The 72,089-nt window shown below is 32.8% G+C and overlaps 6 protein-coding genes and 1 pseudogene across 19 annotated transcripts; 2 read left to right on the top strand and 5 right to left on the bottom strand.

Moving 5' to 3' along the window:
* Window positions 1–27,478: 27,478 nt before the first annotated feature.
* Window positions 27,479–28,753, bottom strand: LOC107610348 (two-pore potassium channel 1 pseudogene; annotated as a pseudogene).
* A 2,026-nt stretch (window positions 28,754–30,779) lies between these two features.
* Window positions 30,780–31,955, bottom strand: LOC107610349 (uncharacterized). The gene has a single exon (XM_016312408.3). It carries the CDS (start codon window positions 31,953–31,955, stop codon window positions 30,780–30,782), a length of 1,176 nt encoding a protein of 391 aa, XP_016167894.2.
* A 5,047-nt stretch (window positions 31,956–37,002) lies between these two features.
* On the top strand, window positions 37,003–39,596 carry LOC107610351 (uncharacterized). The gene is made up of 3 exons (XM_088496106.1): window positions 37,003–37,591; window positions 38,428–39,419; window positions 39,516–39,596. Exons 1-3 carry the CDS (start codon window positions 37,003–37,005, stop codon window positions 39,594–39,596), a joined length of 1,662 nt encoding a protein of 553 aa, XP_088352232.1.
* Window positions 39,597–39,655: 59 nt separating this feature from the next.
* Window positions 39,656–40,336, top strand: LOC148547105 (uncharacterized). The gene has a single exon (XM_088495302.1). It carries the CDS (start codon window positions 39,656–39,658, stop codon window positions 40,334–40,336), a length of 681 nt encoding a protein of 226 aa, XP_088351428.1.
* Window positions 40,337–48,015: 7,679 nt separating this feature from the next.
* Window positions 48,016–52,311, bottom strand: LOC107613661 (protein-tyrosine sulfotransferase). 3 transcript variants are annotated; one of them, XM_016315755.3, is made up of 13 exons: window positions 51,906–52,311; window positions 51,674–51,739; window positions 51,347–51,509; window positions 51,182–51,253; window positions 50,719–51,007; window positions 50,225–50,365; window positions 49,838–49,942; window positions 49,592–49,733; window positions 49,254–49,300; window positions 49,067–49,135; window positions 48,850–48,969; window positions 48,549–48,680; window positions 48,016–48,363 (listed from the first exon to the last, which is right to left on the bottom strand). In XM_016315755.3, exons 2-13 carry the CDS (start codon window positions 51,720–51,722, stop codon window positions 48,223–48,225), a joined length of 1,470 nt encoding a protein of 489 aa, XP_016171241.1. In that variant the 5' UTR covers window positions 51,723–51,739; window positions 51,906–52,311; the 3' UTR covers window positions 48,016–48,222. The 3 variants fall into 3 exon arrangements, with proteins under 3 accessions (XP_016171241.1, XP_088352891.1, XP_088352892.1); XM_088496765.1 differs by having other exon boundaries at window positions 48,016–48,360; window positions 51,906–52,251; XM_088496766.1 differs by having other exon boundaries at window positions 48,536–48,680; window positions 51,906–52,221.
* A 1,976-nt stretch (window positions 52,312–54,287) lies between these two features.
* Window positions 54,288–57,729, bottom strand: LOC107614178 (protein ENHANCED DISEASE RESISTANCE 2). 12 transcript variants are annotated; one of them, XM_088496775.1, is made up of 11 exons: window positions 57,388–57,729; window positions 56,813–57,288; window positions 56,626–56,690; window positions 56,328–56,389; window positions 56,073–56,240; window positions 55,749–55,850; window positions 55,588–55,638; window positions 55,410–55,493; window positions 55,116–55,211; window positions 54,775–54,876; window positions 54,288–54,552 (listed from the first exon to the last, which is right to left on the bottom strand). In XM_088496775.1, the coding sequence occupies exons 4-8, from the start codon at window positions 56,337–56,339 to the stop codon at window positions 55,473–55,475; spliced, it is 354 nt and encodes a 117-aa protein (XP_088352901.1). In that variant the 5' UTR covers window positions 56,340–56,389; window positions 56,626–56,690; window positions 56,813–57,288; window positions 57,388–57,729; the 3' UTR covers window positions 54,288–54,552; window positions 54,775–54,876; window positions 55,116–55,211; window positions 55,410–55,472. The 12 variants fall into 12 exon arrangements, with proteins under 12 accessions (XP_088352901.1, XP_088352902.1, XP_088352893.1 ...); XM_088496776.1 differs by lacking the exon at window positions 57,388–57,729 and having other exon boundaries at window positions 56,809–56,948; XM_088496767.1 differs by lacking the exons at window positions 56,328–56,389; window positions 57,388–57,729 and having other exon boundaries at window positions 56,813–56,976.
* A 5,865-nt stretch (window positions 57,730–63,594) lies between these two features.
* Window positions 63,595–66,517, bottom strand: LOC148547104 (uncharacterized). The gene is made up of 4 exons (XM_088495301.1): window positions 66,411–66,517; window positions 64,660–64,864; window positions 64,468–64,511; window positions 63,595–64,057 (listed from the first exon to the last, which is right to left on the bottom strand). The coding sequence occupies exons 1-4, from the start codon at window positions 66,515–66,517 to the stop codon at window positions 63,595–63,597; spliced, it is 819 nt and encodes a 272-aa protein (XP_088351427.1).
* Window positions 66,518–72,089: the final 5,572 nt, after the last annotated feature.

Below are 72,089 nucleotides of genomic sequence, written 5' to 3'. Positions count from 1 at the left end.
CTTTACGAAGACCGTCTTATATGGGTTCCAATTTATCTGGATCACCACTTCTGGGCCGGGATGAGAAGCACACAAAGGAGCGAGAGCATGCATTCATTTTTTAACAAGTTCATTACTCGGAACAGCTCACTTATCCAATTTGTCAAACAATGTGATAATTGCCTCGGAAGCAGGGAGCAAAGAGAGAGAGAATTCGATGCTGCAGATTTTCACACCGTCATACCGTATGCAACAAAATCCTCCATAAAAGCTCAGTTTAACATGTGTACACTCACCAAAAGTTTAAAGAAATCCAAGCACAATTTAGAGGGAAGGTGAATTGCATCACAAGATTAATGAACTACGCTCTAGGCTATTCAGTATACGAAGTTGGAGAACAAGTTTTCAGCTCAATATTCAACAAGTTTGTGGTTACTTATGACTTAGAAGCAGCCCAAGTGAAATGCCAGTGCTTATTATTCGAGTCAAGAGGGATATTGTGCCGTCACGCCCTAAGCGTGTTAAGCTTTGAACGAGTAATCTAAGTGTCACCGAGATATATATTGGAACGATGGAGCAAGAAGGTAAAGAGGTGACACACACAGATCAAGAGTAGCCACGACGAGCCACTGTTGGAGCCAAAAAGTAAGAGGTTTGATGAATTGGTGTTTCGTTCGCAAAATATATGCGAATTTGCAACAGAATCCAAGGAGCTGACTGCCATTCTGCACCGTGCCTACGATAACGTCATGGTTGAGATGGAAGAACTAAAAGCCAAAAGGAAAGGGATATGTTCGTTATCTCACGAAGATGCCAACTTGGAATCCGTTAACGAGCTTCAAAGCCCTCCACATGTTCGAACAAGAGGACGTCCAAAAAATAGGCTAGGTTCAAAGTTGGACAAACAGATTACAAATGTCTCAAAGAAGAAGAAAACGAAAGCTCTAAGCGAGATAAAAGTGATGTTCTTTAAATATGTGGTGACTGAGTTTAATTTTCTTGTTAATAGTTTTGCTAATATGTGAGTTTATTATTTCTAGTTAAACATTTTTAATGCTGCATTAGTGGTGCAACCAAATTCCAGCCAATATCATGGATATGTTATGAATTATCAGTTCAGAGAACCAGTAGCAGGGAATAGTTTTTTAGGTGTATAGTTACAGGATATTGGTGTAATGCTCAGTTTTTTGGGTGTATTTCTGAATTTTTCTTGTGTTTGACAGTTTAATTTTATATTTTTTAGATGCTGCTATTTATGTTAGAAATTAGTGTTTTGTTTAGGGTTTAGGATTTAGGGTTTAGGGTTTAAGGTTTAGCATTTTAGGGTTTAGGAGCTTATGGTTTAGGGTTTTAGGGTTTAGGGTGTAGGGGTTTAAGGTTTTAGGGATCCAGTAGCAGGGGATAGAATTTTGGGTGTATAGTGAAACTATTTGGGTGTAAAATTCAATTTTTTTTAATATTTACGGATGCTGATGTGTATGTTAGAAATTAATGTTTTGTTTATATTTGTTTGTTTTAGATTTAGTATACATATACAATCAAATCCTAAAGAGGTTAACAATTCAAATTTCTAAATTTCCATACATCTTTGTTGGTTTTTCAATTGAAATATGCGATGACTCATTTTGGGTGTATACCAGTTATATTTAGGTGTATTATTAAAGTAATTGGGCGTATTAATATGTTTGGTGTTGTTTTCCTTCATTTTTTTAGAACCTATAATTTAGAGCTTTTGAATACAGTAGAGACGGTTTAATTATGGAAAAAAAATTTTATAATAAAACTGGATTATATTCACAAAATTTTACAAGTGTTAAAACTATTCCAAGAATACATACATTTAGATTAATCATTGTCAATATCATATGAATCTATTTGACAATATGGACTCAACAACATTGAGGATGGCTTGGACAATCTTATTGCTTCACTTTTCCTAATGGCTTCATCTCTGTCTTAATTCATTTCATGAAATAGAATTCGGGAAGCAAATTCTACTCTAAAGTAGTTCACCTCCTCCTACAATTTAAAAGAATATTCTTTTTTATCAACTATGTTAATTTAGTAAAGTAATAGAGAGTAATATAATTTTAAACACAATTACCTGAATCTAATTGTCACACTCATACTTCCCCCTTTTAATGTTTTTAGGATGAATTATTTCAAGTCATTTCATTACATAAATAGTACAATCATAGCTGAAAAACAAAAAATAAATTAGTAAATTAAAATAGGAAAGATTAATTTTCAGAGTGAAAGATTTATACCTTATTTTTTGGCCTGAGATGTCAATGTATGGTGGTTCAATTTCACGATCCTTTTTCCTTAGAGGTACCCCCGGCATTCTCGAAATCACATATCCCTAAAAACAAAAAACAAAGCAAAATATAAGAATAAATTTAATAAAGAAATACACCCAAAGGATCACAAACTACACCTTATTTTGAATAGAAATACACCCAAATATTAAAACACGAAACACAGAAACAACTTACAACAAATGTATTTAGTTTCATTCTGGCTTTGGAGGGACACTCCTTGTGATACGGGTCAAGTATATAAAATTTTTCTTTCTTATGTCAGCCACTCATATCCCCCAATGCTCTGAATAGCAAATAGGTGCAAAAATCTGAAGCATGTCCACATTGAACAGTGTTTTAGTTTGATTGGCACATAACCAAAGAATTGTGATAAGAAGTTTTAGAAACGGAAACTTACATATCGATGTGATGGTAATTTTTTGAGGTCCAAAAAAGGTATAAACATTGGGTAGTCTTCGACCTTAAATGGCTTTTTGGATTTAGGCTGTAAGAATTCCCCATCTGGATGATTTCCAATGGCCATGTTCTGCAACATTTGTGAAACACCAAATAAAATATTTAATACACCCAAAAGATTACAGAAATACATCTAAATTTCATTGAAGTACACCTTACCACAATATCAGGGGGAGACAGTATATTTCTTCTTGAAATCTTTTAATATTTTGTTAGTTCAGGATCAGGCACATAGCCGTGACAATCTAGAAAAAAAAAACAAATCAATTTACATCAATCAACATTGCAGTTACATTTCATGATAAAATCATTAATCTTATTCTAATATTACCTCAACTTCTATATTTGTAGCAGCTTTTAGAGATGCAAAGTAGACTTTTGACAAAATGAATTGTTCTTCAGCTTTGAGGGTGCACACCGGTTCATACTCATTAGTGGTTCCATCTCTGTATGTCTTCACACGTGTGACCCACATGTAGCACTTCTTTTTCATTTCAGCCAACATTTCCTTGCTCCTTGCAGGCATTTCAAACTTTTCAAAAATTTCTTCGGCAGACTATTACTCTCTGCATAATCCAATGCTGTCTTCACCCCACTGTTTGCATTTTTTTCTACCAGCTCCTCTAATTGTTCGATTAATTTTGGTGTTTCAGGACTTTTTGCCTTCTAAGGTCCTGGTTGCCCTTGCCCTTCTTGCGTTAGTGTTTCTTCTTGGCTTGAATCAGTCGAGCCAAGACTGAATGATGGCATCGGACCTTTTTTAGGTATGTAGGATGCTGTCTGGGCCATCATCATCAGTGCAGCAGCGTCTTTTGGGGCTGGATTACTGCGTGTTGACATATAACGTACTATAAGAAAAAGAATAGACAAATGATATCGAAAACCAAGTTATATTGTGCTGAACTTACATTTTAGATAGAGCTGGTGGAACCGTGGGTGTGCTTTCATCAAGTTTCGGGGGTTATGGAGTGCTGCAGGGTTAGATAAAACGAATCATATTATAAAAAAACTAGTTACAGATTAATTTTGAAGATATACACCCAAATAAGGGAAATATACACCCAAATAATAATCAAATACACTCAAACACGAAATAAGAAAAATATACACCCAATTAAGGAAAATATACACCCAAATAATAACCAAATACACCCGAATATTATTCCTTACTTTTTTGTTCTTTCTTCACTAATTTTCTCTCCCGGAGACTTTGTGGGGGATGGTTCAATTGCTGGCACCGGGGTTGTTGCTGTTGTCTGGGACAGAGGCACATAAACTTGAATCGGAACTCTAAACAAGACAAAAATAAAAAGTTAAGAAAGCCTCTTAAAATTCATGATTAGAAGGTTGAAATTTAGTTGTAAAACTCACATTGAAAGCGGTTTAGGTTGCGAATGTGTCTCCATTCGCACAACCATCATCTTATGTTGAGCTGGGTCACTGGCTGATTCTTCTGCCAGACTCAACCTGAAATACACCCAAATAAAGTCAAAATACACCTGAAGCATTGAAAAGAAACACAGGCTTTGTTTTTTGAGAACTTACGTAGTTACAATTTTTGCTTTTTTTTCCTGCCTTTTTTTCCTTGAATAAAACATTAAAGGGCTTTTTTCTAAAAAAACATATGCAGAATTAGAAGCAAAAGGTAAAAAAGATAAAAGCGGTATTAGAAATAGAAATTACATGCTATCCGCCAGTTTGTTTATGCTGCTTTGATCTGTTTGTCCTTGAAACAAAGGATCATTCTCACTTCCTAAGTTCACCTCCGGCATTCTAAGCATAGAATAAACATCATTCAGTAAAAATACTATACAGTTAAATCAGGATATTAAGATTTTATCAAATAAAGGTTCTTACATTTCGGATGAGTCATAGTGACCTTCTGTCGACCGCAGCCCAGCTCCCTTCTTCTTGGGAAACCAAAAATAATTATCAGCAACTAAAACACCTTAAAATCGGTAATATACACCCAAATATAACAAACCCCTGTGCATAAGCTTTTTCATTGGTTTTCTTCTTTTTTGATTCCCTTAAAAATTCTTGTAATACTTCAGTTCCAAGTTCAGATCTGACAGTACATGCATAAAAGAACATGTTAACAAATATAATTTTGATGATAAATGGTAATATAGCTTTACAAAGTATCTTACCCATCATAGGATTGCGTTTGTTCAGGAGACGAATCCTCAACAAAGTGCTTTCTCTTTTTTGATTGCGTCCTGGAAATAAAAAAAGTATGAATCAGAAAAATAAAATAAAATTAATGATAAAATACTATCCAAAACAGTGCTTACTTTTTGGGTGTAGTCTGAATTTTTTTCTTTGTTTTTTATTTTTTTATTGGTAATGATTCTTCACTTCTGAAAGTTAATGAGAAACACTTTGTTAATGCATCAAATTTTGAAAATAAACGAAAAAGAAAGCGAATATAATTTCAGAATCTTACTCATCATTCGATTCAGTTTCTGAATTGGAATCCTCTAGAATCTGCTTCCTTTTTCTGGATTTCATTTTGGAAGGCAAATAATCATTGGTAAAAAATACCCTAAAATTGACAAAATACACCCAAAAATATTTCTTACTTTTTGGTTATTCTGGTGGGTTGTTTCCTTCTTGGTTCCTCTGAGTCTTCTTCAGACTCAGACTCAGAGAAAAAATCAACTTCAGTTTCAGATGTATCACTCTCAGATGATGAACTTGCCTTGTTTTTTTTTTTATTTTTTGTTTTTTTCTTTTCTTTTTCTTTCATTTCTTTCAATTTCTTTTTTGTTTCTGCCTTCTTTACGATGCTCTGAAATAGTAGAAATGTTAGTTTACAGTATTTACGTAAATAAAATACACCCAAATTAGAGAAGGTATTCTGTTCACTTACCATATGTCCATCTATTTCTGTTCTCATCCTTGCAACTAACTGCTCTCTATTCCAGTTGCTAACCTAGGGCAGTCTAGGATTTTCTTCTCCTTTCTTGTCTTTGTTTTTTGTCAGATGGAAATAGATTATCATCAAGACAAAGAGGCAGCCGTTGATTGATTTTTTCTTTTTCAGACGGTAATCAATTATGCCTTTGATGATGAAATTCAGCACATGGGCTCCCCAGTTGCCCTCCGTTATTTTGTCCATCTTAAAAATTGGAGCTAGGTGCACAGGGAAGATTTTGTTTATTGTTGTTGGCAACAAGAACGCCATCTGAATATAGAGGGTGAAAATCCTCTTGAACATTAGGCGATCTTGTTCGTTTTCAACACCAATACTCATCATGTCATTAGTCAGATTCTTTAGAGTCTTCCCCTGGAACCTTCTAAAACTCAGTTTGTTCTCTTCAGAAAGTTCCTTATAACTAGGGGTGGCAAATGAGCCTAAATCCGCCGGGCCGGACTGGAAAATTGGGACCGCCAAATAGCAAAAGCCCGCTTAACCTGTACCGCTTAAACCGCGGGTTTTGGCAGGCTTTGGCGGGGCGGGGCGGGCTTCCCCGCCGGGCTTAGTATTGTTTTAGTAAGGGGTATTTTTACAATTTTTTTTTACCAAAATCCAACTTCCCCCAACCCAACTTACAAGAGAATGAAGATGAAAATTGAGTGTTTTAGATTATGTTTGTTTTGTTTTAGAGACAATATTGTTAATTATGTTTTGGATTATATTTATTTTGCTTTGGAAACAATATTTATAATTACAAAGGTTTTAATATTTGTGAATACAAAAATTATAATTTGTTTATACTTTTAGAAATTATAATAGTTAAAAGTAAAAAACAAAAGAGATTTTTTTATATCTTTATATATATTATTTAATAGTTAAAAGTAAAAAAAAAGAAGAGGATATTTGGCGGGCTTAGCTCGCCGGCCTGCCAGCCCGCCGTTAGGCGGGGCGGGCTGGGATTCTGGGACCGCCTCACTAGGCGGGGCGGGGCGGGGCGGGCTTTCCCGCTTACCACACTCACTTTATCAGGAAATAGATCTCCTACAAAAAAGAAAACAATTTACACTCCAAATTACTTGAAGTACACCCAAATATCACTCATATACACCTAAATTTACTGCTTGATTACATGAGATCAGAATAAGATATTACGAAGAATATATTACAGAGAATGGAAGTATAGAGGTTTTCTATAATCAGTTACCTGATGCATTGAGGCCAAGGACAACCCTTATTGTTTTGGGTTTAACTTTAAAGGAACCATAGCTTGTTTCTAGTATGATTTTGCCCAATTTAAAGGAGTTAGCCAACTCCTTTAATAGTTTGTGAGGCACATTTATTGGTGGGATGTGCATGAGTCCACCAAAATCTAATTCACGAACGATCGCTTTCTTTGGCTCGCTCATCTTTTCAAATTTTTCACTCAATAGTCTGGTAGCACACTTCAAGTCTTTGGTTTGCTGTAAACAAAGCAGAATTAGAGTCATTTAAATAACCTATATTTGTATTAGAAAAAATTGACTTGTTCTAAGATGTGTGTGTGTGTGCTGTCAATAAATAAAAAATACACCCAAATATCAGTGACATACACCCAAATACCAATCACGTATACCCAAATATCAGCCACATACACCTAAATCCAGTCCTATATATACACATTTTATTTTTTCAATTAAACGAAATTAAATGAGTTCAAAATCATATTCAACTCAACCAAACATGCATAAAATGACACTACAAGGTCAAGCACAATTAGAACAGTACCAGTTAGACTTCAATACTCCTAATATATATATCAGTCTCATACACCTCTACATTTTTTTGCATTACATGACATTATATGAGTTCAGAAAGATATTTAAGTTCAAAAAGCCACTAGAAGCAACAGTCGCATTCCAAGACATATACACCCAAAAATCTGCCATATACACCCAAAAATCATTTAACCTAAAATTCAATACAGAGTTTATATGTATACAAACCTATTTAAAAAACATGTAAACATGCACAAAATATGTACTAAAATAGATCAAAACACACGTTAAACCATTCACTAGAAGTACGTAAAATAGCATAAACGAAGAACAGTTTCATCAGAACAGTAATATGAGATCTAAACCAAGAACAGTGAAACAAAGAGAGAAATACGGACGATATAGTGCTTCGATTTCGAAATCAAAAACAGAAATATGAAAAACCAAGAAGAACAGTAAAACAGTACCTTGGATAATGTTTGTTCCTTCTTTTTGGTATTTTTTGATGGAAATCTGTATGTTTTCTTCTTGATTTATTCTACTTTTTGCGAGGAGTTGGAAAATTTCTTTAGAATTGCAGTTGGTTTCGAATGTGGCTTGAATATCGACGGTTTGGGTATTGATTGAGGAAGAAGAGGAAGAGTCTTTCATAATGAGCACGCTTTGGAAAAATGAAATGGTTGAGTAAGGTGCGTGTGTTTACGCTCGATTGTGGAGGAGTGTAGTGCGCGTACTTTTTGTTGGATTTGGACCAACTTATAAAACTTGTAAGCCAAAAAAGCTTGTATGTGTAACATGCCTGAAAAATTAGTATATTCAACTTTATAAATAAGTATTATATGTTATGGTATCATTCAAGTAAAATTTATGAGTAATACATAGTTACATTAAGAGTTTTTACTATTTTTCTATTAAAAAGTTAATAAAAAATAAAGATATATGTATTATTTTTGTTATTTTATTCTTTTTTTTAATATATTATTATGTTATTATTGAAAAAAATATATTGAGATTATATTATATTGTTGAAGTATTTATTTAAGTGAATTATCTATGATAAATTTTTTTTTTGGTGACTTAAAAGAAAAATAAACAAAAACTAAGAAAGAAAAAAAAACAAGAAACTGCTTAAGAAAGGCAGTCCCGCTGAATACTACTCTCAAACTCCTTCCAAGGCAATGGAAGCTCCACTTGGGGAGAAATAGTCCTCATTGCAGTCTTTGCCATGATGTCTGCTACTGTATTTGCATCTCTCAAGATCAACCAAAGATCAGCACGCCATTTCCAAGACATGATATCTCGGATTTTTAACACCAAAGGATCAGTAAACCAGAGCAATCTTGTAAATTATTGACAATAGTAAAAGCCTCCACACAGTCTGTCTCACATATAATGTCTCTTTGTCCCGAGTCCCATGCTAAAAGAAAGCCTCTCCAAATAGCAAACAACTCTCCTTGCAAAATGCTACGACTCTCAATTGTTCCCAGACAGCCTCGTTGCCACCTTCCCTTCCAATCTCTGCTAACACAAGCAAAACCAACTCGAGCACCACTGCCAGGATAGCTAGCATCACAATTAATCTTAAAGGTACCCACTGAGGGGGGAATCCAAGAGCCACTAATGGTTGAGGGGATAGATAGTCGTTGCAACTCAAAAATATTTCGGAGCTCCTTTTCTAAGGACAAAGCCATACCAATCACCTTATCTGTGGTCCAATGCTCGTGAGGATGAAAGATCTCGTTGTTTCTCGAACACCAAATCCACCAGAGACCAGAAAAGAATCTAAAGGGGCGCTGTTTGCTATTATGTAAGAACCAACTCATCAAATCCATTGGTTGATCGGAGATCCCTAAAGCTTGCCAAACAAGTTGGGCTTTTGGACAATCCCGAATACAATGTAAAACCGACTCCTGACTTGAGAAACATCGTGGACAGCTATCCGTGTGCGAGATGCCCCTTCTAAAACGAAATGCAGCAGTAGGAAGAGCCTCCCGAAGACATAGCCAGGCCAAAAATTTGTGCTTTTTCGGAACATGTTGACGCCAAAGCCAAAGCCAATTATCCCTATCCTCCCAACTAAACATCTTCTTACTGAGCCATAAATAACCACTATGAGCATCATAAACCTTTGAGGCCGCACCAGTCCAACACCAACCGACCTCTGAACCAGCTTGAACATCTGGGTTGTAAGAATTAATGTTGCTCTGCAGAGACTGATTCAGAGGAGAATAGATATTCTCAAGGTTCCACTGTCCAGATGACCAAAGGTCCAAGATCCTGAGATCCGAATCAGAAATGTGAACATAATCCATCTCCTGACATAGTCGCCCCTCTCTTCTCCATCTAGAGAACCAAAAGTTCTGTTCCAAATCCCCAATGCACCAACTAAAACCTTCCTTTAGGATATCCCAAGCTCGACATATACTCTTCCAAACATAAGATCCACTTCCTCGAGACCGACTAAAACAATCATCCTTAGAAGAATGGTATTTCTCCGTCAACAGTTGAACCCATAGCTTGTTGGGATGGTGAAAAAGTTGCCAAACTAGTTTTCCAAGAAGAGCAATATTGGCACAAAAGGGATCTCTAATTCCCAGACCTCCAAACTTCTTAGGAGTGACCAACACTTTCCAGTTAACTAGATTCAGGCCTCTACCATCAGCTTGACCCTTCCATAGAAAGTTTCGCATCATGGATTCTATCTTATTAGTTACCCCTTTAGGGAAGAGAGATACTTGCATGCGATAAGTAGGAATCGCAGTCACTACCGAGTTGAGCAAACAGAGTCTGCCTGCCTTATTAAGCAATCTTCCTTTCCAACTGGCTAGCCTTCCCCGAATCTTGTCCAAAACATCGTTGAAAGTTGCGCGTGTCACCCGAGAGTGATTAAGGTTCACCCCTAAATACTTGCCCAAGTTCTGAACGAATCTGATGGAGGAGACTCCAGTGAAAATCTCTTTTCTTGTCGCTGAAACATTCTTGGAGCATAGCGCTTTAGATTTTTCCACATTAACCTTCATCCCAGAGGCTCTACAGAAATTTTCCAAAGCTACCATTACAGTTTGAACTTGCTGTTTTTCAGCTTTATAGAAAAGAAGCAAATCATCGGCAAACATCAAATGAGAAATTCTTGGACCCCCTCTAGAAACCGCAACTGGCTTCCACACGCCCTTATCAACTTGCTGATTAATAGAACAGGACAATCTCTCCATACACAACACAAACAGATACGGTGATATAGGATCTCCTTGCCTAAGACCCCTGCTCGGAGTAAAGCTATTTAATCTATCCCCATTCCAGAGGATAGACAGTGAGGAAGCAGTGACACAACGCATAATCAGATTGACTGTCGGAGGAGGAAAGCCAAAACTCACCAGGGTTTGTTTCAGAAATCCCCAATCCACTCTATCGTACGCTTTCTCCAAATCAATCTTAAAGGCCAGGGTGCCTTTCTTTGACTTTGTCTTCTTCATGAAATGGAGAACCTCTTGTGCTACAATGATGTTGTCAGGGGTTCCTCTCCCCGGGATAAACCCTCCTTGAAGGGGCCCAATAATCTCTTTGAGATGGGGACGAAGTCTATTGACCAGGACCTTCGTTATAACTTTGTAAACCACATTACAGAGACTAATTGGTCGGAAATCCTTCATGGAAACCGGGTTTTCTACCTTCGGAATAAGAACCACAAGAGTTTCCATCATCCTTGGATCTATATCCAAACCAGAGAACGCATGACGAACCATAGTCCAAACATCAAAACCAACAATCTTCCAGTATTCTTTAAAGAAGAAAGCCTGAAACCCATCAGGGCCCGGCGCCTTAAAAGAATGCATACTGAAAACAGCCGACTTAACTTCTTCCAGAGTAACTGGCGCTGTGAGGCTACAACAGGCTTCATCATTCAGGGAAGGCAGTGGCACATCACCAAGACAACCTAAGTCTACATCCTCCGACTGGTAGAATAGGCGTTTATAGAAGGATTCAGCTTCCCTTCTAAGGACATCCGGGTCCGTTTCCCACACCCCATCTTGAAGAAAGAGACCATGAATCTTATTATGATTTCTCCGCACAAGAGTCTGGACATGAAAGAACTTGGTATTTCTATCCCCAAATTTTACCCACTGCTCTCTGGATTTTTGAAACCATAGAAGTTCCTCCTGCACAAGCGTGTTATTAAATTCCTCAATCAGCTGTTTTTCTTTTTGCCGCATAGACAAATCTTCCATTACTTCAAGTCGCTTCTGAAGGAAATTAATCTGTCTCTCCAATTTGCATTTCCTAACGAAAATATTGCCGAACACTTTAGAATTAAACTCCAAAGAGTTCTTCTGCACTTCTGAAAGCTTGCCGTGCATCTCTCTGTAGCCAGCCTGCCATGACTGGTTCACAATATTTCTCTACCCCGGATGAGTTGCCCAAGCTGCAATAAACCGAAAAGGTCTATTCTTTTTCGGTTGGGGACGACCTGTACAGCGTACTAGGATAGGACAATGATCAGATTGAAGCCTATTTAAAATTTCTGCGTAAGCCTCTGGAAATAGAGATAGCCAGCCACTATTGATACAAACCTGGTCAAGTTTTTTCGCCACCTCAACACCATTTTTAACCCTTCTGTACCAAGAAAATTGTCTTCCAATAGTCTTCAAGTCAAACAGATTACTATCCCCTAGAGAGGCAGCAAGCCGATCTGCATGATGACTCGAGAAGAGGCAACCCTTAGATTCATGAGAGAATAGTACTTCATTAAAATCACCAAGAACAATCCATGGCCCGCAGAAAGACGAAGACTGAGTAACAAGATAATCCCATAGCAAAACTCTGGTATTAAATTGAGGACTACCATAGATACCACTGCACCTCCAAATCACATTATTTACCTGAACCTCAACTGTAACACACTGATCGAAAGCATCAACCCATTTGCAGTGAACACCCTGTATTGCAGAAAGGAACCAAATACCCCCCTTGTGTCCTGACGCCTCCACTATACCAATAGGGTGATAACCAAGTCTTTCCCAGAACATTTTCAAGTGTTGAAAAGGACAATGAGTTTCAACCACAATAAAAATTACAGGTTTAAATTTTCTAACCAGCTCTTTACAATTCACCCGGGCTAACTTATTAGAAGCACCCCTAATATTCCAAGCTATTATATTTAAACTATCCATAATATAAAATATAAAAATATAAAACAAGGAAATCAAAGTGCTTCACCAACCTCAAACCGAGGCTTGCCCAGCGGAAGTGACTCCCGTGACCTTCAGGTTTGCCGGATCTCCCTGGAATATCTCCTTAATCCCGCCTACCGACGCAGTAACAGCCGGCAATGCGCCTTCCTTCTCCAATGGAACCGCCACGGTAACACCCTCCTTCACGGTTGCAGGAAGACATGACGATGCTTCCACCACCGTGCCTCCATTCTTCTCAATTGGCGAGCTCTGTAGGGACCCCGGCCTTGGTCGTTTCCGGAGAGAGGACCCGCAAGGCACTGGGGTGTGTCGGGTTGAGGAGATCGACGTCTCACCAACACGGGAAGCGCTGTGTCCGACCTTGACTCATGACCCGACCCTAGCACGATAGGAGCTTGATCCATTCGTGTGAGAGAAGTGAATGGTGGGCCTGATTACTCTACCCGAATCGATTCTGGATTGAATGCCTTTTTGGACCTTGTTAGATTGCTTCTGACCCAGCTTGGTTTTACCTTTCCTCACAACTTGCTCCCAGCCTGGTTCATCATGCATGCAAGCCTCCTCAACATTATTTCTTTCCAAATTATTAGCCTCCAAATCTTCTTGCAAATTCGATGCAGGATTCTCGCCAGTAACGCCACCTACCACATTAGGTTCTACTTCATTTGAATTGTGACTTTTGGTCTCAGGATGTGGCACTCCCTTTGTACCGTCCCGTGGCTTGGTGGCATCGGAATCAACACTCTTTCCTTCCCTAGAGTCTCTACCCAAGCACTGTGCCATATCGTGACCATAACGTGCACAAGAGTTACAAATTAAATTTAAACTTTCATACTCCACTACATGAGTTACGCCTTCCACAATGATATGCTTGATCACTGGCAGTCCTAAATTTATTTGAACACATACTCGGGCATATCGTCCTCTCTCAGCCAATTTAGTGGCTAAGTCCACTTTGATGGGAACTCCTATTACAGAAGCAATACGCATCATGGCCTGTTCCTGATAGCACCAGATTGGGAGTCCCGAAATCCGAACCCATACAAGCGTAGACCCGAAGGATTGCTCACATGGCCGAAAATCTATATCCCACGGTTTTACAGCAACATAGTGCCCCTCAATCAACCACGGACCACCAAGCATGACCTTCTCACGATCTTCACATGCATCGAATTTTACCATGAAGTACCCAAACCCCACATCAAGTAGATCAAAGCCACCTTTGATGCGCCAAACCATCCGAAGCTTGTGTGAAAGAGCTGTGTAACTATAATTTTTATCAAGAACCTTAATCACTAAAGCTTCTCGATAAGGCTCTGCCAAACAAAGCTTGGCTTCTTCAGTGAAGTTTACACATGGAGGTTGGGAATCGCCCTGCTTGCCCACCACCGTGGCTATACTATCCCCAGATAGAGATCCTGCAAGTGCAAACGCCTTCGATTTCTCTGGACCAATGACTTTATCTCTAAAGGAGATCTTTGTAGGATTTGAAAAACCCCCTCGTGAAAAACCCTCCTTGACACCGGATGCACCCCCACCCACACTCTCCCCCTTATCTCTTCCGACGGCATGGCCGCCATGCTCACTGTGTTTCGCCCTCAAACACTCGTTCCCGCTCTCTCCTTCTCTCATTCTCTCTGAGTACGGAGTACGTACTCTTTCTCTGCTAGGGTTTCGTTTTATGTAAGACTGAACGTTTAAGCTAGTATCCCATCTATGATAAATTAATTATGAGTATGATACTTACATTATGCTATTTCTTATCTCCTTAGAAAATAAGTTTGGTATTGATAAAAATTTAGGTATCAATAACTTATTATAATATTATTTTAATATTTTCTTATATCTATATCAATATATAAAGTCAATACCAGAGTTTGGTATTCAAATTTATAGACACCATTTGTCTTCGAATAATTCATTTTATGAATCAAATTTATGGACAAAATAGTAATAATACAATTTTATTTTTTTATAAAAAAAAGCTATTAATCCATGAATGAGTTAAATAACTACTGCAATCGTGAGATAATTAAATAACTGCTTCACTTACAAACATCCATCACTGTTGTCATTCTTTTTATACACGTCTTTCTACCATTTATTAAGAAATAGAGAATTCAATAAATTAATAATCACGATGATGTCACCGAAAGAACAAATGTAACATCACCTAGCTAGAAGGCGTGCAAATTATCAGGAGATGATTCGACAAGGGAGCTGGTACAATTCCTATGCCAATTTCATTACCAAACACAAGCACTCCTATGCCAACCCCATTGTCAAGAACAAGTATCTATATTTTTGAAATAGAAACACACCATAATGACATTGGTCCAAATAACAGATGTCATGGTAATATAAGTGGTTGGTACTTTATATACATGGTTTATTTTATTTTTGAGTACTAATTTTTTATGTTTAAAGACCATTCAAAAGACAATGTACTCCTTATTTTATTCTATTTTTATATCTAAAGTTTGTATTTTTTTTATATCTGTAGATCGAATACCACTGCTCAATATCTCAACAAGTTTCTTATATTAACGGCTTCAAACAATATATAAAGTCAATACTATAATTTGACATCCAACTTTCAAAGAAATCATTTGCCTTCAAATAATTCATTTTATAAAATAAATTTAATGGATAAAATAGTAACCATAATTCTTTTAATATTTTATCTTCATAATATAATATATAATATTTATTCAAAGTATTTTTTTGTAAGAGTTATGCTACACATACATGTTTTTTTGGCTTACAAGTCTTACAAGTTGGGCCAAATCTAACAAAAACTACATTCACCCACTGGAGCGTGATAACACGCGTCACTCAACCATTTCTAAAGCGCGTTCTCACTCACCATTATGAAAAACACTTCTTCTTCATGTTCCTCCTTCTCCTTCTCCTCCTCCTCTTCCTTCTTCTTCTCCTTTTTCTTTGTATTTCTCTTCCTTTTTCTTCACGTGTTTCATCTTCATCGTTGTTTTTTATTACCGTTGTTGTTGCTGCATTTTTTTCCTTCTCCTCTTTCTATTGATTTTGCAATATTATATTTTTTTTCTCTTTGTTTGATTTTTTCTCCCAAAAAAATTATAAGAAAACGAAATAAGAAGATGAGAAAGAAGAAGCAGTAGAAGATGAAGAGGCAATAGAAGATGAAGAGGAGGAAGAGGAAGAGTTTTGAATTATGCAAAATTTATCAGAATAAAAATACACCCAAATATCTTCGTATTACACCCAAATATCTTCGTGTTACACTCAAATTTGCTGCAAATACAGAAAAATATTTTCTCTAATGCTGCGTTTTTTTTTTCTTCTTCTTTTTTCCCTTATTTCTTTCTTTCTTTTAGTTAAATGAATGTAAGTTCATCCTCTTTCAAGTAATTTTGCAGCATTATGTGTTTCTTCTTCTTTGTTTGATTTTTTTGTTTTTATTCTTGTTAAGAGAGTAAAACAAGAAGAAACTTGAGAAGGTAAAATAAAAAAAATATGAATTAGAAAAAAAAAGAAGAAAAAGATTGTGATGATGATAAAAAAAGAAGAAGAAATAGTAGAAGATGAGAAGGAGGAAGAGGAAGAGTGTTGAATTATGCAGAACTTATCAGAATAAAAATACACCAAAAATTCTTAAAATACACTTAAATATCTTCGTATTACACCCAAATATCTTCGTACTGCACCCAAATTTGCTACAAATACAGAAAAATATTTTCTCTAATGCTGCGTTTTTTTCGTCTTTTTTTTCTTATTTCTTTCTTTCTTTTAGTTAAATGAATGTAAGTTCATCATCTTTCAAGTAATTTTACAGCATTATGTGTTTTTTCTTCTTCTTTGTTTGATTTTTTTATTTTTATTCTTGTTAAGAGAGTAAAATAAGAAGAAACTTGAGAATATAAAATAAAAAAGAAAAGATGAATTAGAAAAAAAAAAGAAGAAAAAGATTGTGATGATGATAAAAAAAAGAAAAAACAGTAGAAGATGAGAAGGAGGAAGAGGAAGAGTGTTGAATTATGGAACTTATCAGAATAAAAATACACCCAAAAATTCTTAAAATAAACTCAAATATCTTCATATTACACCCAAATATCTTCGTGCTACACCCAAATTTGCTGCAAATACAGAAAAATATTTTCTCTAATGCTGCATTTTTTTCTTCTTCTTTTTTTCCTTATTTCTTTCTTTCTTTTAGTTAAATAAATGTAAGTTCATCATTTTTCAAGTAATTTTGCAGCATTATGTGTTTCTTCTTCTTCTTTGTTTGATTTTTTTGTTTTTATTCTTGTTAAGAGAATAAAACAAGAAGAAACTTGAGAAGGTAATATAAAAAAAAGATGAATAAGAAAAAAAAAAGAAGATGGTGATGATGATAAAAAAAAAAAAAGAAATTGTAGAAGATGAGAAGGAGGAAGAGGAAGAATTTTGAACTATCTAGAACTTATCAGAATAAAAATACACCCAAAAATTCTTAAGATACACCCAAATATCTTCGTACTACATCCAAATTTGTGGCAGAAAAATCTTTCCTCTAATGCTATATTTTTTCTTTTAAATTGAACCACACCTTAGCCTTGGATTCAAAATAATAATAAATTTCGTTATGGTTCAATTGACAATCTGAACCTAAATTATTTATTATTTTCAACAAACGAGATAACTGATGATGAAGGAGAAAGAGAAAACTAAAAGAGGAGAAAAAATTTCAATGAAAAATGAAAGAGGAAGAGAAGGAGGAGGAAGAGGTGGTGTTGATGACGACGATAACGAGAGAGAAAAATTACGAAGAAGAAGAAGAAGAGGAGGCACAGAGAAAAACGTAAAAAACGCGTGAATATAAATGACTTGTATGACTTGTATGGAAAAACGCTTGTATGTGGAGAATAACTCTTTTTGTAATGAATAAATTTAAAGATATGTTATTGTACACTACTATATAAAACGCCTACTATCGAATTTGCAAGAAGATTTGGAGGCTAATAATTTGGAAGGAAATAATGTTGAGGAGGCTTGCATGCATGATGAACCAGGTTGGGAGCAAGTTGTGAGGAAAGGTAAAACCAAGCTGGGTCAGAAGCAATCTAACAAGGTCCAAAGAGGCATTCAATCCAGAATCGATTCGGGTAGAGTAATCAGGCCCACCATTCACTTCTCTCACACGAATGGATCGAGCTCCTATCGTGCTAGGGTCGGGTCACGAGTCAAGGTCGGACACAGCGCTTCCCGTGTTGGTGAGACATCGATCTCCTCAACCCGACACACCCCAGTGCCTTGCGGGTCCTCTCTCCGAAAACGACCAAGGCCGGGGTCCCTACAGAGCTCGCCAATTGAGAAGAATGGAGGCACGGTGGTGGAAGCATCGTCATGTCTTCCTGCAACCGTGAAGGAGGGTGTTACCGTGGCGGTTCCATTGGAGAAGGAAGGCGCATTGCCGGCTGTTACTGCGTCGGTAGGCAGGATTAAGGAGATATTCCAGGGAGATCCGGCAAACCTGAAGGTCACGGGAGTCACTTCCGCTGGGCAAGCCTCGGTTTGAGGTTGGTGAAGCACTTTGATTTCCTTGTTTTATATTTTTATATTTTATATTATGGATAGTTTAAATATAATAGCTTGGAATATTAGGGGTGCTTCTAATAAGTTAGCCCGGGTGAATTGTAAAGAGCTGGTTAGGAAATTTAAACCTGTAATTTTTATTGTGGTTGAAACTCACTGTCCTTTTCAACACTTGAAAATGTTCTGGGAAAGACTTGGTTATCACCCTATTGGTATAGTGGAGGCGTCAGGACACAAGGGGGTATTTGGTTCCTTTCTGCAATACAGGGTGTTCACTGCAAATGGGTTGATGCTTTCGATCAGTGTGTTACAGTTGAGGTTCAGGTAAATAATGTGATTTGGAGGTGCAGTGGTATCTATGGTAGTCCTCAATTTAATACCAGAGTTTTGCTATGGGATTATCTTGTTACTCAGTCTTCGTCTTTCTGCGGGCCATGGATTGTTCTTGGTGATTTTAATGAAGTACTATTCTCTCATGAATCTAAGGGTTGCCTCTTCTCGAGTCATCATGCAGATCGGCTTGCTGCCTCTCTAGGGGATAGTAATCTGTTTGACTTGAAGACTATTGGAAGACAATTTTCTTGGTACAGAAGGGTTAAAAATGGTGTTGAGGTGGCGAAAAAACTTGACCGGGTTTGTATCAATAGTGGCTGGCTATCTCTATTTCCAGAGGCTTACGCAGAAATTTTAAATAGGCTTCAATCTGATCATTGTCCTATCCTAGTACGCTGTACAAGTCGTCCCCAACCGAAAAAGAATAGACCTTTTCGGTTTATTGCAGCTTGGGCAACTCATCCGGGGTACAGAAATATTGTGAACCAGTCATGGCAGGCTGGCTACAGAGAGATGCACGGCAAGCTTTCAGAAGTGCAGAAGAACTCTTTGGAGTTTAATTCTAAAGTGTTCGGCAATATTTGCGTTAGGAAATGCAAATTGGAGAGACAGATTAATTTCCTTCAGAAGCGACTTGAAGTAATGGAAGATTTGTCTATGCGGCAAAAAGAAAAACAGCTGATTGAGGAATTTAATAACACGCTTGTGCAGGAGGAACTTCTATGGTTTCAAAAATCCAGAGAGCAGTGGGTAAAATTTGGGGATAGAAATACCAAGTTCTTTCATGTCCAGACTCTTGTGCGGAGAAAGCATAATAAGATTCATGGTCTCTTTCTTCAAGATGGGGTGTGGGAAACGGACCCGGATGTCCTTAGAAGGGAAGCTGAATCCTTCTATAAACGCCTATTCTACCAGTCGGAGGATGTAGACTTAGGTTGTCTTGGTGATGTGCCACTGCCTTCCCTGAATGATGAAGCCTGTTGTAGCCTCACAGCGCCAGTTACTCTGGAAGAAGTTAAGTCGGCTGTTTTCAGTATGCATTCTTTTAAGGCGCCGGGCCCTGATGGGTTTCAGGCTTTCTTCTTTAAAGAATACTGGAAGATTGTTGGTTTTGATGTTTGGACTATGGTTCGTCATGCGTTCTCTGGTTTGGATATGGATCCAAAGATGATGGAAACTCTTGTGGTTCTTATTCCGAAGGTAGAAAACCCGGTTTCCATGAAGGATTTCCGACCAATTAGTCTCTGTAATGTGGTTTACAAAGTTATAACGAAGGTCCTGGTCAATAGACTTCGTCCCCATCTCAAAGAGATTATTGGGCCCCTTCAAGGAGGGTTTATCCCGGGGAGAGGAACCCCTGACAACATCATTGTAGCACAAGAGGTTCTCCATTTCATGAAGAAGACAAAGTCAAAGAAAGGCACCCTGGCCTTTAAGATTGATTTGGAGAAAGCGTACGATAGAGTGGATTGGGGATTTCTGAAACAAACCCTGGTGAGTTTTGGCTTTCCTCCTCCGACAGTCAATCTGATTATGCGTTGTGTCACTGCTTCCTCACTGTCTATCCTCTGGAATGGGGATAGATTAAATAGCTTTACTCCGAGCAGGGGTCTTAGGCAAGGAGATCCTATATCACCGTATCTGTTTGTGTTGTGTATGGAGAGATTGTCCTGTTCTATTAATCAGCAAGTTGATAAGGGCGTGTGGAAGCCAGTTGCGGTTTCTAGAGGGGGTCCAAGAATTTCTCATTTGATGTTTGCCGATGATTTGCTTCTTTTCTGTAAAGCTGAAAAACAGCAAGTTCAAACTGTAATGGTAGCTTTGGAAAATTTCTGCAGAGCCTCTGGGATGAAGGTTAATGTGGAAAAATCTAAAGCGCTATGCTCCAAGAATGTTTCAGCGACAAGAAAAGAGATTTTCACTGGAGTCTCCTCCATCAGATTCGTTCAGAACTTGGGCAAGTATTTAGGGGTGAACCTTAATCACTCTCGGGTGACACGCGCAACTTTCAACGATGTTTTGGACAAGATTCAGGGAAGGCTAGCCAGCTGGAAAGGAAGATTGCTTAATAAGGCAGGCAGACTCTGTTTGCTCAACTCGGTAGTGACTGCGATTCCTACTTATCGCATGCAAGTATCTCTCTTCCCTAAAGGGGTAACTAATAAGATAGAATCCATGATGCGAAACTTTCTATGGAAGGGTCAAGCTGATGGTAGAGGCCTGAATCTAGTTAACTGGAAAGTGTTGGTCACTCCTAAGAAGTTTGGAGGTCTGGGAATTAGAGATCCCTTTTGTGCCAATATTGCTCTTCTTGGAAAACTAGTTTGGCAACTTTTTCACCACCCCAACAAGCTATGGGTTCAACTGTTGACGGAGAAATACCATTCTTCTAAGGATGATTGTTTTAGTCGGTCTCGAGGAAGTGGATCTTATGTTTGGAAGAGTATATGTCGAGCTTAGGATATCCTAAAGGAAGGTTTTAGTTGGTGCATTGGGGATTTGGAACAGAACTTTTGGTTTTCTAAATGGAGAAGAGAGGGGCGACTGTGTCAAGAGATGGATTATGTTCACATTTCTGATTCGGATCTCAGGATCTTGGACCTTTGGTCATCTGGACAGTGGAACCTTGAGAATATCTATTCTCCTTTGAATCAGTCTCTGCAGAGCAACATTAATTCTTACAACCCAGATGTTCAAACTGGTTCAGAGGTCGGTTGGTGTTGGACTGGTGCGGCCTCAAAGGTTTATGATGCTCATAGTGGTTATTTATGGCTCAGTAAGAAGATGTTTAGTTGGGAGGATAGGGGTAATTGGCTTTGGCTTTGGCGTCAACATGTTCCGGAAAAGCACAAATTTTTGGCCTGGCTATGTCTTCGGGAGGCTCTTCCTACTGCTGCATTTCGTTTTAGAAGGGGCATTTCGCACACGGATAGCTGTCCACGATGTTTCTCAAGTCAGGAGTCGGTTTTACATTGTATTCGGGATTGTCCAAAAGCCCAACTTGTTTGGCAAGCATTAGGGATCTCCGATCAACCAGTGGATTTGATGAGTTGGTTCTTACATAATAGCAAACAGCGCCCCTTTAGATTCTTTTCTGGTCTCTGGTGGATTTGGTGTTCGAGAAACAACGAGATCTTTCATCCTCACGAGCATTGGACCACAGACAAGGTGATTGGTATGGCTTTGTCCTTAGAAAAGGAGCTCCGAAATATTTTTGAGTTGCAACGACTATCTATCCCCTCAACCATTAGTGGCTCTTGGATTCCCTCCTCAGTGGGTACCTTTAAGATTAATTGTGATGCTAGCTATCCTGGCAGTGGTGCTCGAGTTGGTTTTGCTTGTGTTAGCAGAGATTGGAAGGGAAGGTGGCAACGAGGCTGTCTGGGAACAATTGAGAGTCGTAGCATTTTGCAAGGAGAGTTGTTTGTTATTTGGAGAGGCTTTCTTTTAGCATGGGACTCGGGACAAAGAGACATTATATGTGAGACAGACTGTGTGGAGGCTTTTACTATTGTCAATAATTTACAAGATTGCTCTGGGTTTACTGATCCTTTTGTGTTAAAAATCCGAGATATCATGTCTTAGAAATGGCGTGCTGATCTTCGGTTGATCTTGAGAGATGCAAATACAGTAGCAGACATCATGGCAAAGACTGCAACGAGGACTATTTCTCCCCAAGTGGAGCTTTCATTGCCTTGGAAGGAGTTTGAGAGTAGTATTCAGCGGGACTGTCTTTCTTAAGCAGTTTCTTGTTTTTTTTTTTCTTTCTTAGTTTTTGTTTATTTTTCTTTTAAGTCACCAAAAATATAAAACGCCTACTAACAAACAAGATTATGAATTTTATTTTAACAACTAAAAAAATTAAAATAGATAATATATTCATACGAGATAAGATTAATAATAATAACTTTGTAATAAAATTAATTCTTTTATATTTTATATTTTTAATTAAAAATAACATTTTAATATAAAATTTTTCTAATATTGTAAAAAATTAATGACATAATAATTGATAATAAATAAAAAATATTTATATTTTTTATACTGTTATACAAGTTATATTTATTTATTTAAAAATAAAAGAGATTATATTTGTCCTTCTAAGTTATATATAAAATAATTATTTATTTATTTATTTATAAATATATTCTATATTTATTAAAATCTATCCATATCTTTTTATTATATTGTTTAATATGTATTATTAAAGTCTATGTTTATTAAAGTCGATTAATATTTTTATTCAGATATTAATACATATTAATCTAGAAAGACTTTAAAAAACACAGCACACAAGAATGATTGGTATGGAACAATAATAATTGTTGAAAACAATGAGATTGGCAAAAACTAATGAAAAAATAAAATGTTAGACCACAGTTTATAATGGACGAGCAAGTAATAAATAATATGGGACATATATAAAAGGTTTAGCCACAAAAATTGTATAAATAGGTAGATACATTTGGTGACATGAAATCAACGTACCAACAAATACTAACATGAAACTAATATTATCCTCATAAAAGAAGTACTAATTTATTATGCAATGGTGTTTTGAATGAAAATAAATTTATTGCTGTAAATTATAAAAGAAGTACGGAGTACTCTTAAACTAAAATTTTTATTATAAATTTATTACAAAAAATATATTTATGTTTTAAATTTACGTAAATATTTGGGACAAAATATTAAAAATCAAAGAATATGTCTTTGCATTCTTATATTAAAAAATAAATGAAGTCATTTTATATACAAAAATACTATTTTATAAGATAATTACAAAAATTTGTTAAACACTCCTAATTCAATGGATTGATCTAACATAACACACAATACTTGATAAAATATTAAATAGTATTCCTATATTAAAGTTTATCATAATAATTTTATTATTAAAATAGTATTTATATATTGTGTTAAATTAATGCAATATAGTGATTTTTAATATATTTTAATTTATTTTTTTTTTGTAAAATTAATGCAACATAATGATTTTTAATATATTTTAATTTAATTTATATTTTCATATTTTAAAATTTTGGTAATAGTATATATTTTTTATAATTTTAAAATAAAATTAGGAGAAATTTGACTTAAATACAAACACAATGATAGAAGAATAGTATAAAAATATTGATATTTCATCTCATGTATTTAAAATATATGGCTTAAATAAAAATTAATTCTTTCTATTATAAAATTATTGTCTAATTAAAAATTTAACAAATGTCAAAATTTGATAACGATAAAATGTGTCATAATTTTTTAAAAAGTCTAAATACTATATTAAATGTTATAAATAGTGAATGGATAAATAATTTGAAAAATTTAGAATTAAAAACATAGATAATGTTTTATGTATTTATATGAGTTAATGAATAAATTTTTATTGAATAGCTCTTTTAAATACCAATTATAAAAAAACTAGCGGCTCAATAGGCACTATCGTGCCTATTCAGCCACTTTTCTATTGTTTTAAAGAGATTAATTTTTATAATTTTATTTTTTATTTATAAATTGTTAAATAATTAAAAAGTTAAAAATTTAAAAATTTAAAAAAAAAAGAAAACTTTATACGTTATTTAACTTTTAAAATGTATAAAATTTATAAATTTAAATTAAATAAAATGTTAAATTTATTACGTTGTTATTATATATAACAAAATCAAGATAAATATTTACAAACATTATTTATAATTTTATTATTTATAAACTTTATTAAATTTATTTATTTATTTTTTCAACAATATTTAATTTTAAGTAGAAATAAATTTTTTTATGCAATGTTGTCTTTATCTTTATATATATTTTTAATAAATAAAAAATATATATTTTAATTTTATATTCAATTTCCTAAATTATATTTAGTTTTATTATTTTTTTAATTATTAATTTACATTTTTATTATATTCTCTCACGGTGCTACATACTGTTCTTTTCTCTTACTATTATTCTTTATACACATATTTAGTATTGTCTTATCGCCACTGTTATATTACCTTATTCTCTTCTTATTTTTTATTTTCTTCTTCTTCTCTTTTCATTTTCTCGACCTTCACTCTATCATAATTAATTATCACCCAATACTATTATTATAACTCTCAATCTTATCTATCATTTTGATCTATAATCACCTATTGTGATAGCTTTTATGTGTTGTTGAAATTTTGATAAAATAATTTTTTTTGTCTCTCTTAAATATCTAGATGTATAAAAATTATAGTTATTTTCTTAATTTGCCTGATAAGTTATCTTATTAATTTATTAAAAGAAATTTATGACATAAATTATTCAAAATTTTTGTTTAAATGATCAAATTTTGTTGTCAATAATCCTAAAAATTAATATAAAAATATTTATTTTTAATTAATGTAATAAATAACAGTACATCATTATAAGTTTTGTAACTAATAATTATAAATTTTAGTTGCATTTTAATATAATACATCATTGCTTTTCATATTGGATTACCGCTATATATGTTTTATATTTATTTTATTATGCACAATAATTAAATTATACTTTATTATTTTATTTCATAAGTTTTAAAATAATATGATTATACTATAATAAGAATGACATTAGTTTTCATAATCTAATATGAATCTTCTTACTATTTTGTTTGTCATATGAATACTATTTATAAAAAATAGTTATTTAAGGTAAAACACTACTTTAATTAAGAGAAATAAAAAATTTTTAGACTCATCGTCTTGTTTTGATTCTTAATCCTCACTTGATATTACTCAAATTTAATAAGTTAATAGTAGTAATTCCTTGTGATTAGTTAAAAAAATTCAATTTTTTTCTCATTTCTTTTTTTTTTTTTACAATTTTAAACAAACTCAACTTTGTTATTAAATAGTTTTTGTGGGTGATAATATTTTTAACTTTTTCTATAATTGTATTTTTTTTACAATAAATACTTTTAAATTATCTAATGCTTAAAAATTCATATTTTTTATTTTTTCAAAAGGTGAAAATTAAAATTAAATGATATTAGTTATTTTTTAACAAAATTATATATTTATTTTTTGTTACTTATTTTACTTTTTTATAGTCTAAATTAGTCTATATATTATCTAATTATTTCTATTATTTATGCAATATTTTTTCTTCTGGTAATTATTTATTAATAAATATTGAATTAACGGTTCTTTTTATTGTATTTTAATAAGTTTATTTTTGTTACATTCAATAAATTGCTCAAATTCAAACTTATTTTCTCGATCCACTTTTTGATCATCTGATTAAAATTATTTAAATTGAGATCTTTAGACCCTAAAGTTTTTAAAGTAAAAGAAAAATACAATAAAATAAATTAGAAAAACTAATAAAATAAAATAATTTTATTTTATTGGGTTGTCAAATTAGTTAAAAAATCAATTCAACAAATATTCTTATCTTATCATATCTTTAATATTATCTTAATCTAATAATCAGGAAAAAATAATATTATCCAATGTAAAATTGATTAAAAAAAAAAAAGAAGTTAATAAAATATGCGTGAGACTTTTTACTCTATCATTAGTATGTACAGACTTTCTTGAGTTCTTTATAAGCTAATCAAATAATTTGCGCCATATGTTAAACAAATAATATTAAATTAATTAATTTTTTTTTAAATATAATTTATTTATTTAATTTAAGTATAAATAAATTTTCATGTATTTAGATGTCATGTGCAATACTCAACAGAATTAATAGTTTAGAAAATTAATCTATTAATGTGCTAACAAATTATTGATAAGTGTAGACTGCATCATTCACATGTCAATCAAATAACCAGTATTGTATGCTAGATAAATGATATTATAGAAGATAAAACTAATAATTTTTTGCAAAAAGTTATGCGTGAACTTTCTTGCAAAAATTCTTGTGTCTAAACCTTTTATATATGTTCCATGGTATCTATTACTTGCTCTCCATGCATCCAAAGTCCATTATAAACTGTTGTTTAATATTCTATTATTTTTTCATTCATTCTTGCCACTCTCATTATTTTCAACAACTACTCTTGTTTCGTTCATACCAACCATTCTCATGTTGAGTCCTATAAAATCATTCTAGATTAATACTTATTTATTGTTAATATTTTTTGTGAATTTTTTTGTCAACAATATAAATTTTCGAATACCATTTTAGTAGTTTATTCTAGATAGTTATAAAACTCGACCTAATTAATGAAATTTAAAAGTTATAATAAGAAGGATTATTTGTTGTTAAAATTTATTGTGAATTTTTTTTGTCAATGATATAAACTTTGGGGTACCATTTTACTAATTTATTCTAGATAGTTATAAAATTTGACTTAATTAATGAATTTTAAAAGTTATAAGGATTAAATTGATTAGCTATAAATTTTTAGTGTAAATTTAATTTTTATTTGATTTTAAAATTTTGTTTTTGAAAAAAATATAAAAAAAGATTATTTAATGGTTGTGCAAAAGAAAATATATGAATGAAGATTTTTTTTTTAATTGTTGTTAATAAAATTCAATTGTAATAAAAAAAATATGAAAGGCCCACTAGGCCATGTGGGTTGAGAGTGTGACCTGTTATCCCTTTCTATTGTCATGAGTCGAGCATGGTAGAATTCCACCTATACTTAGAGCGAGCGGGTCAACATTTTTGACCCTCATTCAAGCCCAATTTCAACACAATAATGCTCTAGTGTTGCCAAGCTCAACAAATATTATTACTTCTCATTAACCATATAAACTCGTATTTTTCAACATATATCACCTAGGTAAGACTTACAAACTTAAGAATTTTGCAAAATGGTAAACACACACAGCAGTCCTCTCAGCTTCCAGAAGTGCTGCTTCTTTAGATTTGTTAAATCTATCATGTAATATATAACAAATGTTGATATTTTGTGTTCTCTCTTTCTCCTCTCTCTATACAGTCTTGATCACAGAACATTTAGAGGGACCTGATTTAAAAATGTTTATGTGTCATCATTAGGACTTAATAAGCTGGCAAAAACAAGGCTTTGAAAGAATGCAGAAATAACCCAACAGTGCCGACATCATCAATATCTGCTGCCTCCAAGTCCAAATTGGTCATCTTCGAAAGAACCCACTTCACAATTTTCTTTTGTCGGCTTTCAGTGTTAAGCTCAACAATGTAGAGGAACACCTGAGCCAAAGAAATTGTACCTGTCAATATCCAAAACACAGCAAATATTCTTCCTGCTTCAGTCGAGAAACTCTTATCACCATATCCCAGGGTTGTAAGAATAGAACAAACGCAGTAAAACGGATCGACGAATTTCAATTTCTCAACCATGATCAAGAAAACTGTCCCTGCTATGATCATAATCAAGAGAAGGAAAAAGGCCAAAAGGAATTTGTATCTTGTTTTTTTACCTCAACCTCCTTTAGAATTTCTCTTTGACCAACATTTTGGTTCATGTGCAAAGCTTTAACTAGCAAGAATTCTTGCTTCTCAACCAAGTAATCTGCTGGTTTGCCTAGGATTAGTCCAACCAATGCCATTCCGGTGAAAACAAAAGCGCATGCAAGTAGCTTTGTAAGGTTGCTATTCGGAACAATATCTCCATAACCAACTTGGTCATTGTTACAATTGTGAAGTATACAGGTGATGATAACCCTCTTTTATTTATTTATTTATTGTTTTGAAGAATTTATTTACTTTTTCAATTTTTCTTCTTAGAACAAAGGTCAAGTGTTGATGTAACACTGTGGCATCATCTGATTCAACTAGTGTTATGTTAAGTAATTCAATTGATTGTTGAGTTGGTTTTTCATTATTTTTTCCCCCTATAGTATTCACCTTGCTTTGAACTAACTTTTTTAGAAAGAATTAGTTTGATATTAAATATTGACTATTGGGTATGGACCATAGTATAATATTATTGATTATGGTCCTTTTTGGAATAAACCTAAAACATTGATGATTGTTATATTGACCTTGCTTTGAACTAATTTATGCTTCATAGATTGAGGCATAAGGATAAAGGACCTTGTTCTGGTTCCAGTTATTCTTGAGCTTTGTGAGTAGTGTTATTTTTTCTGATGGAGTTTTCAATGAACTTGAAGGTGGATATGGTGTTTGCCACAACTTTTTTTTTCCAACTTGGAACTTCATATTTTGAAATGGTTGTGTTTTACAGGTGGTTGTGGAGCTTGTGTGGTTTTGATCTCCAAGTATGATCCTATACTTGATAGAATTGAAGACTTAATGGCGAGTTCTTGCCTTACACTACTTTGCAGCATACATGGCTGTTCAATTACAACAAGTGAAGGCATTGGAAACAGTAAAGATGGACTCCACCCAATTCACAAAAGAGTTGCAGGATTCCATGCTTCACAATGTGGCTTTTGCACTCCCGGAATGTGTGTGTCGCTCTTCGGTACTCTTGTCAATGCTGAAAAGACCAATCGTTTGGAGTCACTATTATTTGTAAAATTTTTAAGTTTGCAAGTTTCACATCGGTAATATATGTTGGAAAATAGGTGTTTATATTGTTAATGAGAAGTAATGATGTTTGCCACTATGGCATTATAGTGTTGAAATTGGGTTTGAATGAGAGTTAAAATGTTGACCTGTCCGCTCTAAGTATAGAATTGGGCCTCGGTGCTTGGGCGAGGGCCCAAATATCTAAGATTCTAGACATAAAGGGCAACGCGTGAGATTGAATTCACATAGCACCGGGCATGCTCGATTCATGACAATAGAGAGAGATAAGGTCACACTCTCAACCCACCCGGCCTAGTGGGCCTTCCAAAATTTTTTTAATTATACTTGAATTTTTTTTAACAACAATTAAAAAAAAAAAACTCAGTTCCTATATTTTTCTTTTGTACAACCATTAAATAATCTTTTTTATTCATATTTTTTTGGAAAACAATTTTAAAATCAAATAAAAATTAAATTTCACAATAATAAAATTTATACCTAATCAATTTAATCCTTATAAGCTTTAAAATTCATTAATTAAGTCAAATTTTATAACTATTTAGAATAAACTAGTAAAATAGTTCCCAAAGTTTATATTGTTGACAAAAAAATTCACAAAAAATTTTAACAACAAATAATCCTTCTTATAACTTTTAAATTTCATTAATTAGGTCGAGTTTTATAACTATCTAAAATAAACTACTAAAATAATACTCAAAAATTTATATTGTTTTAGCAACCAAAATAGAAATAATGTCTTTGTAACTGTTGGTCACAAAAGCGGTTGCTATTTTTTATTGTCGGACCAATTTTTTTAAAAAAGAAGAGTGATTAATATTATGTAAATATATACAAAATTTAATAATTATATAATTTATTAAATTTTTAATATATTTATTTTACTTTTTTAAATATATTTTAAAAAATAGAAATAGAATAAATATTTTTTATATTATCTATATGAATCATATTCAAAAAATTAATGTGATTACTAATTTGACCACTACGTAAATATTTTACATTCAAAATTCGGTTGCTTTTTTTATATGAAAATTATTATTATATTATTTTTTGTTATAAAAAAGTGATATATTTTAATTTAGTACGAAGGTAATAATAAATTGGAAGATTTAAGTTGCACATTTAAAAATTTTTTAATACTAAAATATAAATCAGATGATAGGTTTTGCGTTTTAAAAATTTTTAAAAATTGAAATTTACAATTTGAAAGTAGTTCACAAGTGTAGATTTTGTATGAATTCACAAATTCGAAAATAAGTTTTGACATTTTGTATCATTCCACAAATCGAAAGATAGATTTTATGTTTCAAAAAAAAATAAACTTTACAAATAAGATTAGATTTGTGATCTCCATATGAAAAAACACACCAAATCTTATACATTATTAAAAAATACTACTATATACTCAATATTAAAATTAAAAAGGTTTAATTACTCTGTTGGTCCTTATAGTTTTGCGAAATTTTCAATTAGGTCCCTATACTTTTTTTCCTTTTAATTGGGTCCCTGCACCAATTTTTTTTTTTTCAATTAGGTCCTTACCGTAACAAAACCGTTTGATTTAATGGAATATTCCATTCCTAAATTGAATATTCCCTCAATTTTTCTAAATTCATAAATTGTGTCTCCTTTTTTATTTTGAGAAAGACAAAATTAACCCTTTATCTTCTTCCACCTTTCCGTCTTCCTCCTCTGCTCCTGCTTCTCTCTCTCACCTTCATTTCTCCCACCTCCACCGCATCCCCTCCTTCCACTCCAATTCCACCTCTGACCACCTTTCCTTCTACCTCCCAAACTCGATTCAACACCGTCACATTCAGCTTCTTTACCTTCCCAGATCTGTTGCGTTGATCGAACAGGAGCATCGTTGAATCCTTGTTCCACCACCCTTCACCTGCAGCTCATACTTGATCACATACTTCTCCAAGAAACTGTCCTCATCAGGCAACAGCAAAGTGGACAAGCTCAACTTCCTCTTAATCAATCCCTTCATCAACAAAACCTTAGCAACAGAACACCTAGGTTTAATCCTCTTCTCCAAGCTGAAAAACAACACAACTGGGCACCTAACAATCATCCCTGAAGGCCAACTCATCTTATTCACCAAGTAATCCATTGTCTTCATTATCTTATCCTCTGAAAGTATCATACAAAGTGGGTGCTTCTTGAATGCCATAAGGATGTCATCATCTGACCAACCCCACCTCTTATAAACCTCGCAACAGCGGTTATATATGGATTTGTTACCCTCACCTGAGAGCACATGAATGGCCAACACAAATGTTGTCTTTTTTGGATTAAACCCCATTTCTTTAATCTCCTTAGAAAGCTTTGCAAAGTTTTCCTTTTTCTGCATCAATGCCTCCGGGAAATGAGTAAGCAACAGCATAACACATGATTCAGGAACATCCATCTCTTTTAGGAGATTGAGGTTTGGTACGAGGTTCTTCTTGTGATCCTCGAGGAAGACCCAAGATGTGCGCTTCAATGAAGCTGCAACCTTTTCATCAGAAATCAACACACTCTTGAGGAAATTGTAAGAGGGTATGATCTGTTTCTCCAAGCTCCAGGTCAAAAGGGTTGGGTCAGCGGTTAGGGTTCTTGCGAGGTTGGTATTGGAAATCCCAATGGAGAGGAAAAATTGAAACTTTGGCAAGAGGATATCTGGGTTTACTAAGAGGAGCAATGGACATTTTCTGATGAGGTTTGAAATCTGGGTATCTGTGAAACCATGCTCCCTGAGAAGGGTGAGAATTGAGTTTGGTCTTTCAGCAGAAGGAAGGTGAAGCTTTTGGGAAGTAAGAGCAGCAGTGTCTGGAGAGAGACCACATGAGTCAATCAGGTATGAGATTGTGAAATTGGGGTGGTGAGATTGGACTATGCTGCAGCGGGAGATCATTGGTTTAGGGAGTGATAATGATGATGATGGTATCTGGAAGTGGATTGTGGGATGAAATGCGTCATAGTACAACCTAGGCACACGGAATTGGATTGCTTTCATGATATTCACTAGTCAGTGGATAAGAGTCTTAGAATGGAAGTGGAAAGTGTGAAGTGATAGCAAATTATGTTGTATGACCATTTCTGCCATGAAAGAAGAGAGCTTGTTGGTAGAAGAAGGGTGGAGACAGAAAAAGAGGGCGAGAAGATGATGGAGGTGAGGGTGAAAGAAAGAAGAGAAGGGGTGAGGGTAAATTAGTAAATTTATATTTTATAAACGTTTTTTTAACTTTTACCGTTAATAAGGACTTAATTAAAAAATTTAATATGGTATAGGGACTCAATTAAAAGGAAAAAAAGTATAGGGACCTAATTGAAAATTTCGCAAAACTATAGGGACCAACAGAGTAATTAAACTAATTAAACAAAATTCATCGGTAAAAACATATTCTTAATCTATAAAAGTAAATGAATAAGTTTACCCACGTTACTTTTAAGAAATCTTTCTACTCCTACTCATATCAGCAATTATATGGCTCCTGTTACTAAGTCATCAAGCCAAGCAGAGTTTCTTGTCATATCTACAAACATACTCAGAGCTTGCTCTGCATTCCCATTTCTGGTATACCCTGCAAGCATAGAAGTCTAAGAAAACCCTAAAAAATCCTAAAAAATCCTAGAAAACCTTAGAAAACCCTAGATAACCCTAGAAAACCCTAAACACCCTAGAAAATCCTAAAAACCCTAAAAAACCTTAGAAAATCATAAAATTCCAAGAAAACCCTAAAAAAATTCTAAAAAATAAGTTTGGTATTGATAAAAATTTAGGTATCAATAACTTATTATAATATTATTTTAATATTTTCTTATATCTATACCAATATATAAAGCCAATACCAGAGTTTGGTGTTTAAATTTTATAGACACCATTTGTCCTCGAATAATTCATTTTATGAATCAAATTTATGGACAAAATAGTAATAATATAATTTTATTTTTTAATTAAAAAAAAAGCTATTAACCTAGGAATGAGTTAATAAGTACTGCAGTCGTGAGATAATTAAATAACTACTCCACTTACAAACATCCATCACTGTTGTCATTCTTTTTATACGCGTCTTGCTACCATTTATTAAGAAATATAAAATTCAATAAATTAATAATTACGATGTCACCGAAAGAACAAATGCAAAATTACCTAACTAGAAGGCGTACAAATTATCCAGAGATGATTCGACAAGGGAGCTGGTACAATTCTTATGTCAATTTCATTGCCAAACACAAGTACTCCTATGCCAACCCATTGTCAAGAACATGTATCTATATTTTGCTTTTTAAAAAATACAGAAATAGAAACACAAGATAATGAAATTGTCCAAATACGAGATGTCATGATAATATAAGTGGTTGGTACTTTATATACACGGTTGATTTTATTTTTAAGTACTAATTTTTTATGTTTAAAGAACATTCAAAAGACAATGTACTTCTTATCTTATTTTATTTTTATATCTAAAGTTTGTATTTTTTTTTATATCTGTAGATCTAGTACCACTAAATATCTCAACAAGTTTCTTAAAATAAATAATTAACAACTAAAAAAATTAAAATAGATAATATATTCATACGAGATAAAATTAATAATAACTTTGTAATAAAATTAATTTTTTTATATTTTATATTTTTAATTAAAAATAACATTTTAATATAAAATTTTTCTAATATTGTAAAAATTGATAACATAATAATTGATAATAAATAATAAATATTTATATTTTTTATACAGTTCTACAAGTTATATTTATTTATTTAAAAATAAAAGAGATTATATTTGTCCTTCTAAGCTATATACAAAAAAATTATTTATTTATTTACTTATAAATATATTCTATATTTATCAAAATCTATCAATATTTTTTTATTATATTATTTAATATGTATTATTAAAGTCTATGTTTATTAAAGTCGATTAATATTTTTATTTAAATATTAATACGTATTAATCTAGAATGACTTTAAAAAATGCAGCACACAAAAATGATTGATATGAAGCAATAATAATTGTTGAAAACAATTAGACCACTTTATAATGGACTTTGGATGCATGAAAAGCAAGTAATAAATAATATTGGACATATATAAAAGATTTAGCCACAAGAGTTGTAAGAGCAGGTAGGTACATTGGATGACATAAATCAACGTGCCAGCAAATATGACATGAAGCTAATATTATCCTCATACTCTTAAACTAAAATTTTTATTATAAATTTATTACAAAAAAATGTATTTGTTTCCAATTTATGTAAATGTTTGGGATAAAATATTAAAAATTAAAGAACATGTCTTTGCATTCTTATATTAAAAAAACAAATGAAGTCATTTTATATACAAAATACTATTTTATAAGATAATTACAAAAATTTGTCAAACACTCCTAATTCAATTTGTTGATCTAGCATAACACACAATACTTGATAAAATATTAAATAGTATTCTTATATTAAAATTTATCATAATAATTTTATTATTGAAATAGTATTTATATATTGTGTTAAATTAATGCAATATAGTAATTTTTAATATATTTTAATTTATTTTTTTTTGTTAAATTAATGCAACATAATAATTTTTAATATATTTTGATTTAATTTTTTAATTTTTATTTTAATTTATATTTTCATATTTTAAAATTTTGGTAATAGTATATATTTTTTATAATTTTAAAATAAAATCATAAAAAATTTGACTTAAATACAAACACAATGATAGAAGAATAGTATAAAAATATTGATATTTCATCTCATGTATTTAAAAATAAATAGCATAAATAAAGATTAATCCTTTCTGTTATAAAATTATTATCCAATTAAAAATTTAACAAATGCTAAAATTTGATAACGGTAAAATGTGTCATAATTTTTTAAAAAGTCTAAATACTATATTAAATGTTATAAATAGTGAATGGATAAATAATTTGCAAATTCTAGAATTAAAAACATAGATAATATTTTATGTATTTATACGAGTTAATGAACTAATTTTTATTGAATAGCTCCTTTAAATACCAATTATAAAAAAAATGCTACTATATAAGCCAATGATAATAATCATGAAAGACGTAACATTATTTATTATTAAAAAATATATATTAATTTAATAATATTAAATATGTAATAAATTTCTGATAAGAAATGTTAACATAAACATAAAAAATAAAGACAAATTAGAGTACAACAAATAAATTATTTTTTAAAAATATTTTTGCAATTTTAATTGACAAAATACTCATTATATTATTAATTTATCATAATAAATTGAAAAAATAAAGGTTTAATTACTCTGTTGGTACCTATAATTTCGCGAAATTTTCAATTAGGTCCCTATACTTTTTTCCTTTTAATTGAGTCATTGCACCAAATTTTTCTTTTACTTGGGTTCCTACACTTTTTTTTTTCTTTTATTTAGGTCCCTATACCAATTCTTTTTTTTTAGTTGGGTCCTTATAAAATTAAGCCAATTACTACTAAGAGGGACTTAATTGAAAAAAAATTAGTGCAGGGACCCAATTAAAAAGAAAAAAAGTATAGGACCTAATTAAAAATTTCATGAAACTATAGGGACCAACAGAGTAATTAAACCAAAAATAAATTTAAAAATATCACAAATTAATGGATGATATTCAAATTTTGAAAAAAATTAATAGAAAAAATACCATAAAAGCATATTATTTTAAAAATACTTTTCGTTTCAGAAAAAAATCTACTCTATTGAACACATTAAAATTAAGCAAATTTAAAATAATTAAAATCACTTTTACGCAACATAAAAGTTATTATGATAACTAATTTTACTCTTATAAATTTAAATTATGCTTATTATCTATATTGTTCTTTAAAAATATAGGTTTGGAAACACATGATAACCAAGTTGGTTCAAGTAATAGATGTGGTGATGATTTAACTGGTTAATATCCTATATATTTAAAACATGAAATAATGTCGATTTAACTTATTTTGCCTATATATTAAATTTTAATATAGAAGATTAACAAAATTAATTAACTTAATTTACACGATTTGATTTTATTTCTGAGGACCAATTTTTAATTCTTTTAAGATAATCTACAAAAATATAAAGTTTGTATTTTTTTTTTGTATAAATGTAGATCAAGAAGACACCACTGCTACTAATTTAATGCCTCAATCAATCTCTTATAATGAACCAGCTACAAATAATGCTAGAAGCCATGGAAACATGAATAGTTAGTACTTTATTTTTATTTTTAATATTTTATCTTCATCGCATAATATTCATTTAAACTATTTTTTGTATTAAATAAATTAAAAGGTTTAATATTGTACACTACTATATAAAATGTCTAATGACAAATAAATTATGAATTCTATAATAAAAAATAAAACAAATAATTAATAAATACTACAAAAACAACAATTAAAATAGTACAAAAATATACCTTATTTTACTTCATGTATTAATTAATATATTGTACAAATTATATAGATCCTTTTTATTGTAGAATCTTTATCCAATTAAAAATTTAATAAATGGTAAAATTTAGTCATGGTAAAATGGGGGCTCAATTTTATTGATATGGAGACTTTGTGTGTGTTATATCCGGATATGGAGCCATGGAAGTGCAATACAGATATGTGGGGCAGCTTTTTTGTTAATGTCAGGTTGAACAACTCGAATGGTGCGAGTTGTTTGAGCATCTTTTTTAAAGTGCAAATCGGTTGGTCCGATTTGAGGAGGAAGCGTTGGTGAAATTATGCATGATGCAAATCGTACCATCCGATTTGCTAGAAGTGTGGTTTTTTTTTTGTGATGTGTTATGGAAATCGGAGGGTCCGACATGCAATTGTTTATTATTATTTTGAATCCATGAAACGTAATCGCATGGTCCGATTTGGTTGGTACTTTATATAAAAGTTGCTGAAAAATGGATCAGAGCAATAACTCTCTCATCTTCTTCGTCTCCTTCTCCAACGGTCCCCCTGGTTTTAGTTTCTCTGTTTATTCACTTGTTTAGTAAAGGAGCCAAAAAATCAGAACTCAAGTTTATGAGTTTGTTAATGTGATTGTGAGAAATGAGTGATAGAGTGTTATTGAAGGTGTATTATTTTGGTCAGATTTTGTTACAAATATCTGAAGGAGTAACATTTGTTTATGAAAATCTGTTAGATTTGGTGATTCCTTTTTCAATCTCATTTGAAGAGCTCAAATGTGTGATCTGTGAAAAAATTCAGTCTGAGAGGGCAAGAAGGATATCATGTATTCTATACAGAAATCCTATACAAGTGTTTGGTGGATTCGTCCAGTTTCAAACCAAATATGTAACGGACGAAGCGAGCATGCAAGACATGTTTTCCATGTATATTGAAAATCGGAGTCAACTCTCGTTCATCGAGTTGTATGTTGAGTTTGAGCAATCTGAGGCCAATCGGAATATTCTACGGGAGGATTACAATAGTGACAATGAAGAAGAGTTCGAAAGCAACTACGAAGTTGTTGGTCCAGATGGAGATGAGGTTCAAGGTGACGGAGCTATGGCTCCGGATGTGTTTGATGTGGCAACTGCACTGGCAAACGATGTCCCGTTTGAGGAGCCATCATTCATGCGAGTATTGGATTTGGAAGCCATGCATGTTCCGGAGTTTTTGGATTATAACAATGCAGGTACGTAATTCTCCGTATTTATACGAAAGATTAGAATTTTTTATTAATTTATGTTGATAGCTGGACCAAGTAGCTAAGTTAGGTTTGAAAATATACTCGATCAGTTAATATTTATTAGTTACATTAGTAGATTAAATAATTATAGCTTGAAATTTATTAGTAGATCAATAAAATTGAAATTGGTTAAATTGGATTTTATTAAGTAAATATACGTAAATTAGTTAACTTAAAAATCGTTAAGTTGGTTAAATGTAGTTAAATTATAATTAAGTCAGCATAAGGAGGAATTTATTGGTACATTGAGTAAATATATAAGTAGCAAATTAGTGTAATTAAAATTTGTTAAGTTAGAAGTCATTAAGTTAAGTCAATATAAGTAAGTTACTTAGATTAAAAATTGTTAAATTGGTTAAATATAAATAAATTAAAATTAAGTCAATTTAAATAGGAATTTATTGGTAGATTAAGTGAATATAACGAGTAAATTAGTTTAGTTAAAATTGGTTACGTTGGAAGTTATTAACTCAATATGAGTAAGTGAGTTAAATTAAAATTTGTTTAATTGGTTAAATACAGTTAAATTAAAATTAAGTCAGGATAAATAGGAATTTATTAGTAAATTAAGTAAATATAACTAGTAAATTAGTTAAATTAAAATTACTATCTGTTAGTAGACTAGTTGAATACAAATAAGTTTTTGTTAGGGAATTATATAAATATAAATAGTTTGTAGGGTTTTATTATAATTGATGCAGTAAAAATTCGTGTTACCTATATATTCGAATGTTTAAATATTTGTGTTTTCTAATTAGATTGCATGGCTGTCCGGGTGGTAGAAATTCCTTTTCTTGCAGATGGTGAATTTGCCGTTGGAATGGAATTCAGTTTCAGGAAAGCTGTTATTAAAGCGATAAAAGAGTATACTATACGAAGAAGCGTAGATTACCGGGTGTATGAGTCTGAGTCGTTGACATTTTATGCGAAGTGTACACAGTATGGGTCAGGGTGTGATTGGCTTATCCGGATTAGCATGATCAGCCAGAAGTACTGTTGGGTTATAAGGAGGTATAATGGCAGTCACACATGTACCAGAGCCACAATTTCTCAGGATCATTCAAAGCTGGATTCGACCATGATTGCAAAAGCAATTAAGCTGTTGGTTGAGGCTGACCCCGCCTTAAAGGTAAAATCAGTTATAGCAGAGGCGCAATCGAAGTTCAACTACACTGTTAGTTATCGGAAAGCATGGTTGGCTAAGCAAAAGGCGGTTGAAAAAATATTCGAAGGTTGGGAGGCATCGTACGAAGCGTTGCCTATATGGTTTGAAGCCATGTGTCATAAGGAGCCGTCAGCTGTTGTTCATTTTGAGACTATGCCTGCATACCAAGGTGACGACTTGGTGACTGATATTCGGGTATTGCATCGTGTCTTTTGGAGTTACTACCCCTGCATTAGAGCTTTCAGACATTGTAAGCCAGTTGTCCAGGTGAATGGGACTCACTTATACGGAAAGTACAAGGGTTGTCTACTAGTGGCGGTGTCACAGGATGGTAACAACAACATCGTCCCAATTGCGTTTGCAATTGTGGAGGGAGAGACTTCAGATGCGTGGCACTTTTTTCTGAGTAACCTTCGTCAGCATGTTGTCACTCGGGATGGTGTGGGACTGATATCTGACCGTCACGAATCCATAAATGCGGCTGTGGAAAGGAGTAACGGGGCTTGGTCACCTCCGAGAGCCTTTCATATGTTTTGCATCAGGCATATAGAGTCGAATTTTCTGAGAAAATTCAAGGCGCCGTACTTACAGAAACTGGTCGTCAACATAGGTAACACTCATAATAGTTAACTAATTTAGTATCAGATTTCCATTCAATTCGTGTCTTCACCTCTATTGTTTTAAATATTTCTTTATATCCCGCAGGATATTCGAGGACGGTGCGGGAGTACGAGGTGCGTTACCAACGTTTACGAGAACGGGGAGAGGCATACACTGACTGGTTAAACCGAATCCCCCGGGAACAGTACGCGTTGGCATTTGATGGTGGATATCGATGGGGTCATATGACGACAAATCTAGTGGAATGCATCAATTCAGTTTTAAAGGGCGCACGCAATCTCCCCGTGACTGCCCTTGTGAAGGCAACATTCTACAGGCTGAACGAGTTGTTTACCCGAAAAAGAGCGGAGGCGGAAGCCCGGATTAATGCTGGCCATGTGTTTTCTGATGTCGTGACTTCGAAGTTGCATGCAAACCAACTTGCATCAGGAAACATTCAGGTTAGTTGCTTTGATCGGCAGAATGAGGTCTTTGAGGTGCGTGAGATGCCGAGTGGACTGGAGTTTGCGGTGGACCTACGTGGCCTTCGATGTGACTGTGGTGAGTTTCAGGTGGACCGGATCCCCTGTCGACATGTCTTTGCATGTTGTGCCAACCAGCGACTGGATTGGCAAGTGTATGTTCATGATGTGTATAAGATGGACCAAGTTCGGCGGGTGTACCGAGCAAGGTTTAGGCCACTTGGTAACCCCACTACATGGCCTGTTTATAACGGACCTCGGTTCATCCCAAACCCGTACCTGAGACGCGTCGGGAAAGGTCGGCCAAAAATGACGCGCTTCTTGAATGAGATGGACACGCGAATGCTACGTCGGCCTAGGCGATGTACGATATGTGGAGCTGAGGGACACAGTCGTGGCAGATGCCGTCAGCAGCGTGGTGCAAATGCCAACAGAGATCAGTAGTAGACTCTTACTCTGAGATGATATTATATATGTGGCAATATTTGGTTTGTCATTAGTTGTCCATTTGAGTTAAGCAAGTATGATATATGTAACCTGTTGCTGTAGCATTACTCTCCATCTGTAGCATTTTATAATATTTTATGAAGTACTACATAATCCACATATTTAATCGCTGCAATAAGTTCACATATACATAAATTCTCTAAACAAACCATCTACTAATAGATAGTCCATAGTCCAAATTATTAATACATAAATTCTCTAAACAAACCATCTACTAATACATAGTCCATAGTCCAAATTAATAATACATAAATACTCTATACAAACCATTGTCCAGATCATTATTAATACATAATAACCCTAAACCCTAAATAGAACAAGTCCTGCATACGTTATGAACAACACATGCAACGAACTGTAAACATCATCCACATTTTCTAAAGCATCAATAAGAGTATACACCACAACTACTTTCTCATTGTCCACTTTACGTCATTCACGAAGTTCTTACATTTTTTTGCGGCCTTTTTGAACACAGATGGCGTGTAGCGGTTAGCGCTACGACGTGGTGGATCAATCCTCAGATTGTAACCTTTGCCTTTGTCATCCGGAGTTTGTGCCCGGCCTGTATACAAAATAACAACAACAATTAAGTATGATGACATTAGGTAGTCAAACCAACATGGATACCGCTAATGAACACAAAATGAATACCAATTCAAACATGTAAAGCAAAATATGAAGCATAATACCATCATTGCGGGATTCCTCATCCTCATCAAATTCCTCTATTTCGTCCTCATCATCATGGTCCTCGTCATTCGGGTCATCTACTAGATACGCATTAGTCTCTTGCTCTAGTGGGTTAGCATCTTCTTGTAGTGGTCCCATGTCAACACGGTTAGGATTTTGACTATTAAGAACTCCGCGTCCACCTACACTTCTACTAGAGTCAATAGAAACGAACCCTCCGGAAGTGACCGATGAGGTATGGCACGGGAGCCTGGCGTCCAATGAATACCTACCTGCCAAGAACTCAGGCTGGTTGCCATATTGTGGTGGTGCTGCATCTCCAGCCATGAACTCAAGCAATTGGCTAAAGGAACCTCCTTCTCCGGGTTCAAGCTGTGACATACCCCAATATGGTTGAGGCATTGGAAATGACGGGGAGAACTGTGTCTGAGGTACATACTGGCTTGAGAACTGAGGTTGTTCTTGTGGAAGTGGATTCGAAGTAGGAGGTGGCACCGACTGTGGTTCCAGTTCCTCATTGTCATTATCCACATCCTGACTATCCTCATCCATACCCTCACCACTTTCATCCACATCCTGATTACCCTCACCACTTTCATCCACATCCTGATTACCCTCACCCATTTCCTGATTATCCTCATCACTTTCTTGACCCACAAGATTCGACAAGTTCAAATGGTCTCCATATTTTGACCGGTACCAGAACATATAAGTTTCCAATGGATGTTGTGAAGGCATGGGAAGCTCAGAAAGAACGTAGTGATACCTGTTTGTCCAATGCATAACCCAATTTGAATGACTCGGTATTGTGGCCCAGTTAAGATTCTTAGGACCAGTCAAGACTTCTCCATGCGCCTTGCCAAGAGTCTGCTCCTGCTGAGGTACTCCCTGAACTAAACCGAACTGTCGCCTATACCTATCGGTAGCATGCCACTCGATACATTCAAATGACACCAACGGAACAGTAGCGGACCACACAACCGACTCCATATAGATCTCAGGAGGAATTATGTTTGGATCCACGCGATCCACAGCATATGCAACCCACAGAAACTGTGAAAATAAAAGAAACTCATGAATACAACCCAGAATATCAAATTCAATAAAAAAGTCTCATAAAAATGCCGAATCTCATAAATCTTTAATTAAAACACACTTGGCCTTCCTGCAATTCATCAAACTATATTTTCGGTCACCACGCTCCCAATTACGCCACCTAATGTCATATATTCAATTAGCTAAACTGAATTTTAAATATGAAGCTACGGGTAGATTGTAACGTAACATTACCTGTTAGCTAGTGGAAAACTGTGGGGTTCTCTGGGGAGCGGCGATAGATATGGCAGTCGGATCCAAGCTCAACCGAGCAGAAGTGTTATTGGCCCATCTATTTCCTTACAGTTATAACGAGATGCCCTGCACAACTCCCTGTAGAGGTGAGCTAGGCATGCCGAACCCCAACTATAATGTCCAATACCGGCAAAATCACGAAGCAAGGGAAGAAACTTCCAGTGCACACCTGCCCCAGATTTATTCCCAAACAAGATCGTCCCGATGAGCAACATAATATGGCACTTCACATACCTCTGTATACTTAATTCATCAGTCAACTACATGTTTTCTTTTAGTTCCTGAAGCCAAGTCAGTTTTATGCAGCATCCTCGACACTTCGACTTACGCGGTGCCACGCCAAATTGAAGCAAATATTCTGCCTCCAACGCTGAGAAACTACTCATTGTCATCCCAGTAACTAGAAGACCATCCGTCGGGAGACCAAGAATTAGAGCCACATCTTCAAGAGTTACGGCACACTCACCAATTGGAAGGTGAAACGTATGTGTATTTGGGTGCCACCGTTCAATTAGAGCATTGACGAGTGCTTTCTGATTTTGTACGACACCAATTTGAGATGCATGATAGAATCCAGTGACTCGTAAATGGTCCTCCACCCGATCGTTGTACCGATCCGGCGGAAGTGGATGGTCACAGGTCAACATTCTTAGTTTCTACAAAAAAAAAAAAAAACAAGTTATTAGTCAAGTAACAAACTATTGCTAATTTACTACTACAAAGCAATAATTTTTAAACTACAGACACTTGTTAACAAAATCTTCACAACTAAGTCAACAACAAATATTACTTGAAACCAAACATCTGTTATAAATTATTTGACTTACTTTGACTAAAACAAATAATTACTACTTCCAAAATGAATTATTAATAACATTAACTAATAGATACAAATACAAACCTAATATATACATATACATAGTTTCCAGATCAATTCTCAATAAAATTAGTAAATTAGAGATACTGGTGGTTTTTTAATTTATGATATATCAATAATTTCCCTAAATAACAACATTATTAATAATTACCTATTACATATTACTTAAATAAATTTAAACACATATTCCAAAATTTTTAAAAATATTAATAATAATCCTCAATATCTTCATGAATTCATTTTCTAATAACAATAATAATTAACTTTTCTAACAATGATAATTACAATTAACTACAATACTTTTCTAAATTAATACTAATAACCATTCAGCTCTTATTTATTACTATGTCCAACTATTCATTTTACTCACAGTAACATTTGATAATATCGTAACAATTACAAATAATTATAAATTTATAAAATATTTCAAAAAACAAATTATATCCAAATATTAATAACAATTCGGTTTTAATTGTATAATTTATTTTCTAAATATTTTAATATTTCACTTCTTCTTCCGAAATTCTAAAGAATATAAAAAAAATATTAAACAAATAAAAAAAATTGCGTTTCCTTTTTTTAAACTGCAAGAACAACAATACTAACAATAATAATATTTAACCCACTAACAAAAACAATTTTAATACAAAAATAGTGAAAAAATTAAAAAAAAATATAAAATGAATCCTACTCATTCCATAGCCGTATATTTCTAAGCTTACATACTAACAATAACATTAACAACTTAATTTCTAACATCATTAATAACTATAATTATAAAAATTAAAAAAATTTTAAACAAACTTACATAATCTGGCAAACTGAGATAATGCATAATGTAAAGCTCAGGACGATCCACATCTTTAGTTTTATTTTTTTTTTGACATTTTTCTGCACTCTCCACCATGCACCAACAGCAGAGAAATGAGGATGGCAATGGAGTTTTGGTGTTCAAAGTGAAGGCTGAATGGGTTAAACTCGGATGGTGGGGTTTTTGTTGCATTCAGCAACTCGGTATGTGGGGCACCGTCTGGGGAGCAAGGGCTGAGCGCCACCTGTCCACCATGCATCAACTCGGACTCTACGAGTTGGTTGCTACATATCGGACCCTGCGTTTTGCGCTATGTATGTTGCACTCTACATATCGGACCCTCCGTTTTGCGCTATGTTTGTCGCACGGTCCGATTTCCATTAGGGGCTGACACCACATCCATGTTCAGCACCCCCCACCCCATATCTCCGTTTAACACATTCCAGGGTCCAATATGAAAATTAAAAAGTGTAAAATGGGTTCAAATTTCTTAAAAAATATCTAAATACTATATTAAATATTACAAGTCAATAAGTAATTAAATTAAAAATCCTCAAATTAAAAACATAGATAACGTTGTATATATTTTTTTGAGTTATCGGACAAATTTTTATTGAATAACTAATTTACGTACGAACTAAAAAATTGCTACTATAAATATTATCCAATGACAATAACCATAATACACATAACATCATTTAGTGATGAGAAACAAATCTTAATTAAATTACGGTAACTAGATAATAAACCCTTGATGATAAAAAAATTATCAAATTAAAATTTAATAATATATAAAATATAACATAAATTTTCAAAAAAAATAATAATAAAATAAAGTACAATGAATAAACTAATTTTTAAAAATATTTTCTCAATTTTAATGGACAAAATCCTCATAATATCGTTAATTTGTCATAATAAATTTAAAAAATTAAATAAAAAAGATTATAAATTAGTAGATGAGATTTAAAGCTTTTAAAGAAATATAATAGAAGTATTATCATTCTGAAAATACTCTTTGTATATTTTAGCCTAATTGAGAATAAAAATCTACTTTATAAAAAATTTCACCTCATATATTACCTAGAGCTTTAAATTATGACAATTTTATATTATCTTTTTATTGTATATTTTTATAATTTAACATTTTAAAGATTTTTTATAATAATTTTAATTTTAACAAAATATGATATAAATCAAATTAAATTAATATTAAAATAAAAAATATTTATTTAATAAATTTAAAAAGTAAATAATATATTAATAAAAAATAAAATTAATTTTTTAAAAACAATAGAAAAGCGGCCAAATCAAAAAACGTGCCTGTCGCTAGTATTAATAAATGTGATGGTGTTTGTATATTTTACATGACAGTTTTTTAGGGCATAAATAATTATTTGAAAGAATAATTATAAATGACGAATACTTGAATTATTGTATCTTGCCCTGATTTGATTTCTGAATTCGTAGAAAAATAATAATAATCAATCGGGCAACAATTGTAAATTGAGGTCACAGATGTTTGATGAGGGTTGATATTACCACGACTAAAAAGGGTAATGTTAGATAGACAAAAAAAAAAAGTCAGAACTTGTCTTATTTAGCATTAATTAATTATCGCAACAATTAATGAATACTAAATAAAGTAATTTATGGCTGTTTTTGGCTGATTTTCTTTGGTTACCAAATATTTTCGACTAAAAAATGATCAATTTTATTATTACTTTACCAAAATTTTAATTACCATTTTAAATTATTACAAATTTATAGCTAATTTTATTAGATATTATACATTATTTGTTTGGTACAACGCAGATATAAGGCATGGATGCGCAAAATCAGTATACAATTAATACATAATAAATTGTTTCATAATGTATTGGATAAATTGAATTGAAATTCCTTTATAACTTAATATTAATATGATCAATTTTATAAAAATATATCAATATCATTTTCGTTTTCCATTGAAATCCTTTCCCTTTATTATTGTTGTTGTTGCTGCTGATGCTTGACACAAGAAACTTCAAGTTTATTTTTTGGGCACATCTTCTTGAGTTTTGGAATCTTCTTTCATCTCTATTACTTGTTGAACACCTTCTTGGTAACCTACCATGAAGCTTTTAAGAGCGTCTCTGTATGCAGAAGCTCTGGTCATGTACACGCGCTGCAAGCTACAGCTGTATGTTTTCCAGTAGAAGATCCATGGGTTTTGTCAAAATCACCATCTCAAACTCATTGTTCAAATCAATGGCAGAAAGCTACCGAAAACAGCAATTTCAAATTTGCATGAATAGCAAGAGCAGAGAGTTCTAATGCTGAACGAATAAGCAAGGGATGGCTCATAGTGTATACAAACGACGTCGTTTTTTCTGTTTTAGTTTTTTCTTCTGTTTATAACTTAATATTAGCATGATCATTTATTTTAATATATCAATTTTATTTTAGTTTTTTCATTGAGATCCTTTCTCCTTATTGTTGAGGATAAAGATTAATCCATTTTAAGTGTAGTTAGATTTTCTTTATAAAGCTAGAATATTAAATATAAATTAAAAAAGAAAAGTCTTTTCCAGTTTTTAACCATTTACTCAATAGACATTGCACTCCCTAACAATTGTATAAATACATATCGGTATAATTATTAGAGAATGCAAAACACAATGTCCATCAGATAAATGGTTAAGAACAGAAAAAGACTTTTACTCAAATTAAAATTAATTTCTTATAAATTCATATAATTCTTAAAATTTTACACTATTGTCCAATTACATATTGTTTTTATATGATTTTTGATAGAGTGAATAATCAAAATACTAATGTAATAATACATCTATAAAACAAACCTCATAGTGTATACAATTGATAGCAAAGTTCATTAAAGACATATATGATGGGGCCACCCACAACTAATGTGAAGACTCAAGGTAGTGTGACAGAGGAATTCTCTATTGGTATAGGATTACACCAGGGATCATCCTTAAGTCCATACCTTTTCACATTAGTCTTGGAAGTACTCACAGAGCACATTCAAGAGTCTGTGCCATGGTGCATGCTTTTTGCCGATGATATCGTCCTTATGGGAGAGTCAAGAGAAGACCTAAATAAGAAGTTAGAGTTATGGAGAGAAGCTCTAGAAGTGTATGGTCTGCGCATAAGCCGTAGTAAGACGGAATATATGGAATGTAAGTTCAGTCTAAGAAGGGAAAACTCCAATATAGAGGTGAAGATTGGAGAAAACATCTTACGAAAAGTTAAAAGTTTTAAGTATCTTGGGTGCATCATACAGGATAATGGAGAGATTGAACAGGATGTAAATCATAGGATCCAAACAGGTTGGTCAAAATGGCGGAGTGCATCTGGTTTTATATGCGACAAAAAAGTGCCTTTAAAACTTAAAGGTAAATTCTATCGTATCGCTATAAGACCGGCTATGCTGTATGGTACGGAGTGTTGGGCGGTTAAAGGGGAGCACGGACATAAGCTGAGTGTGGCAGAGATGAAGATGTTGAGATGGATGAGTGGTCATACGCAATTGGATAAAATAAGTAATGAAGATATAAGGGAGAGAGTTGGAGTAGTATCCATTGTGGAAAAGATAGTTGAATCGCGTCTCAGATAGTTTGGACATGTGAGAAGAACACCGATAGAACATTCAGTCAGGAGGGTGGATGAGATGGAAGATGGACAAAGGGCGAAAGGCAGAAGAAGACCATCCATGAGGTGGTCAAACGAGATCTACATGTAAACGGTCTCTCTGTAGACATGATACATGACAGAGCACAATGGCGTCGTTTGATTCATGTAGCCGACCCCACTTAGTGGGATAAGGCTTTGTTGTTGTTGTTGTTGTTGATAGGAGTGCAGAATATGAAGAGTTCCAGTCTATTGCTCTGAATTTCCTTTATAATCATATACTTGTATGTGTAGAAATGGTTGGTACAAAAATACCATCATGATCATAACAGTTCATAGTTGCACTAGAATGTCTAACTGGTTAAAACAGAGAGAGAACCCCCAACCAAGACTTAAGAATTGAGCTTTCTATATGAAGGGACAAAACTAGGAACAAAATAATGGCACTCAGTACAGTTCTTACTTAATCTTCAACGTTCTTCTTCTCACATTTACAATTAGTAGCAATACCAAAATGAGGAAGGCAAAAGTAATTGCCAATGGAAGGAACTTCCAGAAAGTGATTTCAGAGGCAGTGCTTGATATGTTGTCCCATCTCTGCTGCATTTAGCAAAGATAAAAAGCAATCAAAATTCAGAAACACGGAAACATGCTCGTCGCAGGAAACAGGCCAACTCATAGTTAGGCCAACTTCATAGCCTAATAAATATATCTTTTGTTACTTATCCTAACTATTTTAATACCTGTAGAGGAAATAGAAGAAAGATCAGACCTTCAACACATACCTCAGTGAACGTCCGCATTGTAGCTTTATGTTGTTTATCGAAAATGGCTCTTGCATACTCGTAAAGCTCTAAGTCCAGGTCATTAAGAGACCGTATCTCTTGGAGAACCTCTTCACTAACTAGAAGACGTGCCTGTAAAATCATAAAAGTCATCGGCAAGGGATAGCACAACACTGCAAGTTAACGGTAGGCTTTTAAATTATCCAACACCCAAGTCAAACAAACAAGAAGACTAGGTTTCATGCTTCATTGAAGCAGAATGGTGGAATGATATTCTTTTAGCATTAGATCTATTTTTTACCTCCTTAGTAAAGTTCACCGGAGAAATCCTCTTCAAAGAAGCGATACGCCGGCTTGACTGGGCCTTGCGTAAATTAGAGATGCAACCTTCATAAGCACCCATGAGCTCTTTAGCAGACATCTGAAATCAATGAAAAATAAGCATGCAATCAAAGATTGGAAATAAACTATTTGATAAATCTACAAAACCGGCATAATTGTTGTGGAAACATCTTTACCTTCAACTTTGTTGCTTCACCACTGTCACTTGAAGTAACCTCACTTGCTACTGTCTCTGAGGTACTATTCTGTCTTGCAGGGAGAAATGCTATAAGAGTGCTTCCCTTTATATTTTTTAATGAAAAAGGATTTACCCTCACCCAAACTTTAATAACCAAGTTACATCAAGAAAGAGATGCTTCTTACCTGATGTTCACTGCTATCAGGATCAGAATCTGAAACTGAACTCTGTTCTGCAGTACATGTACAGCATTAGTTGTCATTGTATTTTGTTTTTATTTTATTTTTAAAGAAAAAATAAAAAATATGGCCAAGACTAAACATAAGATGACAACATCAATATTCTACCAAAGTTCAGTGTAAAACACAATATTAGAATATTAGACAAGCTCACCGATATCATCTGAAAGCATTACATGTACAGGTACATAGCCTTAGCTCTAAATTCTGTACAAATTTTACAGCCCCTTTGTAACCTACGTCAAAGTTTGATCGAAACTGAAGATTGCTTATAATACACTAACCTGTTTTATCAACAAGCTCCAGGCTAGTGTTTGGAGCATTAAGCTGTGATATAACCTGAGCACCAACCACATTTGCAAACATAGTTGCAGATTCTCTGTGCTCTTCAGTAAGACCAACATATAACATATTATCCAATCTCTTCTGCAAGATGTACAAGCACAAGAAACAAATATTGAGAGAAGGAAGAGGGAGAAGCTGAGAACTACATGTTGAAATTATCACAACTTACAAAGCTTATTTATTACCTTTGCAACTTGTAGCACATATTTGCCAAGAATCTTGTACTTCTGCACACAATGGCGCACTTCGTGTGCTTCTGCCATATAAGAATTGTTTGTCAAACCTGCAACCTGATAGTCGGAGTCAAATGTTTGATATTAATTATAGTCATCACTACCAAGATGTTAGTTAATACAATGTGATATTAATTATAGTCAAATGAAAATATATCCATCCATATTTTCTTGTGGCAATGATCAACAACATAAGATTTGACGAAAAAAAGAAAGAAATTCTTGCCAACAAATTCTAGTTGAATCATTATCTGAGAAATCAGCATAACATATCATGGAAATTGCATAAAGTGATGACTTAGAATCCCTATACTCGTAAAGAAATGCAAGCTGAATTACCTGGAATGTGGCTCCGTTATGTACAATATCCCTGGCCGCAGGATGATTGATGTATTCATGTAATGGCATTGCAAAATCTTCCATGTCATAATAATCATTCTTCTCTATTGTATGCTGTCCATTTCTGCGCCTTGCATCTCTCTGTCAATTTAAGGTCCACATAAATCATACATGCAACGCATTGAAATAGAGAACATCACGCAGTAAATAATTTACTTTCTCCTTGGCAACTTTGGTGATTTACGTTTCCATCTTCAAAAATAAGCAATTGGTTTAAACACATCTATGTCATAATCATGCCATAAAAAACAAGTTATCCACCTAAACATAGACTACCTAGCAAGTCCAAGATTACTTTTCACACAAGAACCAGGCTAGATGCATATGCTCTTCAATGCTACTATATCAGCAATATCCATCCTCCTCTAATAAATGCTACTATAGATGGTCAGACACAACTTATTAGTAAGCTTTCCAAATGAAACATGATATACCCTTTCAAAAAGATCTTGCCGCATCCATGGAACTAGATACTTCCATGGCCAGATATCCAGTGTACTAACTGCTTTGGTCTTAGACCGCAAGCGTAAAGTCATCTGTGTTGCAGATGTCAAGTTGGGATGCACCAAAAATCTAGCTGCAACCTCTATCGAAAATTCATACGTACTAAAGACACGATCTACTGGATCCCTAAGTATGGTCACAACTGAAGTTCTTGCCTTCGGAAGTTTGGATGTTATGCTATAGTCATCATGTGTAACTAATAGCCTGCATTTTGGTTTGCTGCAAATTGACAAACATAAAGAAAACACTAAATAAGTAATCTGTTTTCAGTTTACAGTAAACTTTTGCATGTATAATATGGCTATTCAAGAACAAACTACAACAGTAAGAATATTGTGAACTTAGGGAGCTGCTACGCTTTACATCTGCATGATAGTAAGAACAAGATAGCACCTTGGATCAAAGCGCAACTTATCATAAGAACGAGGGCATTCCAGAGAGTTAGGATACAATTTTTTCAAGAAACTGCAAAAACACAAAGGTCAACAAACTTGTCAACAGCACAGCTCAAAGTCATTCAGCTGCCTCAATAACTACATCATACAAAACAAAATTTACCAGTGAAAATACGTCCGCCCTCCCGTCCTAGGGACATGGAGGAAGAACAGCAAATCCCCCAGCGTGTGTTTATCCTCCCTGATTTCATTATCAAGTGAAGTGTATGCCCAACTCTTAACAACTCTCTCACAGTGCCCAAAATCACTTGCAAAAGCATCATTCACTAGCACCAAGACAATAAACATAGGAAAAACAATCAAAGTACTATAAGAAGAACCATTCACTAGTACCATAAGAAATGCTCTCATGAATAGTTCTAAGTTCTACCACCTAAGTACTAAAAAAGAATAATTTAACCACATTTTTTAAATCGTCCACCGTTGATACCTAATAGAAGAATAACCAGCAAAGCACAGAGCTTGAGAGCAGGATCCATGCACGAAATCCCTAATCCTGTAGCCGGCAATAGAAATCAGCCAGCAGAGTAAATATCAGGAAAGAAAAATGACCAAAAAAACACATAAAACCTAATAATATTAAGAAAAAAACGCAGCATCAATTTCAAGGGATTCGAAACTATGGAAAGGGAAAATGGAGCAGTAGTAGGTGATGGAGTTACCAGTATCGGATTCCGGGATCTCGTGTTCATAAATTCTGCGTTTTTGGGGGGGGAAGTCCACAAGATCGAGGAGGACCCACTGGAAAACAAAACCTTGTTGTTGGTCGAGAAAAAAGGAGGCTTTCTTTTCCCGGGAAAAGGAAATTGCAAAAAAAAAAAAAATTATTGGCAGTGAAGTAATGAACAACACAACACAAAACAAAAGAGAATGGAAGGTTCTGTTTTTGTGATGGGTTGAATAGTTAGTTGAGTTGCTGGTTTCTGAGGAGTGTTGTTTTCACTGTTTCAGGCTTGCAGCTACTGCAAGCTACTGTGCAATCTTTCGGGGAATGAAGGGCAAAATGGTAATATTGTTAGGTTGGATTTGGTTTCGGTTTATGTAGCATGTAGGTCCAACGGTCCAACCGATTTTGCATTGGGATTTGAAAACTTATTAATGAGCATTACTACAAAATCACAAAATTAATGGGGTGATTGGTATGGTGTCCAAGTTTGCCTAATTTATTAAAAAGGTTAAAAGTTAATATTTAATTTTAAAATATAAAAATAAATAATTATTAAATATTTAAAATTTATTATGAAAAATAAATTAAGTAAAAATTAGATATCAAATTATAAGCATTATAAAACTTACTAATTAATAGTGTCTGATAGTTTTGTTAAGAATCTTAACAAGATTTTTTCTTATCATTAAAATCAATTATGTAAATCAATCTCGTCTAATAGTTAATTCATTTGTCCGTTTAAGTAAATATTAAGATTCGAATCTCGTATTATATATGTAATAACTTATTGATAATAATAAATTTTTAAATGAAGTTTAGATTCACAATAGATTAATCTTTGTCGTGACAAGATAGAAATACCATAAAAAATTAAATATAAAATAAATATAAAAAATATAGAAAATAATATATATAAATATATAATTATATACAAATACATAGTGATTAATTTGATAATTGATTTTTGATGGTTACAGAGTATTTTGGTTTCTAATACTACTATTGGAGCATTAATTATTTTTGTTGTTTCAATTAAATACAATAATTAAAATTTCTGCAGAAAAAAATGAGAAACAAATTGTTTAACCAAAAATTACACATGAATTTACCACTTGATATAGCTTGAGCACATTATATGTATCTTTTGAGAAAAATGGAAGATAAACAATTCAATTTAACAACTACTTAAAAAGAAAAAAAAAAAAAAGAAGCATATTTTACAGCATGTGTATATGTTGGAATACACACATCTCTCACTCTTTTGAGTTGTTACAATTGTTAAATGGTAGATACTACCATGAAGATTTTATTATTGTCTTCATATGAAGATGCTTCTTTTGTACTATTAGATGATAAAATGTATGGTTTGATTTTGATATGTTATAAAAGTGTTATTTTTTTTAAAATGTGGCTAAACAAACAAAGTACACTTTTAACACAAAAATCTTCATAAAAAGATGTTTTTACCATCTTTATTTGAGTAGTTGCCTTGTTAAATTGGGTTGTCTATCTAAACATTTTCATATTTTCCTATTAACCCTAAATAGCAATGTCTTGACTCTTGACTTCAACCAACTTGCAAAACATATGATTCTTGGTAAGAATATTTAAAGTAGTTGAAACTAATGGAGTATTTTAAAAAGGGAAAAGAAAACTTAGAAAGAAGGTGCCACATAGCTTTTGCCTTTTGATATGCTCATATGGCTTGCATTATCTTGGAATCATGGAATAGACATTGTATTGCAAACTATAGACTATAATAATCACAAAAATAAATGTTGTGAACAAATAAGTAATAATTTGTTTGATAGATAATAGATAAATTAAAATAAAATAAATATAGATAACACAAATTTTTATTCTATTTGTTTATGAACTTTTTTACAACATGATTGTAAGCTATTATTTTTACACAAACCTGTTAACGAAGTTAGTTTTATTCCTATAAAAGATAAAAAAAAAATAGTGTACCGAAATGTGAATAGCATGTATGTAAAAAATTATATTCTCAGATAGGATAGTTTATGGGAATAATATTTAAAGTTATGTCGGCCTCGAAAATTAGGAATTTCATATAGTTTTGCTTGCCAAACGAAACAATGTGGGGGCATTTGTATTATTCAAGGAGCAAGCCCCTACATACATTATATATATATATACATATTGTGCATAATTGGAATATGGATTCATGTGTCATGGTGTTGAAATCCCTCTACCTTGTACCACCTTTAAGTAGTTTATGACTATGAATTGGATACATTCTTCTTAAGACAACTTAGGGGGTAAAAATGGAATAATATTTTTATGTATGAGCTTCATGTGTGATTTACATTACTAACAAAAACTAAGGAAGATATGCAATTGTTTTGAAAGATTAGTACCAAACATCATCACAAACTGCTTTGATTGAATAAAATAATGGCTTTTGGAATTCAATTAAAGGAATTGGAGCCACCAAAGAACTCTCCTTGTTTCAATTTATATACAAGATGGCAACCTCCTTCATAAGACCAAAGGTACTTAAATATCTCATTGAAAATCAAGGCTTCAAAGAAACTGATTTGGAAGCATCTAGAATTCTAGATGGTTAAGGCGGCGTGTCCCTGAAAGGAACTCTTCCGGAAGCTCTTCCTGCGTATTCCCTTTAACAACACATAAAACACAGCAGTAAATATCAACACGGCAGTTAATATCGTATTCTGAGCCGACATATCATCCATCCATTATTGGCCAGGTGTAGGTCCTACCCCAGTCATGAACGAATGGTATGTTGACATGGTACATAAATACGTTAAATAACACTCTTCTAAAGGAAATGGTGACAATTACTTCAAAATAAAAAGGAACATGATTGTTATTTTTACCTGTATTAGAAAGGCCATTTCAATAACTAGATGATTGAGGTATCCAAGGACAAGACTTACAACACCTCTTGCAACAGTTAATGATCCAACATCAACCCCAAGCTGAAAATAGATGTCATCATTTCAACATCAGCATTCATTCAAATCATTGCAAGATGATTGAGAGTTTAACATGTGATGCATGCATCCCACAAAAGTTCCGATCATTCACCTCCTTTCAACTTATTTTAAGGTCGTCTTCAAGGACCACATAAATGCAAAGAAAGAAAAAAAGAAAAACTTTTTAATACCCTAAATATTTATCTTCATTCTCTTGGTCTAATTATTAGTTCAAAATTTACCTCCAAATAGTTCTTCCCTTGGAAATAGTTAATTTTCAATGCTTGACCAATTAAGCATGCCTTCTTTCGCACACTTTATTTTACTATCCATGAACCCTGAAACATGATTTGTGACATTCAACATTTCAAATAACGCGCAAAGGAGAGAAAACATAAGTTTGGCTGTGGATGAAAATTATAATCACTGGGGATCAGAGATTCTAATATATATATAGAACCAGTGATGATGACTTCAACCAGCCTCGGATATGTATGCTATGAGTTTAAATCTTGAATTTCGGTAGGTATCATCACCCTTGATAAAACTCTCAAGCAAAGGGGTATCTTCCACAGGTGTAGTCATCATGTAATATAGTGCTAGGTTATATGTAGTTGCACCTGGAACATGGTCCATATAAACATCAAATTAGTGTTAATTATGTCAAGTTTTAAGTAAGAACTACATAAACAGATGAATATTAACCAACCCAACCTGAATGTTTAAAATGAAGAAGAACTCGGGCCCACCCTTTGCTGCATTTTTCTTTATCATCAGTTGATTTTTCTCAGTCAATATGTTAATCATAAATTGAAAATGCATTGCCTGAAAATTATCAACATTTGGAACCGAAAATCATTAGAAAAATAACGAACCTGCACAATGCTCTCTGGTCGGCCACCAAGATCATCTTCTCTTTTATCAGATCTCAGCCAGTCTGCAGCAACCATTTGCATCAAGGTTCCCTTTGCCTTAACCTAGTCATTGATTACCCCGATAAAGGAATAAATTTGTACAAACAAATTAAGGCATAACTGATTGGCACATGAAATGATACAAATGCACTAAAAGAATGGAATAAAACAGAACATTCACAAGCAGCAGTGGATCCATTGTGAATGATATAATTAAAGTACTTTTTTTTCCTTTTTGTCCCTAGAATTATTTATCCAAGTGAAATGAACATTTTTCACTTATACCTTCTGGCGATCTTCGAGGTAATTTGCCCCACGAATCAGGAAAGTGGAAGGATCTGGTTCTGCCCAGCTGCAAGGTAATGTACAAGAGAAATCTTTTGGAAGAGTTGATCCATAAGGTACTGTCTTCTCTGACCATTTTGTGTAAGTCCACATAACCCTTCTTCTAAACTGCATTGTATGGTGCCTAACATTGTTAGCTATAGAAGAATAAAATCATGGATAATCTTGATATGACATACATATTATATTAATCACCTGCAAGATCATGCAATTTTTTCACAAAATTAGCAGCTGTGGACAACTTACTTGACGGAAGTCTTGAAACGATCAAATCCATAGGAGGAAAATGCCAAGTTTAGTGTAGTTCTCCAATTAAAAGTACAAGAAGACAAGTGCACTACATGAATTATAAGGGTTATAGACTTATAACTAAAATATGCCAGAGGACAGCATGACTTGAGAGTGTTGGTGAATATACTTATTGTAAGCATTTGATGAGTCATAAAAAGGAACATGCTAAATTTCTAGACTATAATATCAAACAGCTTTTTACCAGAGACTTCTTGTGACTACAATCAGGCATCCATCCATTTTCCAACTCATCACTGTCTGATGGTTCTGGAACATAAAAAAACTCATCATCAGCATCATTTAGGCTAACAAGGGTTGCATGCTCAGATTGTGTTTGATGTACTACTACTCCATCTGAGCTATGTCGGGCATTCTCATCTACTACCTGCCTTTGACTATCAGAGTTGACATCTCCTTCCTTCAGACTAAGCCCGATGCTTCTTGTCAACTCTCCAGATGAACTCAGATGAACGACAATAGTGATGTGAGTATGTCTATGGTTATACACATTTTCTTATAAAAAAAATCCATCATACTAATTATAGCTAATTGGATTGAACAATGTCATTGTAACTGATCATAACTAAATTTAGACAAAAATGCTTTTCAGTGGATGAGGTTCACTCTACTTACTGGACTAATCCCCAATTTAACTTTTTGGTTTTGCATTCTTTAGACCCTATGCTGCCTAACATCGAAGATTTTGGCATCCACTCAACCAACCCAATGCTGGTGGATCCACTTGGTCTAGATAGCTTTTAAAAAAATGAATGGAAAAAAAGATGAAAATGTGAAGAAGTTATCTTTAATTGATTGTTGTGATTGGAAGTGCTGACTTGCTGTAAAGGGTGAACATGAAAAACACCTGAAGGAAGAAAAATAAAAATTGGTGAAAACAATGAAGGATGGTGAAAAATGAGATCAGAGTAAAAAAATTATGATGATGATAAGAAAAGGAAGTTACTTTTCTATTTTAATGGTTTCTCTGCCTTTATCAAGGACCCGAATGGTGGAGTCAAGAACAGCACTTCTGAGAGGAAGAAGCTGATGGTTGTTGTTGTTGCGAGAAAGTGCAAGAAGGTACTTGTAACTTCGAAGATGGTGACCCTTTAGCACGAAGTAATGCTTTCTCAAGAACTGAAGCCCCACACAGTTGGATTGTATGAGGTATAACCACCCTTCCATCATCATTGGTTTTGTTCCACCATCATCAACACTTGCACTTGCAGTTTCTCTGCTACCCATTTTGTCGAACACCTTGAGTTCAAGAAGCGAAAACGATTGCACCAACACCAACCTCCACCTTAAAATTTCGTAGGTGGTTGTGTTTTGTGTTGAAGATGGAAGGATTTAACGGTGTATTTGCGAAATAAATATTTTTCAGGATAAAAAGAAATTAAAGAAACACTAAATGAATCAATAACTAAATTCTACCTTTATTTTCGATCTGTCTTCAATTTTAACTCGCACATATATTCTAAGGATATGTTCGAAATTAAAAAAAAAAAGAAACAACAACAAAAAAGAAAAGAAGAATATGAAAGGGAATTGTTAATGATGGAGGGAAATAGAAAAGTGTGAAATGAAATGTCTAATTAAGAGTTAGGAAAACTTTCACATGTGCCAGACAATTTTATTGGCATATTCTATGCCATAATGCAGAGCCGTTGAGATATATATTAAAAAATTATAAGGGTGGAGATGGATTGGTAGAGTTATGCGGTAGAGTAAGGAGACAGAAGGTGTTGGCTAGTCTTCTAACAAGTTGAAGCGGGAACCAAATTAAAATTGGTGGGCAGTTGAATGCATTTTTTTGTCTTTTTGTGAAGCCATTGTTTGGAACCAAGCCGCTGGAATGTTATGGGAGCCGATGCAAAGATTGGATCAATGAGTAACACTATATAACAGTAAGAATGTGAGATGGACCATTAAACGTATGTGGCAATAATAATATAATGTGACTATTTTAATAAATAAAATTTATATTCCAGCCAAAAAACAAATAAAATTTATATTAGGATATTTTTTTATTGCAACAAATAAAATATAAAATAAATAAATTTTATATTAATTCGCGATATATAATAGATTATTTCATATAACTATTAAAAATATGTTAAATAACTATATTTGTTAAAAATATTATTAAAATAGATTTTTATTTAAAATATTACATGTATAATTATATACGGAAATTGATCCTTTTTATGAAAAAAAAAACAGTAAAACTTTTTAGTTGTTTCATTTATATCTAAGATTAGTAATAGAAATAAAAAATAAATAATATTATTATTTTTAAAAATTTTTAAATATCTAAAAAAATTAGGTATGTCAAAATTATATGTATCTAACGGTATAACATATATATCTCATAATGAATTTATAATTATGTTATTTTTTATTTGTTTATAAGAGCAGGTTAAAAAAAAGTGAATTTGACTTCATCAAGATGAATACGAATTATTTTTAATATATATAAATAAAATAATTATTTTTTACTATTATTTTATATGTTACTTATTTATTTATATTTATTAAAATTCAATGATTTATAAAATGTGCTACCTTTAATGTGCACAAGTTATTTTAGCTCATTTAGACACTGTTGTTTGTAATTTGTCTTAATCGAATCAATTGATTATCAACTTAATTTTTTTAAGTATTTGAATTTGGTAGAAATCATACACTCTAAGTAGCTTATTCTAAAGAATTGTTCATAAGATTAAACGCTAAGTCGATACTAAAATGAATCGAATTTGAAAACTTTTGTTTACGTCAACAAAGACTTGCAAAAACATATCTGCCACACGAAGTTAATATGTTTTGTGTTGCTTATAAGTGAGTATTCAAGTCGAAATAAATGTGGTGTTAATTGTATAATATTATTGAATTTGTAGAAGTTTATAATTTGATCAGAAACAATATTAGGATAGTTCTTTTTCATAACCCAAAACATAAGTTAAACCCAATAAAGAAGAGTGGCCTTGGGTCGGATCAGACTGAAGCAGGCAGCTCATACTTATCTAAGTGAGTAACTGTTTCCGTAAATCTCTCCCCCACTTCTAGAAGGGAGACCTCGACAACCCCTAGATAAAAGGGACGGTTATCCACTAATAGTGGATCCACTTCAACGATAGTTATTGGCACATCACCTATAAATACACTGACACCACAGATATCTCTAAGTTCGAATACTCTAAAAATATGATTACCCCCTTACTAACTTAGGCATCGAAGTGTCTTTGCAGGTACCACCCCTATTCTTTCACATACATAACTTGGACGGAGGCTCCCAGACGTAAAACAAGTCGGAGGCCACCATCCTTTAGCGCTTGGCCTTACAAACAAGTCCAACCACCATCCGGTTCTAGGTAAGCTCCGGAACAGTTCTCCATTTGATGATGAACATACAGATTTTTATATATTCTTAATTCAAAAATGTTATTTATACATTTACGTGAGCTATTATGTATTTTTTATATTTTTATACGTATAAAGATCGAATACAAATCAACCTCTCGTATTTGGATTTGGATCCTCTAAATTTTGAATTTTATTTTAGAGTATAAAATATGATCTATCACCATTTATTTCATAGGTGGGACCAAGAAAAAAATAAGAGAAAAAATATTCATTAATAAAAGATCTCACTTTATTTTAGAATATCCAAATTCTTCTTATTCGATCTCTCTCTTCATCGAACACCAGTGGCAGAACCAAGGAACCCAGCGTGGACCATGGTCTCCCTTCTAAAAAAAACTTTTAATTACATATGTGTGTTAAATTATTAATTATTTACTTCTAAATTTTTTTAATTTATTAATCAGTTTTAGTACAAATGTATATAGTAATTTTATCGATTATACTAATTTTTTAATGAGTGATTGAATAATTATTATATAAAATATAGAGTAAAGTATCGGTTTTTTTCTCAACGTTTGGGGTAAGTTTTAAAGTTGTCTCTAACGTTTCAATCGCGTCCTATTTAAGTCCCTAACGTTTCAAAATTGACTCAATGTTGCTCTGTCGTGGGACAAAATTGAAACGATTTTGAAACATTAGGGACTTAAATAGGACGAAAACGTTGGGGACAAAAGCGATACATAAAAATAAATTTTAGTTTTATCCTTCAATAATATCAATTTTTTACTATACATAGTATTCAATTATTTTTTAATCACATCTAAGTAAATTACACTTAATCATATTACTTTCATTCTAAATAAATTTATTTTTTTTATAATTTTATACTTAAAGTTATAAGTTAATATAAAAATATAAAAAAAATATTTGGAATGAAAGTAGTGTGATTAAGTATAATTTACTTAAATGTGATTAAAAATAATTAAATATTATATACAGTAAAAAATTGAAATTATTGAAGGATAAAATTAAAATTTATTTCTATCTATCGTTTTTTTCCCCAACATTTTCGTTCTATTTAAGTATCTAACGTTTCAAAATCGTCTCAATTTTGTCCCGCCGTCAATTCTGTTAACGGATCTCTAACGGCAGGATAATATTGAGCCAATTTTAAAATGTTAGGGACTTAAATACGACAATCGAAAATAACTTTAGGACTTACCCTAGAGACAAAAATAATACCTTACTCTAAAATATATTATTTTATTTTTGTCAATTTTTAAAATAGGATTAAGTACTCTTCTTTGTTTTATGTATGCAAAAAACATTTTAATTAAAATTGGACAAAAAATATATTTCATTAAAAATTATCGAAAATATAATTTATTTTGTATTTTTAATGTGTTAAATACATAAAAAAATTTAATATTTTTATTATTATACGAATATAAAGTGCTCTTAGAATAAGTTCATTATAATAAAAAATTAAAACTAAAAATATTGTAGATTTAATATTAATTATAAGTAGTACCAAAGTTTTAACTTTTTGTCATTTACTGCACCCTGGCTCTATGAAGGCGCAGTCCAGTAGCTTCGATCCTCCCCACCTTAGCTACCTATCCAAGCGGCTACTATTAAGTATTTTCGTCTTTTCATCCACCGTTTCAAGGGTTCTTTTGTAATTCTCACATAAATTATAAACCTGCTACTTAGCCTTACATGACATAGCAATGTGACAATAAAATTGTCTGGCACATGTGAAAGCTTTCCTAAGAGTTATTCTCTTCTTTGAGAATTTATAATATTAGAAAGCACAATGCTTATAAATTTTAGGGAGGTTTTCACATGTACCAGTGTACTTGACTGGAACACTGGTACTCATGGATTTTAGAACGTTGGATATTGTATAAAATCTGTTGAAGGCTGAGATTTTGTAGAATAATTTGCGTGTGTTATTGGGAATATGAAGAGCATGGGGAGGGGATGACTGGATGTCCCCTTAATCGAAGAATGATTTTGGAAGGTATGGGATCATATTTTTAGGTAGCGTTTGTTTGCGAGACAGAGATTAAGAGATAGAGACAAAAATAAGTATTAGTATTGTGTTTAGTGTGAAAGTGTACAAGACTGATTTATGTCTCAGTATCCTATTTGGTTTGAAATAAAAATAGAGACTAAATATTTAAAATTATAAAAATGCCATTAATTTTAATTAACAACCCTAACCTCCAAATCCAATTTCATTTTCCTCAGCATGCAACCTTAACCCCCTTTCTTCTCTCCTCTATACTTTCTCCTCTCCTCTCCCGTGAATGAATCCTAGAGTTTGATCCGCCGCTGGTAGCACCTCCAAGGGTCCGAACGACGACGGCACCTCTCCAATTCTCCATTGGTTCATCTTCGTGGCGCCAGTTGCTCCCCTAGGTTTGTGACGTTGCTGCCGTTTGCGCGTTCGTGGGTTTGCGTCGCCACCATCTCGGAGCTGTTCCTCTGGTCTCCGTTATTTCTCTGTCAACGGGCCTGGTATCTTCTGTCAATTTACCTTATTTGCTTGTTAATTTTGTGAAGTTCAAAGTTGATAATTTCGTCGAGAGATTTTTTATTCCCTCATTTTCTGATTTGTCCTCATATGGATGAGAATGTGTAAATCCCTCATTACCTGATTTGAGATTTGCCCTGATTTGTTTAAAATTGCTGATTTGTGCTTCATCAATTGTTGAAGATTTCTGAAGTTGTTATATCCGAGTTCTTATTTGCCCTCATTTGCTTTATGTTTCTGATTTCTGTGTCATCTTTTTTTAAGATTTGGAAATTTGTGATTGTTGAGTGTTGATTCCATAGTTTGCGCATGATAAATTTTTTTTACCTTACTTGTGCTTGTTAATTGCTTATTTGTGAATTTGTGATTGTTATATTTATAAATTTATTTATGATGATTATTGTATAGAAAAACAAATAAGGTAATTTGAGAACTATTTATCATAATTATGTTCCTAATCACTCTTTTTCCTTATCAAAATTAGTACACACTGGTGTGTTATTTTGAATTGGAAATGTATTTTTACTACTGTTTGACATACTAAGAATGTAAAAATTTATTGAAAAAGTTAGAAGCACCAACATTTGATTTTAAATATGACAAAGATATCTCTTCCTTGGAAAGCGAATGATCCCTCTCGTGGCCATTGAATTGTACCAAATCACCACATGCCTTAATTGGTGTAGTTTCATCTTCAAACATGTAGGAAATATCTTGATTAGCTTCATTAAGTAATTTTATTTGGACTTGTTGATTCATTTTTGTGTTGTGTTACTATTTCTTGATAATTTAGTAAATGATTTTTGCTTACTGTTAAATGTATAGTAGCCTGGTTAACAATGGCTTCCACAAGTAGAAGATCTACAAGTGGTTCGTACGGCAACAACAATGTAACGGGGGAACATTTTTGTGAGTGTGGTTTAAGAGCTCCGTTACCATTTTTACCTACCAAAATTAAGATAATCAACCTTGTGCAAAATTAAATTTTGTGAACATAAATTAACTAAATTAAATAAAATTAACATAAAGTAACAAAAAATAATAAAACAGCAAACATTAACATAAATAACCACAATTAATCCACAGCCTACAATTCACACCATAAGCAAGTACAAATATGAAAAATTGAACCATAAACAGTTAGTTGCTATTACAAATTAAGAGGTGCTATTACAATGTTTCTCATCTCAACAAGTTATACAAATTAAAATGCAGCCACTACAACACTACTCAATCGATTACAATGTTCATTACGCTGCTCTTACAACACTACTCCATACGACTTGTTCGCCACTCTTCATACATCTCAGTTGCTACGTTGTCACGCCAGTGAGCCCACTCGTTCGTGTTTTCAACCACATCAATGATTCCATCCTGTGCTTCATCTCCATCAGGCATAAATTCATCCAATATGCTACCTTGCTCCTCCGGATCCATATTCATACTCTTTCGAATGAAATTTTGCAGCAAACAACAAGCAATAATAATTTGAGATTGTATCTTTAGAGGGTAAAAGTTAGGGATTCTTAAAATGGACCACCTCTTCTTCAGCAAACCAAAGCATCGCTCAATGATATTCCTGGCGGAAGAATGAACCCTATTAAAATATTCTTGGTAATTGCACGGTGCATTTGCTCCTTGGGCCCACTCTCTAACATGATATCGAGTGTCTCTATACAGTGCTAGAAACTCCGGACCATTGGTGTAACCAGCATCAACTAAATAGTAATACCTGATTGCAAATAAGTAATGCAAACAATATAAGCTTAACTATCGTGAACTCAAGCTATATGTATAGACTTAACTCCAAAGATGGCATAATTACCGTGGGGTATCTTAAGACTATTACGACGAGTTATTGCATCTTGAAGTACCCGTGAATCAGATGCCGATCCCTCCTATCCACTGAGTACATAAACAAAACTCATCTCCTGGTTACACACTCCTAAGACGTTGGTGCAGATTTTACCCTTTCTTGTTTGGTATCTTACATTCTCATACTCGGGGACTGTCACCTCTATATAAGTGCCATCTAATGCTCCCAAGCAACCTTATCATCCATAGAAAGTTATGATACTTAGATATAGAATTCTTCAGGCAAATATGAATCATACACAACATCGAGTAAGCTCTACCTTAAACCTTATCCATGTGGGGTCAAGACAATCCTCTTCAACTGGTGTAGCCTTAGCAAACAAAATGCTTTGAATACGTATTACAGCATTCAAAACTTTATTAAAATACTTACTCACTATCTCTCTGGACCTACAAAATCTAACCTGTAGACTACGATTTTTTTTTGTGATGTGCTAAGATAATTAAGAAAGTCGCAACCTGCTCCGGCAGGCTTACATGATCATCCTCTTTAAGTCGTCCGTGAACTTGGAGCAACTCACACAAATTAGCAAAGGCATTTGTGTTTATTCTCAACTCCCAAATACAATTCCTATCACCCTCACCAACAATACGCTCTAAAGCCTCACGTCTAATTCTACTATTCATTCTTCCGCCTAACGACAGTTGGCCACTAGTTCTATCCCTAAAGTAAACAAATAGCGTAAGCACAAAGAACAACATCAAATCTTCATGCTTGGATCTCATCTCTTCATAAAAACACATGCGTTGCTTAATAATTTTTTACCACTCCATTTCTTCCTAGCAAAGTCATTACATTAAAAAACGCATAAACATTCAAATAAATCTAATACTTCTTGATGCAAAATCTGCTATATCTTCTTAGAACCGAAAACAAAATCAAGAAACTGGAACCAATAGACAGTTAACACTATTTACTTCTCAATTTTAATTTAGTTTCAATTGGAAATCAAAACAGGAAATACAATAGAAACACACATTAAATGAAAATATCAATTTTCCTCTCTCATTTTATATACTGAAAGTGACTTTTTCATGTATTTTAAGCAAATCAAAGTCTTCCAAAAGCTATTGTGGTTTAGATTAAAAGAGTTGTGTTAAGAGTTATTACTTCGAATCATCCATGATTATCATACAAACTATATTAATGTCGTTGAGATTATTCATCCTAAGGAGTTAACCAAGAAAACATGAAAAGGCTATTAGACTTGTGCAGATTCTGAAAAAAGTAGTTGGAGTTATACTAACTAACAACATCTTAACAAGTCACGCAACTAAAAAGAGAAAAGTTAATTAGACTTGTGCAGATTAAATAATTCAAATGAACTTAATAATCATTAATTTTGAAGATTCAATAGACTCAAGACTATCTTACCTTTTACAGCTAAAATAAAAATTCTACTTCATTTGATAAGAGAGGGGTTTAGTAAAGATAATAGCAATTTAGTCAACTCCTGAAATATGTTAAATTTGCAAAACTGATGCTGATTAATACGTTCTCCTAACAAAGTGCAACCCAATTTCAAATAAAGTGCTTGGTGCAATTGTATAAAATTTTATTAGCTATAAATTAGTCCTAGAGTGCCACTACTCTTTAAACTACAACTAAGCTAACAAATTTTTCATCCGTAGCAATTTCAGAAATCAGTGTGAGTGAGTTGGTTATAGCCACAACAATCATACATTTACAAAATAATTTACATAATTTCACATTAAACAGACGTAAATTATGCAAAAAGAGCATCAAAAGTTCAAAATCAAAAGCTGCATAAACATGAATTCCAAAAAAACTAAACATGACCAAAACCAATTCATAAGAAGCACAACACAAACGAAATTAATGAAACAAGACATAAGAACATAGAACCAAATCCACAAAAGCTATCTACGCATCTATACATTAGAACAAAGAACCAAATCGCATTGAAGAGAGAAAAAGAAAGATTCTTTCTATGCATCTAGTAGAACAAAGAACCAAATCCACAGAACGTAAGTCGCGACATAAAAAAATGAACAAAATCAATAAAGAAATTTGGCCACAACTAACCTAGGTTACACAAGCTATGACGATGACAAGGAAGCTGTTGAACTCGACAGCAACAGGGGAGACTTTTTCAACTGGGTTCCTCGAATGTTGTCCTGTGAAGAAGAAAATGAAGACATGAAAACTTGCGGCCTAGGAAGATGAACTTCGATGGCGACTCACTTACCTTGCGATGGTTATGACGGCGGCGACAAGGTGGCTGTCCTGACACTGGCGATGCACAAGGTGCACTTCGAAGAACAAATGAGAAGATTGAGTGAGGGGGCTGCTCATACTGAAGTCCTAATCTGATTTGAAGAAAGGGTAAAGTTAACATTAGTTAATTAGGATAGGGATATTTTAGGTACAAAATATTATTAAAGTTTCTATCTCTATCTTTAAAAATCTCAGTCTCCAGTGTCCCTACTTTTTGGAGGTACTAAAATATTAAAATTTTTTAGATAGAGACACAAATTTAAGTACCAATCTCTAACTCAACAAATATAATACTGAGTTCTTGTCTTCCAGTCTCAGTTTCAGTTTTTGCAAACAAACCCTACCTTAATGTATGAACCTATAGACCGCGGCTAAATAGCTCTATCTAGGCAGCTTCGGTGTGGAATGTAGAGCCTATCCCGTGAGGCTTAGGTGGGTCCATGGGTGTTTAACAGGCCAGGGGTGGTTTGGGCCAGAGTGCCAAATTGATTAGGTTGAAGTGGAAACTGTGAGGGATTACGTAGGAAAGTTATAGAGCCAAATGGACCAAAAAAAAAAAAAAAAAAGAATGGCGTAGCTTATACAGGCGGGGCCAACACGTGCTGGAAATTTATAATTACCTGAGGATTACATGACCAAAAACAAGAGAAAGGACACGGCTATTTTGGTTTAATTATTGGGGTGTGGATACCTTGTGCATCAATTTATCGTGTAAATAGTCACACACAAAAAAAATTATCGTGTAAATTGTGATAGGATTAATTAATTTAGATTGGTTGAGTGATCAGTTTATTAATCTGCTTAAATAAGTGTTGGGATTCGAATATCGTCTTGTGTATGCAATAACTTATTAGCCAATAACAAACACTTAAATGGAGTTCAAATCAACAACAGATTAATTTTTAGTCTATTAGAATGGAAGATACCATAAACAACAACAAAAAATTGTAAATGAGTGTTTATAGTAAGAGTAATTTATGTTAATAAATTGATTGGAAACTAATATTATATCTATATCTTGAATAGAAATTGATCATACATTTGTCCTAAATAAATTTATATAAATTAAATCAAATAAACTCAATTTACGCATATAAATCGATTCACTAATTCAATTTATGCACAAATATTCAGTGTTTTTGATTTACTAATAGAGAGATAGAGAATGATAAATCGAAAGAATATGTTCTGATTTACTTAAAATGACTAGTATACTTATTGCAATACCCAATTCATTCTTAAAATGATGGCTAAAAAGATCAAAAGAATAGTGACCAAGAAAAAGCTATCTATATTAGTATGTGAATATGATGAAAATAGTAGGATAAAAAAATAAAATTAAATAAAAAAATTTTATACATAAAAAAATTGAGTTAAATAAAAATAATTTATTAATAATTTTTAATTTTTTATGTAAAAAATTAATAAGAACTTATGTTATTGTTAAAAGAATTTGATATCAAAATTAAAAAATTTTTTGTGTTACAATTAAAAAATTTGTGTCACGGTTAAAAAATTTTAGTATTATTTTTTGATAAATTATGCATAACTGAAAATTTCTCTTCTTCGTGATCATTATCTTTTCCTTTTTTTATTCATCTTCTCTTTTTTATTTCATCTTCTCATCATTTTTTTTGTTTTACCCTTTTATAAAAATAAAAAAAAGAAAAAATTAAACAAAAAAGAAAAAAAATACATAATGCTGTAAAATCACCACGAAGAGGAAGAGAACAAGAAAAAAATGCAGCAACATACAACGGCATCAATAAAAGAACGACGATGAGGAGGAAACATGCGAGGAGGAAGAAGAGGAAAAAAAAGAAGAATCACAGATACAAATATTCACATTAGTGGAGAATTAGAGTGTGTAGACATGCTCTCACTAATAAAATTGATTTTTGTTAAAAAAAATATTATTTTTATATTTTATTTAATTATTTTAGCCTTATGTATAATAATTGTTTTGTTAAAAAATTTTCTATCATAAATATTATAGTGTTTCAAGTTTACAATTAAATGATAAAAAATGTTGAATAATTACTTAATAGAGAGAGAGACATTATCTATACCTATAAATATAAAGAGAATTATTGTTGTTTGATTTTAACTTTTGTCTTTTTTATAACTTTTTGTCTCTCACTCAATTATAATGAAGAATCAAAGTTAGTCAATTCTGAATTATATTTTTATAGATTCTTTAATTATACGAAGTTATAATTCTTCTTGTATTCTATAAAAAACAAATAAAAATGTGATCGATGTATACCAAGTGTGTGACAAGACTCGAATATTAATAATAAATATATTATGTAATAGGGTTTAGTTAGCATATATTTTAAGTGCACATGTTATCTAAGAGCACACATTAAAATGATAAATTAAAAAAAAAGTTTTTTTTTTAAAATACAAAAGATTTAAGTTTTTAATGTATTTATTTTATATTTATTAAATAAAAATATTTAAAATTTTTTACTAATGATAAATTTATCATGTGCCCTCATGATACATATTAACTAAACCCTATGTAATATCACCAACACATTGAAATAGAAAGAAAATATTTTACATTAATATATTTTTTCATGTTTAGTTAAATTAGTAAAAACTTGATTAATATATTTTAAATTTTTAATATTTAAATATATTCATTTTGATTTTCTTATTATTTTTTATGTATTATTTTTATCTCACTACTAAAATTTGTTGGATTTGTCACTTCATGAAGAGGACGAGTTGAAAAAAATTGGTTGCACTATTTGTAACAAGTTATAATTAGTGCGGAAGTTATGGAAATAGTGTACTCTAAATGTGTGGAAGAAGATGGGTTTTAGTGTCGATAAGAACAAGGATTGAAGCTTTGGTTCGCACATGAAGATAACAATGCAAAATTTGGATGATTTGTATGAAATGTCGAATGTTACTAATCCAATTAGCATTAGATCATGAATATCAAATGTTCTTATAGAGGTTGGGCGGTGTATAACTCGTTCGTTGATGAGTATTTGCAAACTTTCTATCGGGATGAGTTATACGTCAGTAAGGAGAGAACAAGAGGCTAGATACCTGCAAAAGAAACTCCGATGCTCAAGTCAGTAAGTGAGTAATAAGCTTTGTAGAAAATGTAATGAATCAAATAAACATTTTACCTCCGTTTTATATTTTGGGATGAAGCATCGGGCAGTTATACTCTCAATAATTCGCATTAATGGAGAGTAATAGCATATCAGGGTGTTATAATATTTCTTTTGGTGCCCGTTATTAATAACTGATCTATAACGTCGAGTTATAGTATTAAGGACGAGTTATAACGACCATATAACGTATACTGTCGAGTTATAGTATTAAGGACGAGTTAAAGCGGCCATATCATAGCCCCCAAGCTTAGCCTAGCTATATTTTGGTAAAGCAAGTTGAGCTTTTTTAGTTATAACTCGGCGGTTTGAGTTATAGGTATGGAGCCTCATATCAACTTACTTTATTAAAATAAGGAATAAAATAATTTGAATTTCAAACGTGATTTGAAGTTAACGTGTATTGGAAAGTGTAGCAGTCTTGTCATTGATTGTGCCTTTGGTTTTTCCAATGTAATTTTGAACCGTTGATTTAATAGATGCAACGATTAGGATTTTTCATGGAACTAAATAGTTTTATTAAATGTAGCATTGCTTTCCTATTGAAGCATTTTGGAGTCTTAAAGGCATGAGTAAAAGAGGTTAATTTGTGTTATTGCCGCTGTTTCTTCTTCTTTTTGCTTTTCTGAAAGAATTGTAGGTAAGGAAAAATATAAAGTTGAGGATCACGACTCTTATAACCGGGTAAGGGAGGATGTGAAGATTCGAGATTCACTGTTTGTTGATGAGGGTAGTGTTGTGAGATTAATTTGGTTTGGACTGATTGAATTTGACTTGATAGATATTTGAGTAATTGATAGATTGATATTTGGTTTAGGCAATAGTTGCCGTTGGTATGTTGGTCCCTTATGTTTGTTAGGGATGTGATAGTAGAGCGATAATATCTTGTCTTTGTTTGATAAATGAGTTAGACAATGGCTTGTTTTAGATTGCCATTGATGTATTGGTCCCCGTTGGTGAGACGGGTTTGATATAGAAGTGAATTGGTTGGGCGAGAATATCACGTTAGTTCACCTTTGTTTGGTGATTTGATTGATGATTGAGTTTGTTTGTGCATATGTAAATGATGCGACTTTGAATTGAACAGTTATCGCGAATGGATAAGTGTTTGTGCTTGTTTGATATTTGATTGAATTTTTTGACTGTTGAATAACGTCTATTCTTTTCGATGTTCATTTTAACAAATGCAAGTAAAATATATTTTTTTAATTCCAAAAGTTAAAAAATAGATAAACTAAATATTTTCACACAAAAATGAATATATATTTCGTAATGTGGGGAAAAACATAAATATTCAACGGAATCACAAATGTTTTTAAAAATATACTCTCTTCAATTTTTTTAAAATTTTAACCTCCCAACCTACAGCAAACATCCGTCCCTACATTTTTCAGCTCCTTCAAATATTACAGCCCCGCCCTACTTAACAAAAAAACACCAATCGTTCTTTCCTTCTACATATTAGATCCGGGCCATTATCCTCAACACAAAAAATAACAGCTCTCGCAACGTAATCCTCATACCTACTACTAATACTACCAACTCCATTATCAGTTCGCCCAAACTCATTTAACAAATTCCAAACACGACATGCTTAACAATCCCTAATAACTGCAACAACAAATGTAACCGCACATACCCATCTACTTTAAATCAACTCGCACCCTAGACATAAGAATCGCAAGGTATACGCATCGTACCTGTTGATTCAAAACACGAACATTGCCATCCATCCAGTAATCCCCAAGCGGCTCATTCCACATACACGGCTCCTCGCCAAACTTGCTAGTCGATGTTGTTATTCACGGCAAGACTCTCAAATGTAATTATAGGAAACCATGAATTACGGACATAACAAATTTTAACGTACACAGTGACATCACTCACATTTTTGGTATCAAAACTATATCTGCTGAAGCATTATATACATCTATATCTTTTGTTAAAATATGCCATATTTAAATTTATAGAACTTAAAATTATAAGAGCACTTTTATTCATAATTTTTTTAAAATTGATACGAGTACATTGATCTTTCAGGTTATAATTATTGAACTCGCAACTTCTTAAGTAACTATGGAGAGACTATGCCAGTTAAACTATAACTCCTTGGCAACACAATCAATCATATGAATACAATAACACGACTACGTTTACTGATATCAAATTTAATTCAAATTTAATTTAAATTATATCTATTTAAATTTTAACTTAAAAATTAAAGATACATCTTTTTATTTCAATTTCTGATTTCATTAGGAAAACTAAATTAAATAAAAAAACAGTACTTACAAATTATATCTTTTGAATTGTTTAAAAAATAATTTAAATTTATGTATTAAAATTTAGTACTCTTTTTTTATTTAAGTTGTTCTTCCTAATGAAATTAATAATTCAAATTATAGAAAGATATATTTTTATTTTTTAAGTTAAAATTTAAATAGATATAATATAAATTAAAATTTTAATTAATTTTGATAACAATAAACATAGTCGTATTATTGTATTCATATGATTAT

The sequence above is a fragment of the Arachis ipaensis genome, chromosome B8, assembly GCF_059453495.1.
Source record: "Arachis ipaensis isolate K30076 ecotype BB chromosome B8, ASM5945349v1, whole genome shotgun sequence".
NCBI lineage: Eukaryota > Viridiplantae > Streptophyta > Magnoliopsida > Fabales > Fabaceae > Arachis > Arachis ipaensis.
Note: the sequence above shows the minus strand (reverse complement) of the source record. Positions and strands in the feature narration are given on the sequence as shown.

Excerpts from the sequence above, each read along its gene's own strand:
- LOC107610351 (XM_088496106.1), top strand. The coding sequence starts at position 37,003 with ATGAGTGATAGAGTGTTATTGAAGGTGTATTATTTTGGTCAGATTTTG. Across the intron at positions 37,592-38,427 it reads TTTGGATTATAACAATGCAG|AAATTCCTTTTCTTGCAGAT; the intron begins GTACGTAATTCT and ends TCCGGGTGGTAG. Across the intron at positions 39,420-39,515 it reads AGAAACTGGTCGTCAACATA|GATATTCGAGGACGGTGCGG; the intron begins GGTAACACTCAT and ends TATATCCCGCAG.
- LOC107613661 (XM_016315755.3), bottom strand. The coding sequence starts at position 51,722 with ATGGATCCTGCTCTCAAGCTCTGTGCTTTGCTGGTTATTCTTCTATTA. Across the intron at positions 51,254-51,346 it reads GGGCGGACGTATTTTCACTG|TTTCTTGAAAAAATTGTATC; the intron begins GTAAATTTTGTT and ends GTGTTTTTGCAG. Across the intron at positions 49,734-49,837 it reads ATGTGCTACAAGTTGCAAAG|AAGAGATTGGATAATATGTT; the intron begins GTAATAAATAAG and ends TACATCTTGCAG.
- LOC148547104 (XM_088495301.1), bottom strand. The coding sequence starts at position 66,517 with ATGAGCAGCCCCCTCACTCAATCTTCTCATTTGTTCTTCGAAGTGCAC. Across the intron at positions 64,512-64,659 it reads ATGTAAGCCTGCCGGAGCAG|GCTACACCAGTTGAAGAGGA; the intron begins GTTGCGACTTTC and ends TTGTTTGCTAAG. Across the intron at positions 64,058-64,467 it reads CTTGACCCCACATGGATAAG|GTATTACTATTTAGTTGATG; the intron begins GTTTAAGGTAGA and ends ATTTGCAATCAG.
- LOC107614178 (XM_088496767.1), bottom strand. The coding sequence starts at position 56,834 with ATGTCAACTCTGATAGTCAAAG. Across the intron at positions 56,241-56,625 it reads GTAGTCACAAGAAGTCTCTG|TTTAGAAGAAGGGTTATGTG; the intron begins GTAAAAAGCTGT and ends CATACAATGCAG. Across the intron at positions 55,639-55,748 it reads GACCAGAGAGCATTGTGCAG|AAAAATGCAGCAAAGGGTGG; the intron begins GTTCGTTATTTT and ends CTGATGATAAAG.
- LOC107610349 (XM_016312408.3), bottom strand. The coding sequence starts at position 31,955 with ATGAAAGCAATCCAATTCCGTGTGCCTAGGTTGTACTATGACGCATTT.
- LOC148547105 (XM_088495302.1), top strand. The coding sequence starts at position 39,656 with ATGACGACAAATCTAGTGGAATGCATCAATTCAGTTTTAAAGGGCGCA.